General features: G+C 44.2%; 1 protein-coding gene and 3 pseudogenes across 1 annotated transcript; all 4 read right to left on the reverse strand.

Annotated features, from left to right (window-relative positions):
- LOC114222091 (butyrophilin subfamily 3 member A3-like) overlaps nt 1-5,976 on the reverse strand; it is a 10,389-nt pseudogene extending 4,413 nt beyond the window's left edge.
- Nucleotides 5,977-23,917: 17,941 nt separating this feature from the next.
- LOC114222187 (large ribosomal subunit protein eL22 pseudogene) lies at nt 23,918-25,861 on the reverse strand (annotated as a pseudogene).
- Nucleotides 25,862-34,950: 9,089 nt separating this feature from the next.
- On the reverse strand, nt 34,951-38,461 carry LOC114222092 (CREB-regulated transcription coactivator 2-like; annotated as a pseudogene).
- Nucleotides 38,462-40,465: 2,004 nt separating this feature from the next.
- LOC114222185 (butyrophilin subfamily 1 member A1-like) lies at nt 40,466-55,232 on the reverse strand. Its single transcript, XM_028120592.2, is given in 12 exon segments — nt 40,466-42,141; nt 42,143-42,336; nt 42,756-42,782; nt 46,267-46,293; nt 47,340-47,366; nt 47,458-47,478; nt 47,727-47,927; nt 48,042-48,323; nt 51,608-51,955; nt 53,711-53,805; nt 54,518-54,696; nt 54,948-55,232. Coding segments are annotated over 10 exon segments (1,683 nt in total). The 5' UTR covers nt 53,796-53,805; nt 54,518-54,696; nt 54,948-55,232; the 3' UTR covers nt 40,466-41,670.
- Between the last annotated feature and the right edge of the window lie 15,197 nt (nt 55,233-70,429).

The following is a 70,429-nucleotide window of genomic DNA, read 5'->3' on the forward strand; positions in this document are numbered from 1 at the left end:
CCCCCAAGAATCCATAACTATCCTGGCTCTCAGATTTAAAACACCTGCTCTAAAGCATTTAATTCCTCAGCAACTAAGGACGTTTAAAGGGAGAAAACCAGCTTGGACAGGGAGTCAGAGCATGAGGAAGTGAAATGAAGAACAACCTACCAGAGGACCAGCAAGAAACAGGAAAACCAAACTTGGATCCATCAAAAGTAGGAAGTTCAGGGTAAAATGGATTCATAACTAAGAATCCACTCAGGAAGATCTAAGTACTAAGCAGTCAAACATGATTTCTGAAATCTTCTAGACACAGAAATTTCTAATCTATACAATCACTACCCTTTTCCAGACTTTCCTTATAAATGACCTCCCTATTGATATTGAACAAACTAAAATAATCGGTTGAATATGTGTGTTCACAGGGTGTTGCTAACCCTAACAGCCATCTGAAGTAGAGGATGGTCAGAATGGAGGCAGATCTGTGTTCCCAAAGACAGACCCTGTAGTCTTCTGGAGGGAGAAGACAGAAGTGACAAGGAGAGCATGGACAACAACCTCATCCTGGTGTAGGGTCTGTGACAGAAGGGGGCAGTTGAGCCAGGGGAGGTAAGGTAACAGGAAACTGAGTTACTTACCTGCATACAGCTGTGCCGTCCTCCATGCTGAAAGGGAACAACACCCTGGTGAGACCTCAGTTGGAACAAGCCTGCTCAGCATTGATCTACTGACCCTTGCCTGTCCTCTGGGCTACAGGTGACACTAGCTGCAGAGTGGGGAGAGGCTGGAGAGGAGATGACCTCGAGCCACATGCTGACAGCAGGGTGTTGTGGGAAATTCCCTGGGCCACATATCAGGAAGTCTGCATTGCAGGTTGAGTTCCACCCCTGCCCACAGCTGTTTTGTGTCCTTTGTTAAGTCATTTAGCTGTCACTTGCCTCAAAACCTCAAAAATTCTTATTCTACCTGCACTGGATTAATTGAAAATTATACAATGTATGAAAATATTTTAGGGAATAAAATATACATTATTCCATAAGTGTAAAAAAAATCATTACTACATTCAGCGATTTCAATGACAGAGATATTTGAGAAATAACCCAAAATGGAGGATGATTTCAGGACAGGGATGTGAAGTGAGCTCTGGGGTAAAGGTGACCAATCCTTCTCAGATAACACATCGCTATTTGAGGGCATTGACAGTTCATCCCACCACATTCCCACACATGGTCTGTCCAGTCCTCTACCCATCACTTTGTGATCACAACTTCCAGGAACTGGAGAGAACACACTCTCCCTGAATGGTGTTATGTGATCAGGATCACTCCTTTGCTTAATGAACCCCATTTATTTCTCTAGCTTCTTAAACAAAAATCTCAGAGCAGCTGGCTTTTGGATTCCAGGCACTAACAGAACTAGTTACATTAAAAGCTAAAAAGCAAGCAATATGGTGGGTGGGTCAGCATTAGAATAAAGCCATGATGCACAACAGACTCCAGGAATCACCATCACCCCCAGGTTCCCAAGCACTGGGTGGGAACAACAGCCCAGATGAGGAAAGGCCATGGAGCAGGGTTCAGCCTCCCACCAGCTTCCACTTCTGCCCCAGGGAAGGGTCCACATGTCTCTGACTGAAACAATAAGAGGGGATACCTTCACTTATTTAGGACAGGAGCCCCCCAGGACATCTGGAAAGTCACTCACCAGCCAGGTAAGCAGATTTCCTCCAGTTTGAAAGGCAATACAGGAAACAGGTGAGCTGAGAACTGGAATATCTCTGACAAAGGGGATGCAGAAAGTTCTGGAGAAAGAACAGAACTTACCGAGATCTACTTGGAGTTCATCTGAAAGAGCGAAAAATAAGCATGAACTCCCATCACTAAGAAAGAAAGACTACACTTGGTAAATCCACAAAAGGACCTCTCTGTATCTTAGATCTAACTCCAGATCCCTCAAGCCTCTACAGCTCCAACTGTGCTCTCTGGAACTACTTGGCCACCTTCCCAGGCCAAGGGCCCTCCTGTCCACTTTTCCTCCACACCAACTTCCACACGCAAAGGCCTTGGCCCTGTCCTGCCTTACCTCTGGCCTTCAGCACCTTCTCTTTTGTGTGCTAGTCCTTTTCCTTGTCCCTCTGCAGTTTCTCCTGTTCCTGCATCTCCTGCCACTTTGCAGGATGTTCTCTCTTAGTGTAGTAGGCAGCCCCAAGGATTAAGAGCATCAGCAAGGTCAGGATCACCATGAAAGCTGGCTTCCAAGGAGAGGCCCTAGGAAAGAAGGCCTCTGTGCCCGGCCAGAGACCCTGTTAGGGGCACAGACTAGGACAGACCAGCCAAGCACACCCAGGAACACCTGCCCCTTCCTCCCAGAAAGAGCACTGACTTGAGATGAAAAAAGCCATTGCCTTCCCTTGACCCAGGATGGGGTTGAGGATGGAGCAGATCACATTCCCTGAAGAGCTATCCCTTACCACCAGAGCAGCCTCCACACTGAACAGCCCCCCACTGTCTTGGGCATTGTCCTCACAGAATGCCAGGAACTCCTCCCCTCAGAGAGCTCTCCACTATACCTGAGGCTTTGGGAAACACCCCAAGGCCATGCATACCACTCGGACCCTATCCTCCTCGGGCCTTTGGATGTACAGTTGAGGGGCAGAGCCCACACCTGGAAGAGAGAAGCTGGAGAATCCAGGGATTCCAGCAGAGTCTTCCTGTGCAAACTCCAGGAGCAGCATTGCATTCTGGGGCTCTTTGAGGAGTAGCCTCTACAGGGAGCAAAGTGGTGGCCCTGCCTCAGGGCACAGGAGGAAGGAGCATGGTGACCTGTAGCAGGCACAGAGGGTGGGGCTCTTCTCCCCAAACATGAGGGTGGAAAGTCAATCGCACAGAGTAACAGAAGGAGGAATTTGGCCTCAGGATCCATCTTCCTCTGCTCCTTTCACCTCACACACTCTCCTGGGCATCTGCTTGCACACACACTGACACTTGGTACATCACTTCCACCTTCAACAACCCTACCAACTTCCTGAGCTCCCTCCCTAATACCCACACTCCTGGGGTCAGCTCTGCCAGGATTCCTCACAGATGCTTCAAACTCAAATCCAGAACTGATTCATATTTGGCTCCATCTGTGATAGGCTGATGATGGAAATATCCTAACCCTTCAGCCTTCTTTACATACAGCTCATCCTCTGCCAGATATTTTTAAGTGCCTATACATTTCCGCTTCTGACAGTTCAGGGAATATGTCTCTAGCAGAGGTTGGAAACTGCTTGTGCCATTGCCTTGCCCTCTGCCACGGGAGGGACATGCTCAGGCTAGCACAGCCTTTCCAGCTGCAGCTGTCCTAGCCCAGCCAACAGCTCTGTGAGCAAACCCAGCCAAGGTCCACTGTCAGAACAAATAAAAGTTAAAGGTAAGAACTCATTGTCCCTATTGAACATAAGGGATGAGGGTCCCCTTCCCTCCTTTTCTTACAGCATTTACTTGAGGAAACTTGTGATGGTGGGTGCTTTCTGCCCTTTTTGAAATGTAAAAACTAGATAGGTCTTTCGCCAGCTTTGTGATCCAGGAATGTTTTTCTCAAGGACCTGGGAGCCCTCTCTTTAAACTGCTCACACCAAGGAGAACAGCACCCCTCTCTTCCCCTTCCTGTGCCAGGGTAGGAACCTAAACTCAGTGGGCACCAGGATCCATGTGTAAAATCACCCCGTTAAAAAGATGGGAGAACTTGGTTTTATTCCATATAAAGCCAATTAGCTAACATAATGGTCACCCTGATTGCCAAGTAAACATAAGGTGAACTGTTTGTGACAAATGGTGCTGTCAAGTCTGCTTACTTGAGAGCTAGTAACTCTCTATCCTGAGAACATGTATGTAATAAGTTGTGTCTGCATGGCTATGGAAAAGAGTGAGATTTATTTGTCTTTGAATCTCTTGATAGAATCTCTGGGATGCACATCCCATTGCAGTTAACATTAATAAATAATAAAAATTATTTCTTTCCCTACTGCCTTTGTGGAGAAGATTTCTGGTTTGGGAGATTTTATGTTTAATGATATTTCCCCAAAATGACCAAGGATGTATGAGTAAGCCCAGTTAAGATTAGAGAAACACAGCCCACATGAACCGAACTCCCTAAATACCCAAATTAAATAAATGGCTATATGCCACTAAGATTTCTGTGGCTGCGTGTTACACAGCAACACAACAACAATTGGCAAATAACACATAATTATCAATATTTCTACTACTATTAAACAAATGGCCAAAGAGAAACCCTGGGATTCTCTGTAGTCCCCTCTTCCGCCTCTAAACTCTGTTCCCCAAATCTACACACTCAGCTGAGTCTACTTTCCAAACCTCTCCGAAGCCAGATGCCTCTTCTTCCACCCAACTGCCCCCACATGAAGTCAGACAGCCAACCTCCCTCTGTGTAACTACGTCCATGCCTCCAGTCTCCTCTTCTTCCAACCACATGCCTCATGCTGTTAAAGCAAATCCAAAACCCCTGCACGGTTCTGTTCAAAATTTCCTTAGGTCTGCATCCAAACTCCATTACACAGCACACAAAGACTTCTCTACACTGACTTCTGCCTCCACCCCCGACAAAATCCCTGTCCACTTCCTCCCCAAATTCCATACCTGCGCCCCACAGGGCACACACATGCCAGCCTCTGGACTATTTGGTTAACTGTCATAACCACAGTAACCATGCTCTCTGTGCGCCTGATCGTCCAGTCCATCAACCAGCAGGACTATTTGGAACACTATGTGCTTGACTCAAGTACCTGTTCAATTGTTGCTCCTCGTGAGCTTTTCAAAATCAATCCCTTTTCTGTGCACCTGAACCAAGAACACCGCTTTATTCCAGGATTGTCACTTCTCACCACCCTCCCACTCACCCTTCTCACCAACCATGTGGACTCCCTGTGTGTCCAGACTCACCAGCCACACTCCTTCCTTAAGTGTTTTGTATGGGTTTTCCTCTGCTTGGAACTCTCGCCCTCAGATATCCACTGTTCTAAATGCCTACTCACCAACATCTAATATCCTCTATCCCCCATCCATCTATCTGTTTATTGCCTCTAGAATATAAATGCTGCAGTGCAGGGATCTTTCTTTAGTTCACTGATGTGTCCAAGTGTCCAAAAGAGGACCTGGTACTTAGGAGGGTTCTATATATTTGTACTGAATAACTGAATAAGTGAAAGGTCTCCTTTCCCTCATCTGAAAAATAAGGGGCTGATTCACTTGGCCCTGAGGTAGCTCCCAACTCTAATACTGCGGGATCTAATATAGGTCAACCACCCACCTCCCATCTTCACCTCCAAACAGGCAGATTCACACAAGCTTCCTTTTCTGAAGAAGCAGGTATACAGCCCGTTGTCAAAAGCCTGGACACTGAGGATGTACAGGATGGCCTCCCTTCAGGTGAGGAAGGTCTTAACCAGTGAGGCCTCGAACTCCTCTGTGGACACAGACAAAAGAGTGAAAAAGCTGGAGAAATGCAGGACAGGGCGGAGAACACACACTATCAGGTGGGAGGCCCAGGCAAGAGGAGGTAAGCGTCAGTTGGGAGACCCTGACCTGAGGGACTCAGCTGTGACCACTCTGAATCAGGGCAAGATCATCTTACCACAACTTTGAGGCCCAGAAATGGTGTCAAAGAGATGCCCTCAGCAGCCTGTGCTCCTGGCTCCAGGTCTTCCATGAAGGACTCTATAACTCAGTGGTTCTAACCTTCCACGGGCATCACAATCACCAGGAAGGCTTGTGAAACACAGACCGCTGGGCTCCACCCCCAGAGCATCTGGTTCAGTAGGTCTGGGGTGGGTCCAAGAATGTGCATTTCTAAGGAGGTAGCGTTATGCTGATACTGATGTTCCAGGGACCACACTCTGACATCCACAGCTCTAACCTGCCTCCTCTTGGGACAGGACTGAAAACTGACCAAACAGCACACCTGTGGCCTAGGTGGGACCTCTCTGTTCATTGGGCCACACCCAGGAACTTCCCTACACCCAGTCCTAAGTTTATTTTTTCTGCCCCTAAGTTTATTATATCTTAATGCTCTGCTGAATTCCATGTGCACAAAAAACTAGAGCCCACAGCTACTTCCATTAGAATCTGCCCCTATTCTATAGGTCACGGGCATCAAATCAGTACTAGGTACAAAAGAAGGTTCACCCCACCACCACCACCCTGACAGCCCTTGGCCTTCTGAGGACTGGTGGACAAGCCACGAAACAATTCTTCTGCAGGACTGGCCCTGCTGGACCTTTGAAGAGCAACTTCTCACCTCCTGTGCTACTCAAATTTAGCTGAGTCACTATCTGTCTCACCTGGGGGATGTCAGTGATTAGTCTCCCTGTGACTATTCTCTCCCAAATCCATCTGTGTGACCCTTTTAACCTGTAAGCCAAACCATGTCCTTACTCAGCTCAAAGCCCTGCAATGGCTCCCCAGTTCCCCCACGTGGCCCGCAATTCCAAGAGGAAGACCTCCCAGAGCTCTCTGACCCTCAACTCCTGCTTCTCTCCCTCTCGCTCACTCTGCTCCAGCAAATACTTGCCTCCTCTGTTCCTTGACTATCAAAGCACACTGTCAGCTTGGCTCTGGCTATTCACTGCTGTGGAGACGCTCTTTCCATGGGGATCCTCAGGCTGGTACCCCACCTCCTTCACGTCTTCATTCCCATCTCACTGCCTATTTGGCCACCTTATGGAGCACTGCTGCCTGCCCACAGCCCTCCTGCAGCCCTGACTGCCCCTCCTGCTCTACTTTCTTGTTCCATGCTCTCCGCTCCTCTAACAGACAGATTATATGGCATTGTGGTTTGCTGTCTCCTGCCAGAATGTAAGCTCTGTGAAGATAGGGATTCTGTCTGCTTTGTACATAGAGTAGCACTAACACATACTCCATACCCTGTAAATAGCTGTGAGTGCATTGAATTAATTAGAGAATAACTGCTTAGATACCAATAAAGCCAGGAAACAAGAAATGAGGGCAAATTTATTTTCACACTTTTCATGATTAAATTCACATTTTTTTTATTTTATAAGACATAAACTCCTCATTAGACAACTGTAATGGTCCCTTGTCCTTGTTTACAGTTTTGGGACTCTTCTTTTTTTTATTGTTATGTTAATCACCATATATTACATAATTTGTTTTGGTGTACTGTTCCATGATTCATTGTTTGTTCATAACACCCAGTGCTCCATGCAGAATGTGCCCTCCTCAATACCCATCACCAGGCTAACCCATCCCCCCACCCTCCTCCCCTCCAGAAACCTCAGTTTGTTTTTCAGAGTCCATCATCTCTCCTGGTTCGTCTCCCCCTCTGACTTACTCCCCTTCATTCTTCCTCTCCTGCTATCTTCTTCTTTTTCTTTTTTCTTAAAATATGTTGCGTTATTTGTTTCAGAAGTACAGATCTGTGATTCAACAGTCTTACACAATTCACAGCGCTCACCGTAGCACATATCTTCCCCAATGTCCATCACCCAGCCACCCCATCCCTCCCACCCCCGACCACTCCAGCAACCCTCAGTTTGTTCCTGAGATTAAGAATTCCTCATATCAGTGAGGTCATATGATACATGTCTTTCTCTGATTGACTTATTTCACTCAGCATAACACCCTCCAGTTCTATCCACGTCGTTGCAAATGGCAAGATCTCATTCTTTTGATGGCTGCATAATATTCCATTGTGTATATATACCACATCTTCTTTATCCAGTCATCTGTCGATGGACATCTTGGCTCTTTCCACAGTTTGGCTATGGTGGACATTGCTGCTATAAACATTGGGGTGCACGTACCCCTTCGGGTCCCTACATTTGTATCTTTGTGGTAAATACCCAGTAGTGCAATTGCTGGATCAAATGGTAGCTCTAATTTCAGCTGTTTGAGGAACCTCCATACTGTTTTCCAGAGTGGCTGCACCAGCTTGCATTTCCACCAACAGTGTAGGAGGGTTCCCCTTTCTCCACATCCCCGCCAACATCTGTCGTTCCCTGACTTATTAATTTTAGCCATTCTGACGGGTGTGAGGTGGTATCTCATTGAGGTTTTGATTTGGATTTCCCTGATGCCGAGCAATGTTGAGCACTTTTTCATGTGCCTGTTGGCCATTTGGATGTCTTCTTTGGAAAAATGTCTGTTCATGTCTTCTGCCCATTTCTTGATTGGATTATTTGTTCTTTGGGTGTTGAGTTTGATAAGTTCTTTATAGATTTTGGATACTAGCCCTTTATCTGATATGTCATTTGCAAATATTTTCTCCCATTCTGTCGGTTGTCTTTTGGTTTTGTGGACTGTTTCTTTTGCTGTGCAAAAGCTTTTTATCTTGATGAAATCCCAATAGTTCATTTTTGCCCTGGCTTCCTGTGCCTTTGGTGATGTTTCTAGGAAGAAGTTGCTGCGGCTGAGGTCGAAGAGGTTGCTACCTGTGTTCTCCTTTAGGATTTAGATGGACTCCTGTCTCACGTTTAGGTCTTTCAACGATTTGGAGTCTATTTTTGTGTGTGGTGTAAGGAAATGGTCCAGTTTCATTCTTCTGCATGTGGCTGTCCAATTTTCCCAAAACCAATTGTTGAAGAGACTGTCTTTTTTCCACTGGACATTCTTTCCTGCTTTGTCAAAGATAAGTTGACCATAGAGTTGAGGGTCCATTTCTGGGCTCTCTATTCTGTTCCACTGATCTATGTGTCTGTTTTTGTGGCAGTACCATACTGTCTTGATGATGACAGCTTTGTAATAGAGCTGGAAGTCCGGAATTGTGATGCCGCCAGCTTTGCTTTTCTTTTTCAATATTCCTCTGGCTATTCGGGGTCTCTTCTGGTTCCATACAAATTTTAGGATTATTTGTTCCATTTCTTTGAAAAAAGTGGATGGTATTTTGATGGGGATTGCATTGAATGTGTAGACTGCTCTAGGTAGCATTGACATCTTCACAATGTTGGTTCTTCCAATCCATGAGCATGGAACGTTTTTCCATTTCTTTGTGTCTTCTTCAATTTCTTTCCTGAGTATTTTATAGTTTTCTGAGTACAGATCCTTTGCCTCTTTGGTTAAATTTATTCCTAGGTATATTATGGTTTTGGGTGCAATTGTGAATGGGATCGACTCCTTGATTTGTCTCTCTTCTGTCTTGTTGTTGGTATATAGGAATGCCACTGATTTCTGTGCATTGATTTTATAGCCTGCTACTTGACTGAATTCCTGTATGAGTTCTAGCAGTTTTGGGGTGGAGTCTTTTGGGTTTTCCACATAAAGTATCATATCATCTGCAAAGAGTGAGAGTTTGACTTCCTCTTTGCCGATTTGGATGCCTTTGATTTCTTTTTGTTGTCTGATTGCTGTGGCTTGGACTTCTAATACTATGTTGAATAGCAGTGGTGAGAGTGGACATCCCTGCCGCGTTCCTGACCTTAGGGGAAAAGCTCTCAGCTTTTCCCCATTGAGAATGATATTCGCTGTAGGTTTTTCGTAGATGGCTTTTATGATATTGAGGTATGTACCCTCTATCCCTATACTCTGAAGAGTTTTGATCAAGAAAGGATGCTGTACTTTGTCAAATGCTTTTTCTGCATCTATTGAGAGGATCATATGATTCTTGCTCTTTCTTTCGTTAATGTATTGTATCACGTTGATTGATTTGCGGATGTTGAACCAGCCTTGCAGCCCAGGGATAAATCCCACTTGGTTGTGGTGAATAATCCTTTTAATGTACTGTTGGATCCTATTGGCTAGTATTTTGGTGAGAATTTTTGCATCCATGTTCATCAAGGATATTGGTCTGTAATTCTCCTTTTTGATGGGATCTTTGTCTGGTTTTGGGATCAAGGTAATGGTGGCCTCATAAAATGAATTTGGAAGTTTTCCTTCCATTTCTATTTTTTGGAATAGTTTCAGGAGAATAGGTATTAATTCTTCTTTAAATGTCTGATAGAATTCCCCTGGGAAGCCATCTGGCCCTGGGCTTTTGTGTGTTGGGAGATTTTTGATGACTGCTTCAATTTCCTTAGTGGTTATAGGTCTGTTCAGGTTTTCTATTTCTTCCTGGTTCAGTTTTGGTAGTTGATACATCTCTAGGAATGCACCCATTTCTTCCAGGTTATCTAATTTGCTGGCATAGAGTTGCTCATAATATGTTCTTATAATTGTTTATATTTCTTTGGTGTTGGTTGTGATCTCTCCTCTTTCATTCATGATTTTGTTGATTTGGGTCATTTCTCTTTTCTTTTTGATCAGTCTGGCCAGGGGTTTATCAATCTTGTTAATTCTTTCAAAGAACCACCTCCTAGTTTCATTGATCTGTTCTATTGTTCTTTTGGTTTCTATTTCATTGATTTCTGCTCTGATCTTTATTATTTCTCTTCTCCTGCTGGGTTTAGGCTTTATTTGCTGTTTTTTCTCCAGCTCCTTTAGGTGTAGGGTTAGATTGTGTATTTGAGACCTTTCTTGTTTCTTGAGAAAGGCTTGTATTGCTATATACTTTCCTCTCAGGACTGCCTTTGCTGTATCCCAAAGATTTTGGACAGTTGTGTTTTCATTTTGATTGGTTTCCATGAATTTTTTTAATTCTTCTTTAATTTCCTGGTTGACCCATTCATTCTTTAGTAGGATGCTCTTTAGCCTCCATGTATTTGAGTTCTTTCTGACTGTCCTCTTGTGATTGAGTTCTAGTTTCAAAGCATTGTGGTCTGAAAATATGCAGGGAATGATCCCAATCTTTTGGTACCGGTTGAGACCTGATTTGTGACCTAGGATGTGATCAATTCTGGAGAATGTTCCATGGGCACTAGAGAAGAATGTGTATTCCGTTGCTTTGGGATGGAATGTTCTGAATATGTCCGTGAAGTCCATTTGATCCAGTGTGTCATTTAAAGTCTTAATTTCCTTGTTGATCTTTTGCTTAGATGATCTGTCCATTTCAGTCAGGGGGGTATTAAAGCCCCCCACTATTATTGTATTGTTGTCAATGTGTTTCTTTGCTTTTGTTATTAATTGCCTTATATAATTGGCTGCTCCCATGTTCGGGGCATAGATATTTACAATTGTTAGATGTTCTTGTTGGATAGACCCTTTAAGTAGGATATAGTGTCCTTCCTCATCTCTTATTACAGTCTTTGTTTTAAAATCTAGTTTGTCTGATATAAGGATTGCCACCCCAGCTTTCTTTTGGTGTCCATTAGCATGGTAAATGGTTTTCCACCCCCTACTTTCATTCTGGGGGTGTCTTTGGGTCTAAAATGAGTCTCTTGCAGACAGCATATGGATGGGTCTTGTTTTTTAATCCAATCTGATAGCCTGTGTCTTTTGATTGGGGCATTTAGCCCATTTACATTCAGGGTAACTATTGAAAGAGATGAATTTAGTGCCATTGTATTGCCTGTAAGGTGACTGTTACTGAATGTTGTCTGTGTTCCTTTCTGATCTTTGCTGCTTTTAGGCTCTCTCTTTGCTTAGAGGACCCCTTTCAATATTTCTTGGAGGGCTGGTTTCATGTTTGCAAATTCCTTTAGTTTTTGTTTGTTCTGGAAGCTTTTTATCTCTCCTTCTATTTTCAATGACAGCCTAGCTGGATATAGTATTCTTGGCTGCATATTTTTCTCGTTTAGTGCTCTGAAGATATCTTGCCAGTCCTTTCTGGCCTGCCAGGTCTCTGTGGATAGGTCTGTTGCCAATCTAATATTTTTACCATTGTAGGTTACATATCTCTTCTCCCGAGCTGCTTTCAGGATTTTCTCTTTGTCTCTGAGACTCATAAGTTTTACTATTAGATGTCGGGGTGTTGACCTATTTTTATTGATTTTGAGAGGGGTTCTCTGTGCCTCCTGGATTTTGATGCCTGTTTCCTTCCTCACATTAGGGAAGTTCTCTGCTATTATTTGCTCCAATATACCTCTGCCCCTCTCTCTCTTTCTTCTTCTTCTGGGATCCCAATTATTCTAATGTTGTTTCATCTTATCGAATCACTTATCTCTCGAATTCTGCCCTCGTGATCCTGTAGTTGTTTCTCCCTCTTTTTCTCAGCCTCTTTACTTTCCATCATTTGGTCTTCTATATCACTGATTCTCTCTTCTGCCTCATTTATCCTAGCAGTTAGTGCCCCCATTTTTGATTGCACTTCATCAATACCCTTTTTGATTTCGACTTGGTTAGATTTTAGTTCTTTTATTTCTCCAGAAAGGGTTTCTCTAATAACTTCCTCGCTTTTTTCAAGCCCAGCTAGTATCTTTAAAGTCATGATTCTGAACTCTAGGTCCGACATCATACTAATGTCCGTATTGAGTAGGTCCCTGGCTGACGGTACTACCTCTTGTTCTTTTTGCTGAGGTGATTTTTTTCGTCTTGTCATTTTGTCCAGAGGAGAATAGATGAATGAGAGAACAAAATGCTAACAGGTTTACAACGTCCCCAGCAAATATACTGTATACAAATCAGAAAAGACCTGAAACCAGGGCAAAAGAAAGGGAAAGAAAGAAAAAAGAAAGAAAAAAAAAGAAAAAAAAGATAAAAACAAAAACAGAACAATACAAAAAAAGCAGAATGTGATCAAATATGATCAGGCTAGTGCATAGATCAGTGCCACACACTAGATTTTGGGCGTATTTTGGTCTGTTAGAAAAAAGTGCCTCCTAAAATTTTAAAGGAAGAAAGACATATATGTACAAAATAAGGGTTGATACAATGAAGGGATAGAAGATGACTGTAAAGATGAAAATTATAAAAGATTTTATAAAAGGACTTGATAAGATAAGAAGTTGTTTGAAAAAAGAAAGAAGATTTAAAAAAAAAGAAAAAAGGGAGAGAATGTGATCAGGCAGGAGACTAGAACAGAACCATACGCTAGTGATTTAGGGTATATTTTTATCTGTCAGAAGAAACTGTATCTCAAAATTTTAAAGAGAGAACAACTTATATATATATGCCAAAAATAAGGGTAACTACTATGAAGGGATAAAATATGACTCTAAAAATGAAAAATAAAAAATGTTTTTTGTTTTTTTTTTAAAAGAGATTGATAAGATGTTGGTTGAAAAGGGGAAAAAGAAAAAGAAAAAAAAACAGTTAACAAAAATTAACGTTGATGAACTAATGAATCATGGTAAAAAAAAGCCATGAATTCTATGTGCAGTATTCCCCTAGCCCTGGAGTTCTCCCGTTCTCCTTGATCAGTAAACTTGGTCTTGGCTTGCTGGCTGTTCGTGCTGATCTTCTGGGGGAGGGGCCTGTTGCTGTGGTTTCCAAATGTCTTTGCCGGAGGCTGAATTGCCCCGCCCTTGTCGGTCCGGGCTAAGCAAGCTGCTCGGGTTTGATCTCAGGAGCTTTTGTTCCCAGCAAGCTCTCCGTTCAGCTTTGGAGGACCAGGGCAAAAATGGTGGCCTCCCAATCTCCACCCGGAGGAGCTGAGAACTCGGGGCCCCTGCTCCTCAGTGCGCCCCCAGAGAAAAGCAGTCACTCCCTTGTCCCTGGTCTCCGGCCGCACTCCGTGCTCACCCAGCCTGTGACCGAGCGTTTGTATCTCTGGCACCCGACCCCGTGTGGAGTCTCCAAACCCAGCAGATCCCTGCGGTGCGTTCCCGCGCCGCTCCTCCCTGGGAAGGAAAGGGAGTCTCCCCGGATCTGCCGCCTGTTGGGTCCCTGCTGCAGGAGCAGTGGCCCAACTGGGCCGCGGATCAGTTTATGGCAACCCCAAGCTGAGAGCTCGCGCCTCAGCTCCGTCTCTGCAGCCGGCTTCCCCGCTCCGATCCCTGGGAGCTCTGCCGCACTCAGGCTCCCCCGGTCTTTCTGTGACCCCAAGGGTCCTGAGACCCCACTGTCCCGCGAGGGTTCCACCCCCGCTTAGCCACTGGAGCGACGTCCCTCAGCGGAGCCCACTTCTAAAAGGTCCGATTTTGTGCTCCGCGGCTCTAGCACTTGCCAGAAGCGGCCGGTGGAGGCCCCTCCCCCGCCGTCTATCCTCCCGAATATCGCCTCGGATTCACTTCTCCGCACGTCCTACCTTCCAGTAAGTGGTCGCTTCTCTGTTCAGAGAGTTGTTGCTACTCTCCTCTTCGATCTCCTGTTGAGTTCGTAGGTGTTCAGAATGGTTTGATCCCTATTCAGCTGAATTCCTGAGATCAGACGAAATCTAGGTCTCCTACTCCTCCGCCATCTTGCTCTTCTCAGTTTTGGGACTCTTCTTAAAAGTTTAGATACAACTAGCAGTTGGAGGACCACAAAGATCTTTCTAGAACCAGGGTCTCCAGCAATAGCCATCCGTCCTGAAGGAGACACCAGCAGAGCTCCCCGGGGGCTCTCACCCTCCCCAAGGACACACAGGAAGGGGGAGGGGACACACTCACCTGCAGACCCCCCAGTGGGCAGCTGGAAGAGGAGAAGCAGGAAAGGGAGATGGGAGAGCAAAGGGCCCCTGCAGCAATCCTCCATTTCCTCACAGCTGGGGAGACACAGGGCAGGAGGCAGGTGAACACCTCCAGAGAGGAGGCAGGGCCAGCCCACAGCTCTGGGCCTCAGAGTAGACAGCAGGGCTCAGGGCTGGCAACGGTCCCCAGCAGGAGAGCACAGCCTTTCCTACTGCTCATCATGCTGGTGGGGTGGGGGCCTCCACAACTTTAACACCAAGAAATCCCTCCCAGCCCTTTGGAAACTTTCCCAGCCTGCTCTGCCCACAGGACCAGACCTTCCTGCCTCAGCACAGGGGCCTCCTCCATGTCTGCATGAGTCACAGGCCACCACAGGGACACAGGGCCCAGACTCAGGGCCCTCCCCATGAAGGACACACCAGCTCCTGCGTGCTGTTCTTCTACTGCCTCCTAATTATGACCAGGGAATGACTGAGAAGCATGAGGGTCAGACTGTGTCCTCCTCAAGGACACTGTGGCTCCCACCACACGCACCCTGTCCTCCGGTCCTTTACTGGGTGAGTTCACCTAATTTCACCCGTGCCTCCCCGCAGCACATTTTAACAATGTTTATTCTTCCGATCCATGAGCATGGAATATTTTTCCATCTTTTTGTGTCTTCTTCAATTTCTTTCATGAGTGTTCTGTAGTTCTAGATAGTTCCTTTACCTCTTTGGTTAGGTTTATTGCGAGGTATCTTATGGTTTTGGGTGCTATTGTAAATGGAATCGTTTCTCTAATTTCTCTTTCTACAGTTGCGTTGTTAGTGTATAAGAAAGCAACTGATTTCTGTGCATTGATTTTGTATCCTGCCACATTACTGAATTGCTGTATGAGTTCTAGTAATTTGGGGGTGGAGTCTTTTGGGTTTTCCACATAAAGTATCATGTCGTCTGCGAAAAGAGAGAGTTTGACTTCTCCTTTGCCAGTTTGAATACCTTTTATTTCTTTTTGTTGTCTGATTGCTGTTGCTAGGACTTCTAGTACTATGTTGAACAATAGTGGCGAGAGTGGGCATCCTTGACGTGTTCCTGATCTTAAGGGAAAGGCTCTCAGCTTTTCCCCATTGAGGATGATATTCACTGTGGGTTTTTCATAGATGGATTTTATGAACTTGAGGAATGTTCCCTCTATCGTTATACTCTGAAGAGTTTTAATCAGGAAAGGATGTTGTATTTTGTCAAATGCTTTTTCTGCATCAATTGAGAGGACCCTATGGTTCTTCTCTCACCTCTTATTAATGTGTTCTATCACATTGATTGATTTGCAAATGTTGAACCACACTTGCATCCTGGGGATAAATCCCACTTGGTCATGGTGGATGATCCTTTTAATGTATTGTTGGATCCCATGAGCTAGGATTTTGTTGAGGATTTTGGACTCCATATTCATCAGGGATATCGGTCTGAAATTCTCCTTTTGATGGGGTCTTTGCCTGGTTTGGGGATTAAGGTAATGCTGGCCTCATAGAATGAGTTTGGAAGTTTTCCTTCTGTTTCTATTTTTTAAACAGCTTCAGGAGAATAGGTATTATTTCTTCTTTGAATGTTTGGTAGAATTCCCCATGGAATCCATCAGGCCCCGGGCTCTTGTTTTTTGGGAGGTTTTTGATCACTGCTTCAATCTCATTACTGGTTATTGGCCTATTCAGGTTGTCAATTTCTTCCTGTTTCAGTCTTGGCAGCTTATAGGTTTCCAGGAGGCATTCATTTCATCCAGATTGCCCAATTTATTGACATATACTTGTTGATAATAATTCCTACTAATTGTTTCTATTTCCTTGGTGTTAGTCGTGATCTCTCCCCTTTCATTCATAATTTTATTAACTTGGGTCCTTTCTCTTTTCTTTTGGATAAATCTGGCCAGTGGTTTATCGATCTTATTAATGCTTTCTTTTTTTTTAAAGATTTTATTTATTTATTTGACAGAGAGAGAGACAGCAAGAGCAGGAACACAAGCAGGGGGAGTGGGAGAGGGAGAAGCAGGCTTCCTGCAGAGCGGGGAGCCCAATGCGGGGCTCGATCCCATGACCCTGGGATCATGACCTGAGCCAAAGGCAGTCGCTTAACCGACAGAGCCACCCAGGTGCCCCGATCTTATTAATTCTTTAAAAGAACCAACTTCTAGTTTCATTGATCTGATCTACTGTGTTTCTGGTTTCTAATTCATTGATCTCTGCTCTAATCTTAATTATTTCTCTTCTAATGCATGGCTTAGGCATCGTTTGTTGCTTTTTCTCTAGTTCTTTAAGGTGCAGAGTTAGCTGGTGAATTTGGGATTTTCCTATTTTTTTGAGTGAGGCTTGGATGGCTATGTATTTCCCCTTTAGGACCACCTTTGCAGTATAGGTTTTGGACCGATGTGTTTTCAGTCTCATTGATGTCCATGAATTGTTTAAGTTCTTCTTTGATTTCCTGGTTGACCCAAACATTCTTGAGCAGAGTGGTCTTTAGTTTCCAAGTGTTTGACTTTCTGCCAAATTTTTTCTTGTGATTGAGTTCCAGTTTTAAAGCATTGTGGTCTGAGAATATGCAGGGAATAATCTCAATCTTTTGGTATTGGTTGAGACCTGATTTGTGACCCAGTATGTGGTCTATTCTGGAGAAAGTTCCATGTGCGCTCGAGAAGAATGAGTATTCTGTTGTTTTAGGGTGGAATGTTCTGTAAATATCTATGAGGTCCATCTGGTCCAGTGTGTCATTCAAAGATCTTGCTTCCTTGTTGATTTTCTGCTTAGATGATCTGTCCGTAGCTGAGAGTGGAGTGTTGAGGTCTCCTACAATTAACGTGTTGTTATCAATATGACTATTTATTTTGGTTAACAGTAGGCTTATGTAGATGGCTGCTCCCGTGTTGGGGGGCATAGATATTTACAATTGTTAGATCTTCTTGTTGGATAGACCCTTTGAAAATGATATAGTGTCCTTCCATGTCTCTAACTACAGACTTTAGTTTAAAATCTAATTTGTCTCATATAAGAATTGCTGCCCCAGCTTTCTTTTGAGGTCTGCTGGCATGGAAGATGGATCTCTATCCCTTCACTTTCAATCTGGATGTATCTTTAGGTTCAAAATGAGTCTCTTGTAGGCAGCATATGGATGGGTCCCGTCTTTTTATCCAATCTGCAACCCTGTGCCATTTTATGGGAGCATTTAGGCCATTCCTGTTGAGAGTGATTATTGAAAGATATGAATTAAGTGTTGTCATATTGCCTGTGAAGACGTTGTTTTTATAGATTGTCCCTGTAAATTTCTGTTGTATATCCCTCTTGGGGTCTTTCTCCTTTTATAGAACCCGCCTTAATATTTCTTGCAGGGCCGGCTTAGTGGTCACATATTCTTTCAGTTTCTGCCGGTCTTGGAAGCTCTGTATCTCTCCATCCATTCTAAATGACAGCCTTGTGAGATAAAGTATTCTTGGCTGCATGTTCTTCTTGTTTAGTACCCTGAATATGCCTTGCCAGGCCTTTCTGGCTTGCCAGGTCTCTGTGGATAGGTCTGACATTCTGTTCTTCCTCCCTCTGTACGTAAGGAATCTCTTCCCCCTAACTGCCCTTAAGATGGTTTCCTTGGTTTTAAGATTTGAGAGTTTTACTATCACATGCCGGGGTGTTGGCCTGTTTTCCTTGATCTTGGGAGAGGTCCTCTCTGCCTCTAGGACACGAGTGTTTGTTTCATTCCCCAGATTAGGGAAGTTCTCAGCTACAATTTGCTCAAATATATCTTCTAGTCCTCTCTCTCCACTCCCTCCGGGATTCCAATAATTCTGACATTGGAACGCTTCATGGTGTCACTTATTTCTCTGATTCTATTTTCATGGATTCTGAGTTGTTTTTCACTGGCCTCCTCTTTTCCCTTTTTATCTATTAAATTGTCTTCCAGGTCACTGATTCATTCTTCTGCCTCACTTACCCTAGCTGTTAGATTATCTACATTAGATTGGATCTCATTGATAGCATTTTTAAATTCTGCCAATTCAGCTTTCATTTCTGCCCTTAGAGACTCTATGTTGCCATTAACTGATTTCTCCATTCTAGCCATTGTCTTCACAATTGCTAGCCTGAATTCCATCTCCAACATCTTGGTTATATCGGCATCCATTTGTAAATCTGGGGCATAAGTCATAATCTCTGAGTCTTTCCTATTTTGGGGGTTCCTCCTCCTAGTCATTCTGTTGATGGGTGGTTGAAAGAATGTATAGAGTCCAGATTATTGACCAGAACACTAGCAAGATACACCTGTTTTCTAGGGACCTTAGGGTTGCCGGCCTCTTCTTCTCCCCGCCTGTCTTCTGGGGGAGGGGCCTGCCCCGCTGTTACTCAGGCAACCCTGTTTGGGCAGAGTTGCCCTGCCCCCCTGTGGTGGGGGATGGGCTCAGTGGGAACCAGATTTTGGGGCTTTTGTTCTCAGGCAGCTTTCACTGGCGGCTTTCCCCGTCTCTTCCGAGAATCAGAGCAGAAGAGATTTCCAACCCTCTGCCTCAGAGCAGAGAGATCGCAGTCTGTTCTTCAGTGAGCTCTCCAGGCCACACTCTCTCCATTTCTGACGGTGCTGCTATAAACTGCAGCAGCCTGGGTTGTGCGCCCCTCCGCAGCACCCCCAGTCCTGCCTCCAGGTCAGGGCCCGTCTCTGCCCTTTGTGATTCTAAACCTGCCAGCCGCCCCCAGTTCGCATGCAACCGCTGCTCCCGGTTTCTGCCCCGGGGGCTGCCCTAAAGTCCCTTCCCCACCGCTACCAGTCTGTGCCCTGTCTCCAGCGTGCGAGGCTGTCACTCACCGGCGGTGTAGGATCCCCACAGCCAGGCACTCTCCCGCTGCCATTTATCCTCCGATATCTGACCACAGAATCATGGCTCCCTGCTCCGTACCTGGAAACCAACCGCCTGCGATATTCTGTTTGTAGAGATCCAGATCTTCTTACACCTCAGGTTGGTTTCGTGGGTGCTCAGAGTGGTCTGGTAGATATCCAGGTCAATTCCGGGGAGCAGTTGGAATAGGGTCCCCTACTCCTCCGCCATCTTTTCTCCCAGGAAAATCCATCTTAATTGAAAAATAATTAATGAACAAGAACCAATATTAGCTTCCAGGTCCACCCCCCCCAACTGCCACCACCTTTCCCTGCCCGACGAGGAGACTCCTCAAGACCTGAGAGACATTAGGGTTATTTTATGCAAGGACAGAGAGAAGAAAACCAAATTTTATTGAGTACCTACTAAGTACCAGGACCTGGGCTACACAAGTTGTACTTATGACACTTCATTCTCACACATGTAACAGAGATGAAGGAAGACATGAGTTCTACCATCTAGTAATCTTTCATCCAGGAACCTCTCAGAGGAGGGACGGCTGGAGCTGCAAGGACACTGCCCCCCATACCCCTGCACACCCCAGTCCTCAAGCCCAGCCCAGCCCCCAGCTCCACAGCGCTCAAGGTGAAAGAGGAGCAGGAGGGGGACCTTGGACTCAGAAATGGCCCAGGGTGATATGGCCAGGAAGCTTATCTCGCCTGAATGCCGGCCTTTGGATCCCATGATGGGAGGGGAAGGAATGACCAAGATGGGGAAGATTTTCCTGAAGGACACTGGAAGGACACCTGGAGACATTGCAGGAAGGACACCAAACAGCAAACTTCACTGCCCCCTGCCAGCTCATCAGGCTCCTGGTCCAGCTGTTTTTCGACAAACATTGTTCACTGCCATGAATGATTTTTCTGCCTCAATATATAAATTATATAGTGGGGTGTTAAGATTGTACTTTCTAGGGGCGCCTGGGTGGCTCAGTCGTTAAGCGTCTGCCTTCGGCTCAGGTCATGATCCCAGAGTCCTGGGATCGAGCCCCGCATCAGGCTCCCTGCTCGGCGGGAAGCCTGCTTCTCCCTCTCCCACTCCCCCTGCTTGTGTTCCCTTTCTCACTGTGTCTCTCTCTGTCAAATAAATAAATAAAATCTTAAAAAAAAAAAAGATTGTACTTTTTACTTTAACAGTCATATAATACCTCTCATCTTTAGTTGCTTCAAGTGCTTCTGAAACACTTCCAGACAAACACCTAAGCTATAAAACAATGGCTAATGTAAAAAGAATTGTGAATTTGTAATGTGCCAGTTGGTGCAAAGTATTAAACCCACTTTTTAAAAACCTGTAATAAAGTTTAACTTATTTTAAAATTTTTATGAATCATTTTTATGAGTATAATTGACAATGTTACATTATTTTCCGGTGACAACATACTGATTCAACAAGTTAAACATTATTCTATGCTCCCAACAGGTGTACCTATCATCTATCTCCCACTCTCTTCACCCATTTTGGCCCACCCCCCCCCACTCCATATCCCCTCTGGCAACCATGGGCTTGTGCTCTGTGTGTACAGGTCTGATTCTGCCTTTTGTTTGTTTGCTTATTCATTTGGTTTGTTTGGATTCCACATATAAGTAAAATCATGCAGTATTTGTCTTTCCCAGTCTGACTTCTTTCACTTAGCATAATACCTTCTAGGTCCATCCATGTTGTCACAAATAGCACAATCTTATCCTTTTTTCTGCCTGCATAATATTCCATTATGTATATATACCTCATCCCCCTGTCCGTCCATCTGTCAATGGACTTTCAGGTTGTTTTCATATCTTAGCTATTATAAATAATGCTACAATAAACATGCGGGTGTTTATGCCTTATCAAATTTGTATTTTCATGATCTTTGGGTAAATACCTACCTGATGAGAGAAAACAGAACAAAGCCTGGACTTTGCTGCAACCTGTAGTCTCCAGGTTTACAGATGGTAACACTCCTACAGCTCCCTCAAGGACTTCCTTTCATGTTTGACCACTATAGCTTTGTTCTTGTTAGTGTTACTTCCCTGTGATAACCAGAAACAGCCCCACCCAAAATATATGATAGCAATTACCTTACAAACATTGGTCCACTGATATACATCTGAAGGGTCTCAGGACTAATGTTTTACTAGACAGTAGTAAATAACCTTATCTTAACAGCAGTTAGCCCTCAAGGTCCTGGAAGCCTTGCTTCCAAATTCCTTTAAGACTTACACTATCCCTTACCCCCACCAATGATTAAGTATACGATTAGTCGCAGCTCACAATCCCTGCACAGCTCCTTCTGCCCACGGGTCCTGTCCTTGTGCTATAATAAAACCACCTTTCCAATGGAAACCTCAAAAATTATATCCTGACCATTTGCTCACCAGCCCCACGTCATTTTGTTGCCCAACGTTCTTCTTATCTGAACTTCAAGCCTCATTGCAAACTTCTCTTCCTGTTCTTCCATTTCAGGGGCTATTCAAGGAGTAAGGTCTTATCGGGACACTTTCATGCCAATTGCTCAGGCTGCAATCCTCTAGCCCATGGCTGCTCTAAGGGGAGGAATAAAAGCCTGTATTTTGACTGGAAGCTAGTACCCTGGCTGAAATGGTAATAAGACCCAGAAACTTGATGCCTTCTCTTTATTCCTATCCTTATACAAAGCTGTCTCTGTTGGGCACAGGACAGCTACCTAAGTCACTAGCATGGCTGCCAACCTTAAGACACTCCTGTGATTTTTCCTCCTCATTGGTCCAATGTGATCTCTTCCACATCCCTGATCTAGCCACTTCTGGCCACAAGCCCTCCAACGAAAGCCAGCAAAACTGAATTAAAACCCAACAGAGGGCTGCTTCCTAGGGAAGTTGGCTATAAAGGCTACATGTGCTGGAATGTCACTTAGACCATGATGGATTTCTATCTTTACAATTTTTCATCTGTGTTCTCAAATCACTACTTAAATCACAACATTGGGTAATTTCCCCTTGCAAAACTTTTCTAGTGTTTTCCATGGGTTAAAAATGGCAGGTCCTTCACAGCATGTCACGGTATTTCAGTCATTCACCAGCACCAATTTGTAGTCTAGAATGCAATGGGAGGTGGGGGAATGCCAGCATCCCTCCTACATCCCTCCTACATCCCTCCTACAAGGCTGGCAGTGTTCACAGCAATTTTGTTCAAGGGACGCCTCCAGTCACTTTAACACTGGGAACCCCTGACATATCCTGTGTGGGATGTCACCTGGGAGTACGGGGGATTTTCTTGTTAATGGACCTTCTCTGTTTTTCTAGGAACATGGGATCTTTTTCTTCAGTCCCCAAGGACTCTCCCTTGGGATGCCTTTTAACACACTGGAATCAATTCAGGTCACAAGATTTAAGAAAGACAAGGCTGATCTTCTCTGTAACACTTCAGGGCCTCAGTACTCCTTAGGAGATAAGGAAAAACGGCCAATTAATGAGACACTAAGCTTCAATATGATCTACCATTTAGATCTCTTCTGTCGGCAACAGGGCAAATGGACAGGGGTACCCTATGTCCAGGCCTTCATGACCCTAAATCCAGATCCTGACCTCTGCAGAATATGTTTGGCCACCAACAAGGCTAATAACCACCACCACCCCCCACCGATGAATTGGATGACGATTATCTAAATAGGCCTCCTAATAAATGCAGCTTGCCAGAAAAATCACAGGCCATCCCTAATGAAGGGGACACTGACTCTCTTACTGTTCCTCCTCCTAATAGACCCAGGTTATTCTTGTTGTATGTGGGGCCTTTTCCCTCATTCATTTCCTGGATTAATGGTTATGATAAGTGGAGGCAATTGTCTGGTTAGTCTACCGAGGGACAGGGCCTTTAAGGAATATTCCCAAGCAGGTGCCAAAACTCCTTTTGTTTCAAGGATGTTTCCTGTCTTCTCTGGCCCGAAATAGACTCCCTAATTTCACTTCATGTTGGTGGGGGGAAAAAAATGCATCTGCTCATCTGTCTGAGCTGATGAGCTTTCGGAATGGGAGTCCTTTTTCTTTTGTCTGGGCTTTTTTTTTTTGGTAACCATGTGTTAGCCACTTTACTATAAAATGTGATCAAAACTCAATTATGAGTTCAAAAAGACATAGGAAAACCAATGAGTTTTAATTTTATTACAAGTTTTAAAAACTGGGAGTAGTTTGAAAAAAACTTAGATCCTAATTTCAGCCCAGGGTTAATATTTTACAAAGAATCACTACAGGTGAACCTCAATGCAACAAACAAATACAATTTACAAATCCAGGTCATAAACTCACTAACAAACTTACTAATCATGGTAAGGGACAGTGCCAAAGACCAGCTGTTGCCTCAGTTAAATCAGAAAGAAACCTCGCCTTCTGTGAAGGCAGAAAAACATGCAAACAATTCTGCTTCAAGAAATTTGCACAGAAATAGAAAATGCTAGATCCTTTGCCACAAATGAAATTGCAAACATTCAACACATTAAATTAAATCCAAGGAGCACCAAACAGTAAATTGAAGCAAAGGTAGGACTCAAACATTTAATTTCCAGCTATGCAACTAGCAGAGCCCAAGAATTTCAGGTGTAGAAATTAGCTGTAGGCAAACTCTATAAAAACATGAGTTTATACTCTGTCATTTTATTTTATTTATTTGTTTTTTTATTATGTTCAGTTAGCATATAGTACATAAGTTTTTGATGTAGTGTTCAACAATTCAATAGTTATATATAACACCCAGTGCTCATCACAACACGTGCGCTCCTTAATATACTCTGTAATTTTAATACAATGCAGACATTTCTGCAAAGCTGTTTAGATTTTAGAGGGGCATAATAAGGCATCAGGGTGTCTTTTCAAAGTCACTCTCAAATACTCTTGATTTTTCATTGGCAACAATGACATCTTTACAACTTAATATCTCTCACAGATCTCTAGCCTCTGCACACAAGGCAACAAAATACCACTTCCCATCTGGTCCAGCTTAATGTCAGTTTGTAGAATGACTTGACATTAAATCCATCCATGGCCTAAATGACACAGAAGCTACTATTCCCTGGGCATATCCACATTTTTTTCCCCATCTCCTCAGCATGAACAGTCTCTCAATCGATTCTCCTTCACGCCCCATCCCCACAAAAGACTCCAATCCCCAGGAGATGCACACATGTCAATTCTGGAAGCTCTACTATTGCTCATCTCCAGCTCCCCATGCTGGGGGCCAAAGCAACAGTTTGTTGTAAAAAGTTGCAGAAACAGTGATTATTTACAAATTCATTTTTGTGCACTTTTACATAATTTAAAACCTGGTGTAGAGGGTGCTTTCAGGCAGCAGGCTTGAGCCCTGAAACCCTGAGTAAGGAAGAAAGGCCCATGGTGACCACCAGACTGAGTGCAAACAGGCCCATCAGGTGACCCACCTCAAAACAGCCAGAAGCCCTAGCTGACCAATAGGCTACTACAACTGGGCACGGGTACCAAAAACAGAATATTCCATACGTTCCCACACCTCCTCACTTCCCCATTAACTGTAGCCCCCACCACCGCCTCCTGGCAGGCAGGCTCTCTCCTTTGCTGCCCTGCCTGCTACTCCCTAGCAGGGTATTCAGTAAACTTCTGTCTCCTGTATCCTGCCCTGGGCTCTCCAAACTCTTTTCTGGAAGGTAGTAGAATATGCAGCAGCACAAAAGGACATTTTATTTCTACAGGAAGAAAAAGGATTAGCATACATAATAATTATGTGCATCGAGTAAACTGTCATAAAAAATTGAAGTAAATGCCCCCAGAACCCTGAATTTTTGTCAACACTGACATTTTCCTGCAAGAAGAGAACCTCAAAGTCACTGGTTTTGCTTTCAGTGAATTAGGAGCCCCCATGTTTGTATAAATGAATCTCTAAGAAAACCACCAGATGAAACTCTCACTTTTTAAAGTAAAATAGTGACTGACTAAAGTGCACGCAGCTCCACACCCTTATCCACCTGCTCAAGGTCAAATCACCAGCAATTCTCTGAAAGGAGCTTACTTCTGTTTTGGTATTATTACCACAATAACTAAAATTTTCAAGCAGGAAAAAAAGTCTAATTACAAGTAAGAGAATGGCAGCCTGAGTGAAGTTCGTTTACTATGATCTTCAATTTTCTGGTCAACCCATACTTGCAATCCATTCCTTTCCATACAAGGAAAACCACCATTTTAGTTCCCAAGTTTTATTCAAGAATTCATACAAAATCTTCCAGATAAATGAGTTTTAATCCTCCTTCTTCCTCTCCTTCCTCGTCCTGATTAACCTGGAAGTAATGCAATTAGTAACTCTCTTTGCTCTTAACAACTACGTGCAAACAGTCACGTAGATTATTGTTCTTCAAATATTTTTTTGATGAGATATTCCAAATACCTTTACGGGAAAAGGCACCTCAGAAGTTACGGTGATCTTGCTCTTGCGCCTTTCAATGGTTACAACCCCTCCACCAAGACTCCCAGCTTTTCCATTGGCTTTGATTCTCTCTTGAAGAAACCGCTTCAAATTGGCAGCATCCAGGATTCCATCTTCTACTGGGTGGGAACAGTTAAGGGTAGACTTCGGAACTTGCTTCTCCCCGCCCACAATCACAAGCTTTTCCACGGGCACCATGGCGCAACAGAGGCAGAAAGGAAGGTCTCTTCTGTCTGAACTTTTATCCACCTCCAGCCTTGCCTGCTGCACCTCACCTCCCCTGCCTCCCCTCCCCCTCCCCCTCCCCGTTTCTGCACCACCATGGATGCAGCTTGTACGACTGGCTCCTATACCATCGTGGGTACCCCCGCCACCGTGGCCTTCGGCTCCTCCTACCCTCACTCTCAAGGAGCGTGGAGCACCCCCTTGGACTTAAAGCACCGTACAGGTGCCCCAGGTGGAAAAAATTGACAATGGGGAACAAACTGATTGACTTTTAAATGGACATAGGTGCAACATATTCGTATTAAAGCTAATTTGAGTTTGCTGGTTTAATTAAGGTAGACATGTCTATCTTAATTAGTTGTCAACATTAACTATAACACTTTTATTCTACCAAGGTTTGCTGAAGGTCAAAAAGGCTCATGTAATCTCTTGCAATTTGTCAACAAAAGATGGCTTCAAATGGTTAATTAATTTTGTCTGTCTCAAAGTTTTCATGCGTAACTGTGAAAACAGCTTTCACAATCTTTGGTAACCTGAAACTTTAAAGTTTTACTTGGATAACAAGTCAGATTGAATTCGTTGGTTATCTAAGTCTTTCCAAATAAGATAAAATAGTGAAACATTAATTACTAAACATAATGTTTATTCGCTTTGGGCTTCCTATTGCAGAGAAGCTGAGGATACTCAGTCTGTTGGTAAACATACTTGATGCCTTATCAAGATGGTACTATGGAAAAACATGTTTGTACAAAGTATAAAATGTATTCATAAATTTCAGATCTAAAGAATTCCAGTGTAACACACAGTTCACAGTCAATTACTACTTAGTTTTCCCTGGAGACTAAGGTTTGTAAGAATTAAAATTCCGCTAAATGTAATTAAGACTGTTGGAGATAAGAAAGCAACTCTGTTTGCAAGAAAAAATGTGTTTTTGATGAGAAAGATATAAGGAATGGGAATACATTTTGTTGAGGGGGGAAACGAGTAATTTTGTCCTAAAATAAGACTGGTTGTTTGGAGAGAAAAGGCTTAGGACAAAATCTGAATTAAAAAAAAAAAAAAAAACAGTTGTAGAAGGTTTGTGAAGGGAATACTTTAGGAAAAAATTTATGTATGGTCAGGACTAAGGCTGAAATAAATAGATTTTAAAGATACACTGGTACACGATTAAAATTCTGCTTTTTTCTCTGATAAAAAAAACAAAGTTTTCTTGGATTGTTGGTTTCCACTTGATAAGAAATTATAAACAAAGTTGTGGTCTTTTCCTTGCCCAGAAAAACAAAGTTTCTATGTTTTGTCTTTATCAGGTCTTTGGTTACTTAAGAAAGTTAAAACTTCTCAATATCAGAAGAGCTAAATTTTGAGAACTATATAACCCTACCTGTTTGTCTTTGTAATAGCTTATTATCACCTTGGGGAGATAAATAATCACATTTTAAGTGTTATAATGATGTGTAATCCTCTTTAGGCATGTGCTTTAAAACTTTCTGAGTGTTTTAAAAAACTTCCCCAAGATTTGAATTGTAAATGAAGTCTTTTTGACTAATTAGGTTTGTTTATTTGGTCTGTTAAATTACATGGAAAGCATTGTCAAACAACTGATGACAACTTTAGGTTATGTTGTATGGGTAAATGCTATAACTTCTAGAAATTATATGAAATCCCTAAAGTTTTCATAGATCCTGGTATAAGGTCAGCACTCGACATTCTGATTATGTGTAGCACAGAAGGAACTGGGTTTCCTTGTCAACTGCATTATAATGAACTCTCATCAGATCTTTAACCATATCCATTTTTGAGTCTCTTGTCACTTATAGATGTTCTGATGCTCTTACAAAATGTGTTTTGTCTTCAAGGAGACCCATGAAAAGAACTTTTGGCAAATACAGGTATTTGATATCTTTAAGATCATAAAACTAAGCCAAATGAAAATTTCCAGAACTAATGGGAAAAAAGCTGCATTCAAACAGAATAAGAATTAATATGGGACTAAATAAATTGAGAAAATGATATTTTTATAAGTGTTGTTGGAAACGTTCTCTAATGTTAGCTCCCCCAGATTAAGGAAACTTTCTCTTAAGATATCCATGATATACAGAAATATGATAAAATATTCCTTTGGGAACAAATTGAAGCATTTTACTTTTTTTCCCTACCTGAACCCTCTGAAATTCAGAAACTCTCATTGAGTATTCTTTCTTCCATGGCAATTATAATTATTTTCATAAGTTCAATAAGAATCTGTTCTCCTTGTAACAGGACACCATTGGAAACACTGGTTATTTTACCAAGGCTTTGACTGGAATGAATGTCAGATTTGAGAGAGACATGCACGGACTCAGATATGATCAAACAGCTTTAAGGTACTAAAGTTGACTTTATGGAGCCAATAAAGCCCCTTGGAAATGTCATTCTGGCACCTCACTCACAGAGGTCCCACAGCCTCAGCACGTGAGTAAAAAAAATGTACGTTCCTGGCAGGTGCAAGAACCTCAAGATATTTGGGGGACTTCGAGAAAAGAAATTTGCCCAAATCTACAGATATTGCAGACATATCTGACAACAAGTATTTGGCTTGGTTTCTGGCCTCGAGAGCTTAAAATTGTTCAATCTAGAGATTCCTTATAAAAAGTTCCAGCAAAGCAGATTTTAAAAGATCTATATGGTCGGTCACTATTCTTGCTAGCTTATGTAAATAAGTAGGCCAAATTCGTTAAAACTGGACATGTTTTACAAGCAAATTAATCTTGATATGGCTATCTTTGATAAAATGAGGGTGACTATTAGAGGAAAAATATGTTTCAATAACACATATTTGTAGATATTAGACTTTAATACTATTGACTATAAACTAGGCTAGATCCTGAATTCTTCTGGTTTCCTGAAATATCTGGCGATGGCTCTCCAAACTGAGGTTTCCAATCTTCTTCCGTTCTCTTAACTTAAAGTCATTAAAAACTAAAACTGCTCTTTCCCTAAAGCCCTGAAAGCTGATGCTGGACAACTTGAGGTCAGCTCAGAGAAACTGCCACAGAACTCATGTACAGACGATCTATTGCGTATGTGACTGCTTCTCTTTGGGCTGGTCAAAAGGATCAGCAGAGACAGGTGAATTACAAAGCAGAAAAGCCCATCTGATTCCCGCAGCCTGTTCGCAATCCCTCTGCGGACGCTTCAGGCCTGAGTCTGAAAATCTTCTCCCTGGCAGCACTCGGGACCCAGACACGGGGTTTGTCATTTGCTCCAGCCATTAACCTGTATTTTTCTTTGGTTTCCATAAAAGGGCCTCTTATTAATGACCTGATTGCTTGCCTAACAAAACAGAATCTATACGATGGCTACACCACCGGCTACACAATTAAGGCCTTAAGTGACTCTCAAAATAGCATTACATTATTAAACACTGCAATAACTCAAATGCTTAAAGCAGTTCTGTTTTATTTTTTAGGATTTTACTTTTAAGTAATCTCTACATCCAACGTGAGGCTGGAACTTACAACCCTGAGATCAGGAGCCGCACACTCTACCAACTGAGCCAGCCAGGCAGGCCCCAAATGCATAAAGCAGTTCTACAAAATCAAATGGCGTTAGATGTTTTAACTGCTACAGAAGGTGGAATATGCGCCATTATTAAAACAGAACGCTATGTATATACTTCAGATCATCACAAAAATGTAACAGGATTGCTAAAACATATGAATAGTCAAATTGATGCTTTAAATAATCCCTCCCTTTCCTTTAATGACTGGCGAAACTCCTGGACTGGAGGAGGATTTTGGTCAACTATCAGAGGTCTTTTCCTGGACTTCTTCTTGTTATTTTAATCATGTTTTGCTGTTTTTTGCCCAATGTCTCTCCACCTGGTGCTGAAACTCTTTCACTGCCATACCTTCAAGCCAACAGATGATCCTTTCCACTCGAGATTCCCATATGTTATCAACTCTACATAAGAGCTGCCTCAGTCTTTCCTAACTCATTAAATTATCAACTGACCAACTGAAACCCATAGGAAGGGACATCTCTACACCCCTATTCAGCAGGAAGAAGTTATAGAAGATAAGACCTTCCACCCTCAACAACCTTAAAGATTTAAGGGTCAAACTGTTCAGGGGGGAAATGACGGGAGAAAAAGGAACAAAGCCTGGACTTTCCTGTGGCTCATAGTCTCCAGGCAGGATTCCTGAGACTTTCAGATTATAACACTCCTACAGCTCCCTCAAGGACTTCCTTTCATGTTTTACCACTATAGCTTTGTTCTTGTTCGTGTTACTTTCCTGTGATAAATATAAACACCCCCCACCAAGATGTATACTAGCAATCATCCTTCAAACATATGGCCCACTATACACATCTGAAGGGTCTCAAGACTAATGTTTTACTAGACAGTAGTAAATAGCCTTATCTTTTTTTTAATTTAAATTCAATTAGCCAACATATAGTAAGTACATCATTAGTTTCAGATGTAGAGATCAGTTGCGTATAATACCCAGTGCTCATCACATCACCTGTCCTCCTTAATGTCCATCACCCAGTTACCCCATCCCCCACCCACCTCCCCTCCAGCAACCCCATTTATTTCCTATAGTGAAGAGTCCCTCATGGTTTGTCTCCCTCTCTGATTTCTTCCCATTCAGTTTTCCCTCCCTTCCCCTGTGATCGTCTGTACTCTTTCTTATATTCCACATAGAAGTGAAACCATATGATGATTGCCTTTCTCTGATTGACTTATTCCACTTAGCCTAATCCCCTCCAGTTCCATCCACATCGATGTAAATGGTAAGATTTCATCCTGATGTCTCAGTAATATTTCATTGCGTATAGATACCACATCTATCTATTCCTCTGTTGATGGACATCTCAGCTCCTTCCACAGTTTCGCTATTGTGGACATCGCGCTATAAACATTGGGGTGCACGTGCCCCTTCAGATCACTACATTTTATCTTTAGGGTAAATACCTAAGAGTGCAATTGCTGGGTCACAGAGTAGCTCTAATTTCAACTTTTTGAGGAACCTCCATACTGTTTTCCAGAGTGGTTGCACCAGCTTGCATTCCCACCAAGAGTGTAGGAGGGTTCCCCTTTCTCCACATCCCCGCCAACATCTGTCGTTTCCTGACTTGTTAATTTTAGCCATTCTGACTGGTGTGAGGTGGTATCTCGTTGAGGTTTTGATTTGTATTTCCCTGATGCCGAGTGATGCTGAGCACTTTTTCATGGGTCTGTTGGCCATTTGTATGTCTTCTTTGCAGAAATGTCTGTTCTTGTCTTCTGCCCATTTCTTGACTGGATTAGCAAATAACCTTATCTTAACAGCCGCTAGCACCTCAAGGTGCTGGAAGCCTTGTTTCCAAATTCCTTAGAGACTTACACTATCTCTAAACCCCACTAACTAAAAAGCATATAATCAGTCGCACCTCACAACACCCATGCAGCTCTTCCTGCCCATCGGGCCTGTCCCTGTGCTAAAATAAAATCACCTTTTTGCACCAAAAACATCTCAAGAATTATTTCTTGACCATTTGCTCACCAGCCGCACATCAATACCCATAGTAATATTATTGGATCACATGGTCATTCTATTGTAAATTTTTTGAGAAACTTTCATTCTGTTTTCCACACTGGCTCTATTAATTTACATTCCCACCAGCAGTGTACAAGGGTTCCTTTTGCTCCTCATCTTCACCAACACTTCTTACTTCTTTTCTTTGATTTTTGCTATTCTGACCGTTGTAAGGTGGTATCTCATTGTGGTTTTGATTTGCAATTCCCTGATAACTAGTGATCTCAAGCATCTTTTCATGTGTCTATTGGTTATCTGTATGTCTTCTTTAGAAAAATATCTATTTAGGTCCTCTGCCCATTTGTTAATTGGATTGGTTGGGTTTTTTTGGTGTTGAGTTTTATAATGGTTTTATGTATTATGGATATTAGCACTTTCTAGGATATATAATTTCCAAATATCTAAAAAATAAGAAAATAAAAAATAAAAATAAATTTTAAAAATTTCCAAATATCTTGTCCCATTCATTCAGTAGGTTACCTTTTTGTTTTGTTAATGGTTTCCTTCATTATGCAAAAGCATTTTAGTCTAGTGTATTCCCAATCGTTTAATTTTCCTTTCCTTTCCCTTGTCTGAGGAGACATACCTAGAAAAATATTTCTATGCCTGATGTCAAAAAAATTATTCCCAGGTGCCTGGGTGGCTCAGTCAGTTGGGTGTCTGCCTTCAGCTCAGGTCATGATCCTGGGGTCCTGGGATGGAGCCCCCGTGGCGTCGGGCTCCGTGCTCAGCGGGGAGCCTGCTTCTCCCTCTCCCTCTGCCCTTCCCCTCCATTCATGTTCTCACTCATTCTGCTCTCTCTCTCAAATAAATAAATAAATAATCTTTAAAAAAAAAATTATTCCCTATGTTTTCTTCTAGGAGTTTTATGGTTTCGGGTCTCATGTTTAGGTCTTTAAACCACTTTGACTTTATTCTTGTTTATGGTGCTACGAAGGGTCCAGTTTCATTCTTTTATATGTAGCTCTCCAGTTTTCCCAGCATCTTCTTTTGAATAGACTGTCTTTTCTCCATAGTGTATTCTTGCCTCCTTTGTCATAGATTCATTGACTATAGAATTGTGGAGTTATTTCTGTGCTTTCTATTCTGTTCCATTAACCTGCTTGTCCGTTTTTTCCAAGTACCACGCTGTTTTGATTACTACATCTCTATAGTGTATCTTGAGATCTGAAATTGTAATACCTCCAGCTTTGTTCTTGCTCAAGAATGCTTTAGCTATTCAGGGACTTTAGTGGTTCCATAAAAATTTTAGTATTATTCGTTCTAGTTTTGAGAAAAATGCTACTGGCATTTTTATAGGGATTGCCTTGAATCTGTAGACTGCTTTGGGCAGTAGATATGGACATTTTAACAATATTAATACTTCCAATCCATGATCATAGACTATTTTTCCATTGGTTTGTGTGATCTTTGATTTCTTTCATCAATATATTCTAGTTTTCAGGGTGCAGGTCTTTCACCTCTTTGGTTAAGTTTATTTCTAGATATTTTAGTCTTTTTGTGCAATTATAAGCAGAACTGTTTTCTTTCTCTTTCTGCTACTGCGTTATTAGTGTAGGGAAACACTACTGATTTGTGAGTATTGATTTTGTACCCTGTAACTTTACTGAATTCATTTAATTTCTAGGAGTTTTTTGGTGGAATTGTTAGGGTTTTCTATGTATACTATCATGTCATCTGCAAATAGTGACAGTTTAACTTTGTTAACAATATGGATGCCTCTAATCTCTTTTTCTTGTCTGATTGTTGTAACCAGAACCTTCAGTATTATGTTGAATAAAAGTGTAGAGAGTGGGCATCCTTGTCTTATTCTTGATCTTAGTAGAAGAGATCTCAGTTCTTCTCCATTGAGTAAGTTGTTAACTGTCGGTTTCTCATAGATGGACTTTGTTATGTTGAAGTGCATTCCCTCTAAACCCATTTTGTTGAGGGTTTTTATAATAAATAGATGTTGAATTTTATCAAACGAATTTTTTTCTGCATCTACTGAGATGATCACATGATATTTTCCTTTGTTTTTCCAATGGAATTTGTAACATTAGTTGATTTGCAAATATTGAAACATCCTTGCATCCCTGGAATAACTTCCACTTGGCAATGGTGAATGAGCCTTCTAATGCACAGTTAAATGTGGTTTGCATCTATGTTCATGTGAGATATTGGCCTGTGGTGTTCTTTTTTGTGGTGTCTTTCCCTGATTTCAGTATCAGATTAAGTCTGCCCTTATAAAATAGATTTGGAGCTTCCTTCCTCTTCTGTTTTTGAGAATAACTTGAGGAGTATAGGTGAAAACTCTAAAGGTTTGGTAGAATTTATCTGTGTAGCCATCTGGTCCTGAACTTTTGTTTTTTAGTAGTTATTTTTTTATTACTATTTCAATTTCCATTGCAATAGGTTGGCTTAGATTTTCTATTTCTTCCTGACTCCATTTTGGAGGATTGTATGTTCCACAGAACTTATCCCTCTCTTCTAGGTTTCCACTTGTTGGCATACAGCTTGCCATCATTCTCTCATAATCCTTTGCATTCCATGCTGTCAGTTGTTTCTTCTCCTCTCTCATTTCTGACTTTATTTATTTGGGTCTTTTCTCTTTTTTTCTTGAGGAGTGTGGCTAACAGATTATCAATTCTGTATCTTTTCAGAAAACCAGCTGTTGGTTTCATTGATTTTTTTCTATTGATTTTTAGTCTCTATGGATTTATTTCTGCTTTGATCTTTGATTTCCTTCCTTCTAGTCACCTTGAGCTTCATGTGTACTTCTTTTCTCGCTCCTTATGTTGGGTGATTTATTAGAGCTTTTTCTTGTTTCGTCAGGTAGGGCTGCATCCCTCAACATTTCCCCCTTAGAACTGCTTTCCCTGTGTTTCAAAGATTTTTTTATCATTGTGTTGTCATTTTCATTAGTTTCCATGTATTTTTTTATTTCTTCTTTGATTGCTTTGTTGACTCTCTAGTTGTTTAGTATCATGTTGTTTAGCCTCTACGTGTGTGTGTGTTTTCCAGTCTTTTCCTTGTGATTGATTTCTAGTTATATACCATGGGGTCAAAATATTTTCCTGGTATGCTTTCCCTCTTCCTAAATTTATTGAGGCCTGTTTTGTGCCCTAACATGTGATAAATTCCAGACAATGTTCCATATACACTTGAAAAGAATGTGTATTCTGTGGTTTGGGGATGGAATGTTCTGTATACATCAGTGTTGTCCTCATGGTCTAATTTGTCATTCAAAGACACCATTTCCTTATTGATTTTTTGCCTTGATGACCTATCCATTGATGTACATGCAGGGTTAAAGTCCCCTACTATTGTGGTGTTACATCACTTTGTCTCCTTATGTCCTTTAGTAATTGCTTTATGTATTGAAGTGGACAAACCCCTTGCTTTTTCTCATGCTTAGGATCTCTCATTCATGTTAGAAAGAGGATCTGGGGGCAGAGTGAAGTCTCTACTGGCCAGTGGGAAGGGAGGAAAGGAACAGTGATGGGGCAGAGCCAAGAAGAGGGATCCTGATGAGGCTCCTCACTGCAGATGCTCACTGTGGAATGAATCCACCACAGCAAGATTGGGCAGCAAGACACTAGGGTCACTTAGCATGTGGAGCCCATCCAGGCCCAGTGGTTCCACGTGCAGCTCCTCTCCAGTCCCAACCCCAGCCCCAGCCAGGCTGCTGACACCTCAAAGCCAGGCACACCAGCCAGGGTTGCCAAAAATCTCCTTAGAGAAACTTGGGAGGACTCTCCTGGGAGGATCATGCTGGGCCCTGAGCCATGGAACAATGGGTCAAGTTCTGGTGGTTGAGGGCATAAGGGCCCTGAAGGCCACTCACTGGCCCCTCGCCGCCTAAAAATCCAGGGCCTTCAGAAAAGCTGGGGGATCCAGCACCACGCAGGTTGATGGGCTCCCTTGCTGGACTGCTCCAGCTGCTGGGACAGAGCTTGTGCATGCCAGGAAGAGAATGAGTCAAAGCAGCAGTCATCAAAGAGCATGCTGTGAGGAGACAGTCCCCAGGCTGAAGTCACTCATTGGCCAGTGGTAAGATTGGAGCTGGGTGGGTACAGTGTTCCATAATGGGGTGTCTGCCCAGGGGCTGCCCACCTGAGAGCTGTATTGAGCAGGCTTGAGAAGACAGCCCTGGCTGATGTAGAGGCTTCAGGGTGGGTGGCTGGGTGGGCAGAACCATACTCAAGGAGCTGAATGGGTATGGAGGCCGCCATTGGTCGGTGGGCAGTTTGCAGGTATCCAGGGGGCATCCTGCATGATAGAGGACAAGGTGGGTGACATTGTTGGTGACAACTGTTTGGGCAGCTGCTGTTGGGACCTTCTGGTGTCAGCTGGGCCCATGGGCAAACTCAGGGGGCTGAGGGGCACACGGTGGTGGGAGGGGGAGATGCCAGGGGTAGAAGCTGGGTAAGGGGGGCCACCCAGCACAGGAAAGGAAGCTGAGGAGGAGGAATTGGAGAAGGAGACAGCTGAGGCACTGAGTGAGGGGTGGCCCAGGGAGAAGGCAGACACTGAGGGGTGGCTGTCGGAGCCCTGGACCTGGGGCTAGAGACTGCTCAGGGAAGCCTGGAGGTTTGGGATTGCTCAGGGAGGACTGCAGGATGGGTAGCCGAACAGGGAATAAAGTCCTGGCTCATCATATCCTGAGCCCGGGCCCGGGCCCCGCGGACACCAAGTTGAATCATGGTAGGGTCAGACTGGAGGTACTCTTGCCCCCACTCAGGCTGGGGTAGACTGTCTCCTCAGGGTCCAAGGGGTGGGTAGTGGCAGGGGAAAGTTCAGGTTGGTGAGATCAGGTAGTGAGCCTCCTGTATTCATGGCAGATGGGAGGACATGCACACTGACAGGCTGGTTAGGAGATTTAAAGAAGTTAATTCCAGGGAGGTCCCAGGACCGAAGTCGGGAGGAGGATGAGGACAGCTCCCTAGATTTCTGTGCTCCATCATATGATCTATCCTGGAGAATGTTCCATGTGCATGTGAGAAGACTATGTATTCCTCTGCTGTTGGATGGAACGTTCTGTAAATGTCTGTCATTTGTTCTAAAGTGTGGTTTCATTCCAATGTTTCCTTGCTGATTTCATGTGTGGACGATCCATCCATTGTTGACAGTGGGATACTGAGGTCCCCTAGTATCCCTGGATTGTTGTCTATTTCTCCCTTAAGATCTGTATTTGTTTAATGTATTTCAATACTCAGGTGTTGGGAGCATATGTATTTACAACTGTTACATCTTCTTAGTGAATTGATCTGGTTATTAGTATACAATGGCTTTCTTTGTATTTTGTCATTATTTTTGGCTTGACGTCTATCTCGTCTGATATAAGTATGGCTACACCTGGTCTCTTTTTGGTACCATTAGCTTGGGTTATCATCATCCATCCCTGCACTGTAAACCTACATGTCCAGTGCTCCCTCCTTAATACCCATCACTGGGCTAACCCATCCCCCCTCCCCCCTAAAACCCTCAGTTTGTTTCTCAGAGTCCATAGTCTCTCATGGTTCATCTCTCCCTCTGATTTCCCCTCCTTCATTTTTCCCTTCCTTCTTACACTATTGGTGGGAATGCAAGTTGGTACAACCACTTTGGAAAACAGTGTGGAGGTGCCTCAAAAAATTAAAACTAGAGCTACCCTATGACCCAGCAATTGCACTCCTGGGTATTTACCCCAAAGACACAGATGTAGTGAAAAGAAGGGCCATATGCACCCCAGTGTTCATAGCAGCAATATCTGCAATAGCCAAACTGTGGAAAGAGCCAAGATGCCCTTCAACAGATGAATGGATAAAGAAGATGTGGTCCATATACACAACGGAATATTACTCAGCCATCAGAAAGAATGAATACCCAACTTTTACATCAACGTGGATGGGACTGGAGGAGATTATGCTAAGTGAAATAAGTCAAGCAGAGAAAGTCAATTATCATATGGTTTCACTTATTTGTAGAACATAAGGAATAGCCTGGAGGACATTAGGAGAAGGCAGATAATATTTTTTTAATAACAAATCTGTCCCCTTCTCCTTCTCTTCTCCTTCTGGTATACCCATTATTCTTGATTGGCTTTCCTAATGGAGACTGGTAGCTTTTGCAGGATTTCTTCATTTTTTAAGCTTGTTTTTTCTTTTAAGTAATCTCTACACCCAAAGTGTGGCTTGAGGTCACAACCCAGAGATCAAGAGTCAGATGCTCCACTGATGGAAGCAGCCAGGCGCCCCAGGGTTTCTTCACTTAAAAAAAAAAAAGTCGTAGTTCTCTCCACTTCCACTTGAATCATTTCTAGATTCCATCTTTCTAATCGTGTGTTCTCCCTTCCACCTGATCTGCTCTATTTCCGATGTTTCTAATGCATTCTTCATCTCATTTAGTGAGATCTCCAGCTCCAGAATTCCTGTTTGGTTCTTTTTTAAAATTTCAGTCTCTTTGGTAAAATACTCCTTCTGTCCATTCATTTTATTTCTGAGTTCACGGAATTGCCTAACACTCCACAGGTGGGCAGTTAGAGGCCCTTCTTTAGTATTCCAGCAGGTGGCAGAATAGCACAAGTTTTTGGCTTCTCTTACCAGAGCAGCCCTGGTAGCTATTTAGACCAGGCTCAAAAACAACAAAAAAGTGGGAGGCTGGCAACCGAGTAGGGGCAGTATGTACTAAGCCCTTGGGCTTTGGGTGTGCCCCACACTCCAGGAGGAGGATCCTCAAGTTCGGGAGTCCCAGTGGTGCTGGGTGTTCTCTTGCTGAACTCTCAGGGCAGACAGTGCATAAAGGGTTTCTTCTTGTGTGCCTCTTTCCCTTGCCTTTTCCCTTCCCCCCTCCACCCCACAAAGTCACAGATGCCCTGCCTCAGAGGACCCTGCTCTGTGGCTTCAGAGCTATAGGGTCCTCCAGGTGCAGCCCACAGGGCCAGGTAGCCTTTCACTCACCCCTCTCGACCCTCACCCTCTCTTCCTGAGGAGTCACGGGCAGGTGTTGCCACCACTGTAGAAACCAGGGTAACAGGCCCCACCACTGCTGCCTGGGCTCTGGTCTCCATGAGGCCCAATCCACACACTTCCAGTTAGAAACATGGATGGATCTCTTTGGCGTCTGGCGTGCTCTGTAGCGGAAACTCTATTGGATTTTGGAATCCTAGTAGTTGTCAATGGAAGGGGAAGACAAATGGAAGGGTTCATTCTTGCCATGATGGTGACCTCACTCCTCCCATGGGCCCCTCCACACGGGCAACTGGCCCACTTGTTTCAAAAGATTCCTCTTATTTGTGTGGATAATTCATATCACATCCATACCTTCCTTTCCTGTCCATTTCAAAGGAAATATGCCCATAGCCCATCCAAAAGTAATCCAGCGTCACAAAGCCACAAGCCATATGGAGGGAGGAGATGAACATGTCAGATAATAGATTAACATACAGAGTATTTAAAATATTTACAAAGACACAAAGAGTATATTTATGGCTTTCTTGTTAGGGTGAACATTTTAATAAATTTGAAAATTCCTCCACTATCCTTCCCCACATACTGTGAGCAGTGCAGAGCCCTCCTCCAAGATACGCTTCAGTTTAGATGTTCATATCAGTCAGTGTCCAGTCAGGAGGCAGAAACCACATCAGTCATTTTAACAGGGGAAATGTGATCGGAAGAATTATTAAGCAAAAGGTGTTTAACTATGAAAGAGGTAAAAGAAAGCTCTGAGGAAACCAGAAGGAGTCACAGGAAGCAGACGCTACCCCCAGGGCTGGGGTAGAGCACCCAAAGGAAGACATCTGAGAGAATAAGACTGACATTCTGTTTGTTGGAGAAGGTGGGACCAGGGTCCCCAGGGAGGAAAGAAATTCACCCACAGGCCACAGGCCAAGCCTGCTGAGCAGGAAAACTCCCAAGATTCCCTGGGAAGCAGCCCTCTAGATCACGGCCCTATTGCAATGCCGTACTCATTCACCCAAAGGTGAGAGAAGCTAGGCCTTCTCCAGGCCACTGGCAGTCACATCATAGGATCACGGGGAAAAAACACCAAAAGTGGGGCACCTGGGTGGCTAAATCGGTTAAGCATCTGCCTTTGGCTCAGGTCATGGTCCCAGGGTCCTGGGATAGAGTCCCTCATTGGGCTCCTTGCTCAGAGGCAAGCCTGCTTTTCCCTCTGCCTGCCGCTCCCTGTGCTTGTGCACACCGACAAATAAATAAATAAAATATTGTTTTAAAAAACACCAAAAGAAGAAGAAAGCCTTTTCCCCTGCTACATCTTGCTGTGTTCCCTGTGGTGCACTATAGGAATTCACAGTGCCTGAATAGACAAAATCTGACTTGTATATGCCTCCCTGGATGAGACTAATTGAAAAACAAAAGAGGAGTGCCCCGAACGCTGGGCCTCCTTTGAAGTTCCTGGGCTGAAAGCTGCCAGATTCTTACTGTGGCTCAAGGTTCTCATCTAGGGAGTAATGTTTAAATTTTGAAGAAAGGCACCTGTGGTGGTCATGTACTTCACGAACTCCTTGCCTCCTCGCCCTTATCACACACCGCTCCATATACTATTATCCTGATCATTAAGGTTACACTTTCCTTGTTTTGCCCTTGCACGTGGTGTATTGATAAGACCCCAATAAAAATGGAGATGAAGCTTGGCTTGAGGCCTTTCACCACAAGAGCTTCCGGTCCCCGGGCATCTCCTTTTTCCTACGAAGGTGTCTGGAGTAATCTTTTCATTCACCATCTCAGGGTTTGCTGGCCAACCCCGACAGTGCACTGACTGACAAAGGCTAACAAGAGAGCCACATGGCAAAAATGAAACATTTATGACATCCAGCATCAGTATCAACAAGTAGGGCAAATGCAGGGTAGATTGAATCAAAGGGCAATGAACTGAAAATGAGCACAGTCCACATCTTTAGATCTTCAGCTTCCACATAACACCATTTACTCACATTGGAACTTCCATATAACAACACAACAACTCCACATTTTACTCATCTACAGAGCTACACTTACAAGTGAAAAAGTTCTCACTCTTTCCCCAAAATGGAAGAGACAGGCAGTCCCAGGCATTGAATCGACCAGTTATATTATTTATTCCTTAAGTCCAGCCACAATCATTGGACCACTCTCTTACTTAGAGACTATATTTTAAATATCACCACTGACAACTTGAATAAAATCACACTAGTAAGAAGAAGGGAGAAAGAAAATAGATAATTAATACAAATGACACATCTACGTGACAAGAAAGAGAAAATATGCAAAGCTACTACAGTCCTTTTCCTTTTTTTGGTCACAGGCAGGAACTGAGATTTGTGACTTCCTTCTTCCACTTCCAACTCTGTGTCTTATCTCTCCCAGAATCACAGCAGGTTGGAGTTCTCTACCTCAGGAGTGAACACACCTTCATTCCTGAAGGTCTGAGTCCTCAATAGTCTGGCTTCCTTTTGTTTCCTGTGGTTTCTATCCACCTTTACAATTGGACTTGGAAATACTGAGAAGCAATACATAGATCCTGGAACTGTACTCATGATGAAAGCTTTCTGAAATTAACCCAGGGTCTGAAAATGCTCTTTTTCATTCACATCTTTATTCTGGGAGCAGTTCTGTTCTCTCCAACTGTGTTGACACACAGGGGAACCCAAATTCTCATCCTCCAGTCACTGAATTAGTGCACCGCTAGTATTTCACAAATAACAGATATTTACTAAGGTTTGGTAAGATAAGTATGTTTTGTCCATCCCAGAATAGGAAGCATATACAAAAGAATACTACACTACACTCCTCTTAAAATCCATTAGCCATCCATGTATTCAGAAATTTTTGGATGGCCGAAGTCTCTAGTCAGAGTGCACACTTCCCAAAACTTCCCAAAATAGAGCTGGTGACCCACCCATAGCCTCTGGGTTCGTCTGCACAATTTAAAATTCTGCATAAAATAAACACCATTTCATTCTTCAGAGTAATTCAGACTTCATCTCATTTCATATCAAAACGATACAAAGACTCCATGAAATAATTTTCATGACCAAAAGAAACATAACTTCCAAAAGCAAAATTCAGCCTATCCCATATCAGCTCAGTCAACATTTATCTTCTAATACCTGATCATAAGGCATGAACTGACTATTCTCATACCACACCCCAGCAGTATGCACCCAGAAGAGAACGGGAGACACCAGGTCATCCAGGACTAACCTCAGAGGCTATTACCCCAGGGAGTCTGCAGCTCCAGGAAGAGCCACCATGAGGAGTCTGGGACAGCGTTGGGACTCTATGGGGACATAGCCTCAGGGCTGCAGGGGAGTAATGGAGATTCAGCCCCTGGGGGAGCACCATCAACACAAAAGACTGAGTTGAACCCCACCCCTGAGAGGCTCACAGGCTCCTCCAAAGAAGAAGGATTGTTAAGGGGTACAAGGGTCTCTCCAAGCCTGCCCACCACAGAGCAGACAGTCAGGGACACATTTCCTGTACTCAACCTAAAGTACGGAAACAGAGTCTCAGGAGAGGAAGCTAGAGGGAAAGAGAAAATGTGGGAGCCATCAGTCATGTTGTAGAAGGAGACATCCCCTCCCTTGAGGTCCAGGAAAACCCCTACCCTGTGAGGAATTTTTCCAAAGAATTTGTGAGGCTTAGTAGTGAAGGCCCAGAGATTATCATCATTCTTCCCCACAGTCCAGAACCCCTTCTGGGGGGACTCCTGGTACCAGCCCCTCCTCTGCACACCTCTCCTACAGACCCCCCAGAGCCCACTCACTTCTATCTCCATTCTTGATCTCCACCTCCCAGTAACAGCACCCTGATGTGATGCCGTCATGACCCAAGATGCTACAGGTATCTCCTGTGCCGTCAGATGTCTCCTTCCAGGTCACACTAGTCTTTTCCTCAGAGACAGCAAGGTCGGGATGGGCAGACTCTGGATTCAGAGTGACAGGCACTGCAGAGAGAGTTTCCAATCATGCAAGGCCTTTCCCTGCCCCATAACAAAGCACACAACCACCACCATCACCCAAGACACCTAGCTGCATGCAGGGAAGGCTAAGCCTTCGGAGAGAAGAGTCTTGTGACTCAAGCCCATAGCCCTCCAAACAAGAGAAGGAACTATAAGAATGATTCGGGAGTTAGATATGTCACAGGGCACTTGAGGATCAGACTGGACTCCAAGACTGAAGGATATCTCTTTAGCATCCAATATCAGTCACACCCATCAATCCCAGCTAGGTGACGTTCACTGCCCCATCCGAGCCCACCACCATTGACGGGGCCAGCATCTGTATCATCACAGCAAGCTGAAGGAGATGTCAGCAGCCATGGGGCAGCAGTAGAAGCACCCAGAAAGAACTCAAAGTAACTCACAGGCCTGGAACTTCTCCTTCCGCCAATCTACAAGGGAACCACATTTGACAAATGTGAACAACAAATCAGAGATTTGATGAGACTGTACAGACCAGTGTTAGTATCTATCTTCTGAAATACACTGATGCAAGAGTTATAGGGAAAAATCTTTGGGAAACATTCACCTGACAAATTTATCTTACACACACACACACACACACACACACACACACACACACACACAGCCATCCTGCTACAATCTTCCCAGGAAAGCCAAGCCATAAAGCTTAACACCACTGACAGACTGGACACTGACCCAAAAAGAAGGTTCTCTACACAGATTTCACTATCAAATTATGCTTCCTCAATCCCTAGCCACACGTCCATCCTGAAAGCTAAGTTTTCTTGAGAAAGAACTGAGGAGATCAAAATTTCTGAGGCATCCATTTACTAATAAAGGACTGACTGAGCTGAACTTATAGGTTGACTCGAAGCCATGGTAGAGACAATACAACTTGGCAGAGCTGCACTTGGAGGATGACTATCAGCCATGGGTGAGGAGAACTCAGGATATGGCTTCAGAGAAATCTTGCCCAGTCAAGAGGTAATGGAGAGCTTTCAAGGAAAGGAGAGAGAGAAGTTCAAAGCAGGAAAGACATACATCCAGTGAGAGGACAGAAAGTAATGAATTTGCTTCCCCGTTTCATGGGGCATCGGGAGGAAAAATATCCCTATATGTAAGGGGAAACCCAAAAATATTGGGTCTAGTCATCTGCTTCTCCCTATATCACCCAGAGAGATCCAAAACACCAGGAGACACCTCACGTGGTTGGCGCACAAATATGGCTGTGTCCTGTGCTCCAGAAAGTGTGAATATGTTTTGACAGAGAGAACTTTACAGATGTGATTAAGATTAAGGAACTGGAGATAGGGTTGGGGGGGGAAGAGCAATGCCTCCAAACACCTAGTTGGAACCCCAAACCCAATTATCCTAAGGACCATATCAAGCTATCCTCTACAGGGTGAGGTCCTGAAATGATCAAGAGGAGAGCACAGGGACTCCCTCCCCCAGTGACACAAGGCATAAACTCCTCTGACCTTCATACTCCCTTTTCAGAAGAAGAAAGGAAGCTAACTGATCAAAGCAAAACGTATATATGTCATAAGACCCTGAGAAGTCTGCATTGAGAAAGCTGTTACCTCCAATAGGGCAGAGACTGCAGAACAAAATTAGGGCACTTATAAAAATAAAAACAGGACATTTTCTTGAACATTTGGTGAAAACAGGTGACCATTATTCTCACTCATACAGGTTTATTCAGATAAAGTGGTATGTCCTGCTCTGTTGATTTGCTTATACAAACAGATCACATGAAGTGGGCTGACCCATGTCACCTTTTGAGAAAAGGGAACTTTACTTGTTCATCATCAGACATTAGTTGACAGCCAGCTCTACATTTCTATGACAATTGACACAGATTAGCAAAGAAGAGACATCAGGAGGAGGAGAAGAAGGAAGAGGAGAAAGGGAGTTGGCATTCTATTCTGAGACTCTATGATGCATTCAGAGCTATGCTATGCACTTCAGTGGTTCAAGTGCAGTCTTCACTTTATTTCCACAGCAAGTCTTTCATTATAAATTATTCTTCCAATTTCATGAATAAGATGAGATCAGACATTTGTTCACCTCATACTATGAGCTCATCAATGTGAAAATATGGATTCTACTACTGTAAGGGTGTCTATCCTTATAAAAAAAGAAGGTATACAAGGTATACTTTAAAACACATGCATTTCAGGACGTCTGGGCGGCTCAGTCAGTTAAGCATCCGCCTTTGGCTCAGGTCATGATCCCAGGGTCCTGGGATCTAGTCCTGCATCCGGCTCCCTGCCCAGCGGGGAGCCTGCTTCTCCCTCTCCCACTCCCCCTGCTTGTGCTCCGTCCCTCTCTCTGACAAATAATAAAATCTTACAAAATATATAAATAAGTAAAAAATAAATAAAACACATGAATTTCAATCCAGCAGAGAAGGAAGTGATGCTAGAAGAAGACTATTTAATCCTCATTTTTAACAAATAAATCCCAAGAATCAGCACGGCTCTCTAAGGAGTTTTCTTCACACATCTGGTCCCCTAGACTCTTGCACCCCTGGCTCCCCTTCTCTGCTCTCACAGTCTATATCCCTGATCATAAATAGAAACAGCCAGGACAGGAAAGCACACATTACACAGGTTCAGAGGGCCCAAATTCTTAACCAACCCCAATGCTAACAGGTGCTCTGGATAACTTATCATTGCATTAGGAACCTCTGGTTCACACTCCTGCCCCGACTACTAATGGAAGGTTGAGATAGTCTCCTTATTAGAAGCAAACCCACTTAAAAAATTACTTCAAAACAGCTTAAAATAGATGTAAGTCTTTTCAGAAATCTCTCAAAGTGTTAAGGAGTTTATTGCTTTTCATGCACCCAAATACCTTGCACATCCTCTGTGTACTTCCCACTCGAACCACCACGGCTGTGATTTGTGGTCTCTCTTCCACCACTCTGAGCCACCCAAAGTCTCTCCAAGAGAAATCACAAGCTCTCTACCCTCCTTCTCATCTCTTCCTCTCTTCCCCAACCAGCTTTTCCTTCCCTGATTTGCTCCCAACTTTTCTCTGGTAAACAATTTTCACTCCTCTGGGTTTTTCCTGTTGAAATCCTCACACATTGCCCCTAATAAACCCAACCATTATTGAGCCCATCAGGTAAATCCTGAATTCTCCTAAAAGGAGACATTATGGTTGTGAACAATTATAAGTTACTGTCCTTTAAAAAAAATTTAATTTCTTAACTCTGTAACACAAACATATACATAGGATTTTGTATATAATTGCAGGTAGCTCACAAACACACTACCAGGACTCCATAAACATCCTGGAGGCTCTGGATTTCAGATTCAGAACAGTTGACCTAAAGAAAGTACTTCACAGCAACCACAGAGGTTTAGAGGAAAAAACTCAACTTGGACAAGGAGTCAGAACATGAGGAAGCAAAATGAAGACCAACGTTCCAGAGAAACAGCAAAAAAAAACAAGAAAACCAAAATTAGATCCCAAAAAAGGTAGGAATTTCAGGGTAAAATGTATTCAGAAGCAAGGATCCCCTTAGAAAGACCTGAGTCCTAAGCAGGCGAGCATGATTTCTGAAATCTTCTAGAGACAGCAAATTCTGATCTACACAGTCAATGCCATGGTCCAACTGTCCTTACAAATGACCACTCTGTTGTCACTGCACCAACAAAACTATCAGTTGAACAAGGGGTGTTCAGAGGGTGTTGCCAACTCTAACAGCAACCTACAGTAGAGGATGGGTCAGAATAGAGGCCGATCTGTGTTCCCAAGGACAATCTCTGCAGTCTTCAGAAGGAGACAACAAACGTGACAAGGAGTACAGGGACACCAACCCCATCCTGGTGTGGGGTCCACTGACCGAGAAGGGGGCAGAGCTGAGGCTGGGGAGGTAAGACCACAGGAAACAGAGTCACCTACCTCCATACAGTTGCGCCTTCTTCAAGGCTGAAAGGGAACACACTCTGGTGAGACATGAGCCAGAACGAGTCAGCTTAGCATTGATCTACCAGCCCTTGCCTCCCCTCTGTGCTGCAGGTGACACTACCAAGAGAGTAAGGAGAGAGGCTGGAGAGGAGATCCCTCCTGCCATGTGCAGACAGCAGGGTACTGTGGGAAATTCCCTGGACCACAGGTCAGAGAGCCCGCATTGCCGCCTGAGTTCCGCCCCTGCCTGCTGATGTTGTGTGACCCTTGCCAAGTTAGTGTCCTGAGCCTTACAACCCTCAAAAAAAAAAAAAAAACCCAAAATTTTTATTCTATCTGCTCTCAATTTTGCTTTAATAAGTCAAAAATTATACAATGGATGAAAATATTTTAGGAAATTAAGTATACATTATTCCATAAATGTAGGAAATCATTATTACATCCAATGTTTTCCAGCGAAGAGATATTTGGAAAATAACACAAAAGGGGAGATGAATTTAGGATGGGATGTTAGCTGAACTCTAGGGTAAAAGTGGCCAAACTTTCTCAGAAAACACATCACTAATCTGGACCACTGACAGCTCACCCCACCACATTCCCACCCGCGGTCTGCCCAGTCCTCTACCCAACACTTTATGATCAGCACCTCCAGGAACTAGAGAGAAAAGATTCTGCCTGGTTGGTGTTATGTGGAAGGATCATGCTCCTAAACGTAATGACCCCATTTATTTATATAGCTTCTTTAACAAAATCTCAGAGCATCCAGGTTGACTGAGAACTAGTTGCATTGAAGGCTAAAAAGCTAGAAATGGGGCGGGCAGGTCAGCATTAGAATAAACCTAAGATGCATGATATACTCCAGGGACCCACATAATCCCCAGGTTCCCAAGCACTGGGTGGAAAACAACTGCCCATATGGGGAAAGTCCATGGAGCAGTGTTCAGCCTCCCACCAGCTTCCACTTCTGCCCCAGGGAAGGGTCCACATGTCTCTGCCTGAAACAAGGAGAGGGGACACCTTGGCTTAGTGGGGGCAAGAGACCCAAGGACATCTGGGCAGTCACTCACCAGCCAGGTAAACCGATTTCCTCCAGTCTGAAAGGCAACACAGGAAACAGGTGAGCTGAGAACAGAATGTCTCCTACAAAGGAGACACAGAAACTTCTGGGAAAAGGACACAACTTACCAAGATCTGCTTGGAGTTCATCTGAAAGAAAGTGAAAAATAAGCATGAATTCCCATCACTAAGAACAGCAAAGACTGCACCTGGAAAACCCACAAGAGGACCTCTCCATTTCCTAGAAGATCTACCTCCAGACCCCTGGAGCCTCCACGGCCCCCGCTGCCCTCTCTGGTCCTCCTCAGCCACCTGCTCCAGGCCAAGGGCCCTGCTGTCCGCTTCTCCTCCACACCAGCTACCACACTGGCCTACCATGGCACCTGTCCTGCATTTACCTCTGGCCTTCAGTGCCTCCTCCTTTGTCAGCCGGTCCTCCTCTTTGTCCCTCTGCAGTTTCTCCCATTCCTGTCTCTCCCGGTGCTTTGCAGTATGCTCTCTCTTGACGTAAAAGGCAGCCCCCAGGAGTAGGAGCATCAGCACAGTCAGGATCACCATGAAAGCCGGCTTCCAAGGAGAACTCCGGGGGAAGAAGGGTTCTGTGCCAGCCAGACACCCCATCAGGATCACAGCCCAGGACAGCCCAACCCAGCACACCCGGGGACCCCCAACAAGACCATCCCGCCCTTCTGGGAGTGGGAAGTAGTACTGACCTGGGATGAAAATGGCCACCCCCTTCTCCTGGCCCAGGATGGGGTTGAGGACTAAGCAGGTCACATTCCCTGAAGAGCTGTCCCTCACCACCAGAGTGGCCTCCATGGTGAACAGCCCTTCAGCATCTTGGGCTTGGGTCTCAGAAAATGTCAGGAACTTTTCTCCACTGACAGCTCTCCACTGCACCTGGGGCTTTGGGAACCACCCCGAGGCCATGCACACAACTCGGACCCCATCCTCCTCTGGTCCCATGATGCGCACTTGAGGGGCAGAGCCCACACCTGCAAAAGAGAAGCTGGAGAGCACAGGGAGGCTACCCAGACCCCAAGGTTGCCAGCAAAGTCTTCCTGTGCACAACTCCAGGGACAGCATTACATTCTGGGGGTTCCCTGGGGGAGTGGCCCCTGCAAGGATTAAAGTAAAGGGTCCTGCCAAGGAGAACAGAAGGAAAGCTCAGGGGAACCTGCAGCAGGCACAGAGGGTGGGACTCTTCTCCCCAACCATGAGGGTGGAGATCCATCACCCAGAGTGAAGGAAGGAGGAATTTGGTCCCAGGTTCCATCTCTCTCTGCTCTTCTCACCTCACACACTCTCCTGGGCATCTGCTTACACACCCACTACCACTTGGTACATGACTTGCATCCTTGATAACCCTACCAACCTCCTGAGCTCCCTCCCTAAGATCCACATCCCTGGGGTTAGCTCTGCCAGGATTGCTCATAGATGCTTCAAACTCAAATCCTAAACTGATTGATATTTGCCCCATCTGTGATAGGCTGATGATGAAATTATTCCCAGTCCTTCAGCCTTCTTTACATCCTCCTGCTCATCCTCACCACGTATTTTTACTGCCTTCACACCTTGCCTCTGGGCTCCATCGTGTGACTTGACTCAGCCACTGCAAGTTCAGGGAATGTGACTCTAGCAGAGGTTGGAAACTGCTTGTGCCATTGCTTCGCCCTCTGCCACAGGGACATGCTCAGGCTAGCACAGCCTTTCCAGCTGCGGCTGTCCTAGATCAGCCAACAGCAGGATGAAAAACAGCTCTGTGAGCAAACCCAGCCAAGGTTCACTGTCAGAGCAAAATATATTAAAAGTAAGAGGCTGGGGCGCCTGGGTGGTTCAGTCAGTTAAGCATCTGCCTTCGGGTCAGGTCATGATCCCAGGGTCCTGGGATCAGTCCCACATCAGGCTCCCTGCTGGGCCGGGAGTCTGCTTCTCCTTCTCCCTCTGCCCCTCCCCCACCCCTGCTTGTGATCTCTCTCTCTCTCTCTCTCATCAAATAAATAAATAAATAAATAAATAAATAAATATAAAAATAAAAGTAAGAGGCTTATTGTCCCTGTTGAAAATAAGAAAGCCCCTTCCCATCCTTTTCTTATAGCATTTACTTGAGGAAACTTGTGATTGTGGGTGTTTTCTCCCCTCTTTGAAATGTATATAAGCCCTTTGGCGGGGGGGGGGGGGGGGGGGGACAGATAGGCCTTTTGTCGGCTTTGAGATCCAGGAATGTCTTTCTCAAGGACCTGGGAACCCTCTCTTTGAAGTGTTAACACCAAGGAAGACAGCTCCCCTCTCTCCCCCTTCCTGTGCCAGGGTAGGAGCCTAACCTCAGTGGGCACCAGGATCCACCCATGTGTAAAACCACCTCCTGTCATAAAGACGGGAGAATTTGTAAAAAGAAACTGCTTTAACTTTGGTTTGCCTGGGAAACTCTTCATCTCTCCTTCTATTCTGAATGATCCCCTTGCTGGATAGAGTATTCTTGGCTCCAAATTTTTGTCCTTTCAGCACTTTGAATATATCACACTACTCCATTCTAGCCTGCAGAGTTTCTGTTGAAAAGTCCACTAATATGTGGAATGTTGAGTCACTATTGAAATGAACATAACTCTATATGTTAACTACCCTGGAAATATTTTTTTTTAATTTTTAAGGTAGGAAAATTTGGTTTTCCTCGGAATAAAGCCAATTAGCTAACATAGATGGTCACCCCAATTTCCAAGTAAATATAGGGTGCACCGTCTAGGACAAAAAGTGCTGGCAAGTCCATCTACTTTACGGCTCATAACTGCTGATCCTGAGAACATGTATGGAATGAGTTGTGTCTGCATGGCTATGGAAAAGATGAGAGTTCTTCTGTCTTTGCATTTCTTGATAGAATCTCTGCGATGCACATCACATTCTAGTTAATGCAAATTTAATAATAAAAAGGATTTCTCTTCCTACTATCTTTGAGAAGAGGATTTCTGGGTTGGAAGATTATGTTTTTAATTATATTTCCCCTATATGACCGAAGATGTATGAGTAAGCCCTGTTAAGATTCGCCGAATACACCCCAGATGAGCTGAACTCCCTTTAAGCCCAAATTAAATACACGCTTGTTGCTAATAGGCTACTGAGATTTCTATGTCTGTGTTACACAACATTATGACAGCAATCGGCAACTTACACATAATATCAATATTTCTACTACTAAACAACCAATTGCCAAAAAAGAAAAACTGTGAGTCTCTGCAGTCCCTTCTCTCCATTCCTCCAAACTCTCCTTGTCCCCACATCTCCTCACGCAGCTGGGTCTACTTTCCAAAACTCTCTGATGCTGGAGAGCTCCTTTCCCACCCCACTGCCACTGCACGAATTCAGGTGGCCATCCTCTCTACCCCATAACTACATCCGGGCCTCCAGTCTTGCTCACCTTCCATACACCCTCCACAAAGCTGCCAAAGGAAACCTGCCCACACATACCTCCCTCCACCGCTCTGTTTAAAATTCCCTCGGCTCTGCACCCAAACTGCACAACACAGCACATGAAGCCTTTAATGGTCTGGCATCACCACCACCCCCCAAACAAGACTCCTGTCGACTTCCTCCCCAGTCCCACCACCTGCACCCGTCAGGAAGGACATGCTCCAGCTCCAGGACCATTTGGTTAACTGCTCATACCACAATCACCATGCTATCTATGCCCCACCATAGATCCATCAACCAGAAGGCTATTTCAGAACACTGGTTCACTGAAATGCCCACTAAAGTGTGTGCTCCTCATGGACTTTTCCTGATCAATCTCTTCTCTGTGCACCTGGACCAGGAACACCTCTTCATTCCGGATAGTCACCTCTCACCACCCTCCTATTGACCTCCATCACCAACCATGTGGCCTCCCTCTCTGCCCAGACTCACCTGCCACACTCCTACCTCAGGGGTCTCACATGGGTGTTCCTCTGCTTGAAACTCTCACCGCCAAAATATTTATTTAGCTAAATCACTACTTACCACCTATATTATCGTCTATAACCTATCTATTTGTTTATTTATTGTCTCTAGAATATAAACTCTGCAGGACAGGGATTTTTATTTGTTACACTGATGTATCCAGGTGCAGAGAACAGTAGCTCGCCAGTAGCTCGCACGTACTAGGGGTTCCATATATCTGTACTGAATAAATGAATGAGTGAAAGACCCTCCTTTCCTTCATCTATAAATTGAGGGCATATTTACTTAGACCCTGAGGTTGCTCCCAATTCCAATACTGCAAGTGTCTAAATATAGATCAGCAACCCACCTGCCACCTTCAGTTCCAAACTAGCCTCTTCATAGAAGCTTCCCTTTCTGAAAAAACAGGTATACAGCCCGTTGTCGAAAGCCTGGACATTGTGGATGCGCACAGCAGCCTCCCCTTGGGTGAGGAAGTCCTTCACCAGTGAGGTCCGCCCTGTGTACTGGGCCAGCTGCTCCTCTCTCTGCTCCTGCTGGTTTTGATAGATGAACACTGCTTCTGAGAACTTGGAGCGGAACCACCGCAGCTCCATGTTCTCCACACTCATGGCTGGGAACACACGACATGGCAACATGATGTTCTCACCCAGCACTGCCACAATGGGGTCCGGGGAGCCAATCACCACGAACTCTTCTGTGGACACAGACATAGAAGTGAGAAAGCTGGAGAGGTGCAGGACAGGGGCAGGGAACACACTGTCAGGTGGGAGGCCCTGACCTGAGGGGCTCAGCTCTGACCACTCTGAATCAGAGCAAGATCCTCAACCACAACTTTGAGACCCAGAAATGATGTCAAAGAGACGCCCTCAGCAGCCTGTGCTCCTGGCTCCAGGTCTTCCATGGAGGACTCTCTAACTCAGTGGTTCTAACCTTCCACGGGCATCACAATCACCAGGAAGGCTTGAGAAACACAGACTGCTGGGCTCCACCCCCAGAGCTCCTGGTTCAGTAGGTCTGGGGTGGGTCCAAGAATGTGCATTTCTAAGGAGGTAGCAGGGATGCTGATACTGATGTTCAGGGACCACACTCTGAGATCCACAGCTCTAACCTGCCTCCTCTTAGGGCAGGACTGAAAACTGACCAAACAGCACACCTGTGGCCTAGGTGGGACCTCTCTGCTCATTGGTCCACACCCAGGAACTTCCCAACACCTGCTCCTAATTTTATTATTTCTGCCCATGTCTTTGTCCTCTGCTGAATTACGTGCACACTAAAAACTAGAGCCCACAGCTACTTCCATTAAAATCTGTCCTCGCTCCACTGCTCACAGGACCCAAATCACTACTTGTTACAATGGAAGGTTTATTCCACTGCCCCCAACCCCTCACAGACCTTGGTCTTCTGAGACCTGGTAGACATGTCACAGCAGGACACTTCTGCAGGACAAACCCCACCAGACATCCAAACACCGACTTCTCACCTCCTGTGCTACTCAACTTTGGCTAAGTCACTATCTGTCTAAACTGCGGAATGACAGTGACTAGGCTCCCTGTGACTATGCTCTCTCCAATCAATGTCTGTGACCCTTTACACCTGTAAGCAAAACCATGTCCCTCCTCTATCAAAGCCCTTCAATGCTTCTCCAGTTGCCCAAGTGACCCCAAGCCCTTTAGGGATGACCTTCCATGCTCTCTGATCCCCAACTGCAGCTTCTCTCCCTCTCGCTCACTCTGCTCCGGCAAACACTTGCGTCCTCTGCTCCTTGAACACCCAAGCACACTGCTGGCTTGGCCCTGGCTGTTCACTGCTGTAGAGACGCCCTCTCCATGGGATCCAGACAGGCTCCTTCCACATTCTCCATGTCTTCCTTCCCATCTCCCTGCCTACACTGACCACCTTATGGAGCACTGCTGCCTGCCCACAGCCCTCCTGCAGCCCTGACTGCCCCGCCTGCTCTACTTTCTTGTCCCATGCTCTCTACTCCTCTAACAGACAGAGATTATACGGGGTTGTTGAATTTAGTACTCGCTGTCCCTGCCAGAATGTAAGCTCTGTGAAGATAGAGGCTGTCGGGTTTCTACATAGAGTACCACCTAACACATACTCAATACCCTATAAACATCTGTGGAATATAAAAACCAATAAAGCCAGGAAACAAAAAATAAGGGGAAACTTATTTTTACTCTTCTCATAGTGAAATTCACATTTTTTACTTTATAAGACATAAAGTCCTCATTAGACAACTGTCATGGTCCCCTGTCCTTATTTTACAGTTCTGGGATTCTTCTTAAATGTTTAATTTCAACTAGCAGTTGGAGGACCACAAAGATCTTTCTAGAACCAGGGTCTCCAGCAATAGCCATCCGTCCTGAAGGAGACACCAGCAGAGCTCCCCGGGGGCTCTCACCCTCCCCAAGGACACACAGGAAGGGGGAGGGGACACACTCACCTGCAGACCCCCCAGTGGGCAGCTGGAAGAGGAGAAGCAGGAAAGGGAGATGGGAGAGCAAAGGGCCCCTGCAGCAATCCTCCATTTCCTCACAGCTGGGGAGACACAGGGCAGGAGGCAGGTGAACACCTCCAGAGAGGAGGCAGGGCCAGCCCACGGCTCTGGGCCTCAGAGCAGACAGCAGGGCTCAGGGCTGGCAACGGTCCCCAGCAGGAGAGCACAGCCTTTCCTACTGCTCATCATGCTGGTGGGGTGGGGGCCTCCACAACTTTAACACCAAGAAATCCCTCCCAGCCCTTTGGAAACTTTCCCAGCCTGCTCTGCCCACAGGACCAGACCTTCCTGCCTCAGCACAGGGGCCTCCTCCATGTCTGCATGAGTCACAGGCCACCACAGGGGCACAGGGCCCAGACTCAGGGCCCTCCCCATGAAGGACACACCAGCTCCTGCGTGCTGTTCTTCTACTGCCCCCTAATTATGACCAGGGAATGACTGAGAAGCATGAGGGTCAGACTGTGTCCTCCTCAAGGACACTGTGGCTCCCACCACACGCACCCTGTCCTCCGGTCCTTTACTGGGTGAGTTCACCTGAATTTCAGGTCCCTCCCTTCCCCAGCTCTTTCCTGCTCAGGACCAAGGACCTGGCCTTGCTCATAGCTGAGGCCCAGACAATTCCCCATGAAAGGTTAATCCTCATCTTCTCTCTCCTTGAGGAGTTTCTGCCTCAGGATAGAGGATCCCAGCAGAGCAGGAACAGCAGAGGTTAAAATGAGCTCTGGTGAGAAAGAAGGACTTCAAACCACTTACTGCCGAGGGAGGGGCGGGCAACCGATGGTCCTGGGAAGGACAGATTCTGGGGCTGACTGCTGACGTGTCCTCCAGATTCGGCTCCTTCCTGTGGGATCACCTGAGGCAAGTTTCTTGAGCTGCTCTGCCTCAGTTCCTCAATGCAGATGGTAACAGGCTCCCAAGGTATAAGGAGAATCCTATGAATTTATGTATGGAGAGTCAGTACACGTCACTAGAACAGTGCCTGGTCCTAGGAATGCTACAGAGCTGTCATTAAATAAGAGAATGAAGTGCAGCCCTCACTGTAGTTGTCCTGGGTCTTCTCAGAGCCTCATTATTATCCAGCACCACCACCTCCAGCCCCACCACGATCTCAGCCTCCTCCTCACAGCCAGCTGCTCCCAGCTTTCCTCCTCTTGTCCAACAAGGATCTTCAGAATCCACTCACCTGCGTGAAAACCTGGGACTTCATAAGCATCTCTACCTCAACAGTGTGAAAACATCCAGAATCTCAGCCGACCCTAAATCTGCTCTCAGAAATTGCACCTGCAGTTCGCTGCTCGAGCCCCACACCCTGCTTCCAGATCCAACCCTGGTGCTACAGGCTTCTCTTGTCTGAGAGGCAGGTGGTTCCCAGGAGAGGAGAGAAGCAGAGCCTGAGAAAGGTTGCAGGGGCCTGTCCTGAAACAGGGAGCTGGGGCACTCAGCACTCCTTGTGCTGACTCCTTCCACCATTTGAAAGTGAAAGCTTACAACAAGAAATCGCAGCAGACTCTGCCCTGCCCTCTGGATGGTGCACCCTAGTTATCAGGAAGGAAACAGCATGATCAGAGCCACTGAAACACGGCAGGGACAGGAACACTGACCCACTCTGCAGGGGGACACACAGAGATGCAGACTCAGCAGTCCTTTATTGAACAACTGCTACTCTCCAGGTTGGCTAGTTTCTAGACCAGAAGCAGGGAGTGTGTGTGGCATAGATACGACTAATACCTCGCTCTTTGCACGGGACTGTTCACTACCAAGAATAGTCTATATAGTTTGTGAATCCTAATGGCAAGAGTCTTTGAAAAGCCCTCAGTGTAGCTGCTTTGCTTTTCTTCATCAGGAGATGACCCAGGTGCTTCCCATAGCCTGGCAACAGAGGGGTTAAGACTGAGCATCAGGTTCTTCCAGGACCAGCTCCAGGACTCTGGCCCTGCCCAGCTGAATGGATGGCACCTTATGGCTTCTTGGTACTTTACTATCACACATGGCCTGGGTACACCATTCAGCCCCTCCCTGCCAGGCCGCAGTGTGCACCAGGAAAGGCAGATTCTATGGTCTCTGAAGGAAAACCATGGAGCACTGGACCTACCTCTCCAGCCCCTCCCTTCCTGCAGCTCCCCATCTCAGGGGACACCTGGGTTCACCCAGTTATGTCTGCCTGAAACTGAAGGGTCATTCCTGACACTCCACTTTCCCACCCATCTACTTCCAATGTACCAAAAAGTTCAAGACTTTCCTTGAATCCATATCCATGGCCACCTTCTAGCTCCACACCAACCTCACTTCCCCCCTCACCCAGGCTTCGCCTGTGTCCCTGCTTCCCCATGGGTGTCCCCTGCCCACCTCCAGCCTCGCCTCCTCAAGTTCATTTTCTCTCCAAAGTCATGATCCTCTCAAGTCAGCTTATGTCAGCTCTGCTTCATCTCTTCCAGGGATCCCCCTGCTATACCTCTTGTCTGTGGCTCCCAGGCCCCCGCTTCCTCTCAACCTCATTCCACTGCTCCCTCACTGGCCTGGGTGGGCTCCTCCAGTTCATGGAGCTTTCCCAGCCTCCGGCCATCTCATGAAATACTGGATGTTCCTACTCTCTCTCTCATCCCCCAAATTCCTCACTGTTCCCATCTATCCTAAAGGGACCTTCCTCCGAGGGGCCTTCACCAACCTGCTCATCCCCATATGTGCCCCATACACATGCTTACTGGGGTTTTAGTGGCACCCTGTTCTCCTCCACAGCCCTGACACGTGATCTTCTGTGGAATGTCTGTGGCATCCACAAAGGGAGGCACTGTGTGCCCTGTTCACCTGTCTGGCACACAGTAAACACTCAGGAAACTTTGCTCGAGCTCATGTGCAGAGGCCTCACTTCAGCAGCACATTGGCTACTCAGCCCTGTCCAAATTCGGGAAACACTTCAGTCCACCGAGAAACAGGAAGACCGTTAACTCTGACCTAAACAAGTCAGCCCCTGGGTGGATACAACACCTCCACCATCTTCCCCGATCTTTCTTTCTTCCTACCCAAACCCATATGCCTCTCAGAAACATCACTGGGCTAGAAACATCAGACTCAACCACCTTGTTTGCTCCCTCAAACCAGCCCAGTGCTCCGGTGTTCATTTGCTAAGTGACAGGTGTTAAGACACTAGTTTGGGCTAAAGCCTCCCTGGTGCCACTTCTGTAGAGTTGTCATTATTGTCTTCATTCTACAGGTGAGGAAACCAGTCTCTCAGAGTTCCACAACCACACACCCAGCAGAGCCTCTCCCAGCCTTTGTTCACTCTTGATTGTCCTGAATGATCCACTAAATTTTTTTCATGGAGCAAGGACTGACTGACTCATTGGTGCCTGGGAGTGACTGCTTTCAGCCCAGATGTCTAGTCTAAGATATTAAAATTCTGGGTGTAGGGGTGCCTGGGTGGTTCAGTCGGTTAAGCTTCCAACTCCACTCAGGTCAAGATCTCAGGGTCCTGGGATCAAGACCAGTGTTGGACTCCCCACTGGGCGCTGAGTCTGGTTGTCATTCTCCTTCCCTGTCTGCCCCTCCCCGACTGCCCCTCTCCCACTCCCCCACTCAAATAAATAAATAAATAAAATTTAAAAATAAAATAAAAAATAAAACTCTGGGCAAACCCAGGACATCTGGATATACCTGAACACATCCCATGCTGTCATCCACAAAGGTTTATTTCTGCTAAAATCCACTTAGACACGGGAATATTGGGAAAATCCATTTTAATTGAAAAATAATGAATGAACAAGGACCAATATTAGCCTCCAGGTCCACCCCCACTGCCACCACCTTCACCTGCCCAACGGGGAGACTCCTCAAAGCCTGAGAGACATTAGGGGAGTTTTGTGAAAAGTCAGAGGGAAGAAAACCAAATTTCAATGAGTACTTACTAAGTGCCAGGATCTGGGTTACACAACTTGTATTTATGACACTTCATTCTCACACATCCAACAGAGATGAAGGAAGACATGAGTTCTACCACCAAGTAAACTTTCATCCAGGAACCTCTCAGAGGAGGGAGGGCTGGAGCTGCAAGGACACTGCCCCCCATACCCCTGCACACCCCAGTCCTCAAGCCCAGCCCAGCCCCCAGCTCCACACTGCTCAGGGTGAAAGAGGAGCAGGAAGGACCTTGGACTCAGAAATGGCCCAGAGTGATGTGACCAGGAAGCTTATCTCCCCTGAATGCCGGCCCATGTGGGGAGGGGAGGGGAAGGAAAGACAAAGCATAAGGAAGATTTTCCTGAAGGACACTGGAAGGACACCTGGAGACATTGCAGGAAGGACACCAAACAGCAAACCTCACTGCCCTCCCCCAGCTCATCAGGCTCCCGGTCCACCTGTTTATCGACAAACACTATTCACTGGCCACAAATGATTTTTCTTGCTTAAGGTGTAAATTATCCTGATGCTAACCAGGTTAATATTATACTTTCTACTTTAACAGCCATGTATTACCTCTTATCTTGAGTTGCTTCAAGTGCTTTTGAAACAGTTTCAGATAAATACCTAAGCCATAAAATAATGGCTAATGTAAAAAGACTTATAATTTTAGGGATGCCTGGGTGGCTCAGTCAGTTAAGCATCCTACTCCTGATTTTGGCTCAGGTCGTGATCTCGGGGTCCTGGGGCGCTCCATGCTTAGTGTGGAGTCAGCTTGAGATTCTCTCTCTTCCTCTCCTTCTACCCCTCCCCCGACTCGTGCACGCGCGCGCGCACACACACACACACACACACACACACACACACTCTCTCGAATAAATAAATAAATCTTTAAAAAAAAAGAATTGTAATTTTAAAATGTGACATTTGGTGGAAAGGATTAAACCCCATTTTTAGAAAACTGCAATCTGGTGAGCTTTAATTTATTTTGACACTGTTAAGATGAAGGATCACTGGGTTATCTTCTACTGCAGGGAAGTTTTAAGAGGCATTTTCCGCTTGTTTGGTATCTGGAAAAAAGTGAAAAATAACAGGAAACACACAAACACACACATACATGCACATGACACACACACAAGGTGATAGTTTCTGTGTGGACTTTAAAATTTTTCCTTCCAAGGGCACCCTGGGTGGCTCAGTTATTAAGCATCTGCCTTCGGCTCAGGTCATGATCCCAGGGTCCTGGGGTCGAGCCCCGCATCGGGCTCCCTGCTCCCCGGGGAAGCCTGCTTCTCCCTCTCCCACTCTCCCTGCTTGTGTTCCCTCTCTCGCCATCTCTCTCTGTCAAATAAATAAATAAAATCTTTAAAAAAAATTTTTTTTCCTTCCAAGTTAAAAATAGAGCTACCCTATGACCCAGCAATTGCACTACTAAGTATTTGTCTAAAAGACACAAACATAGTGATTCAAAGGGGCACATGACCCCCGGTGTTTATAGCAGCAATGTCCACAACAACCAAAATATGGAAAGAGCCCAGATGTCCATCAATAGATGAATGGATAAAGAAGATGTGATACAATGGAATATCACTCAGCCATCAAAAAGAATGAAATCTTGCCATCTGCAATGCCGTGGATGGAACTAGAGGGTATTATGCTAAGTGAAATAAGTCGGTCAGAGAAGGACAAATGTCATATGACTTCACTCATGTGGAATTTAAGAAACAAAATAGATGAACATAGGTAGGGGAAGGGAAGGAAAAATAATATAAAAACTGAGAGGGAGACAAACCGTAAGAGACTCTTAACTCTAGGAAACAAACTGAGGGTTGCTGGAGGGGAGGTGGGTAACTGGGTGATAAGCATTAAGGAGGGCAATGTGATCTAATGAGCCCTGGGTGTTATATATGATTGATGAATCACTAAATTCTACTCCTGAGCCTGATAATACACTAATTAAATTGATTTTAAATAAAATTTTTCCTTCCTCCTCTAACCAGCATGACCCTGGTTCGTGGGCTGAGCTCTGCCCTGACAGACTGCCGAGGACAAGACCAAGGGCTCAGTGGGAATGATCACTATCCTCTGAGCCTGCACATCTGCGTCTCTGGTGAGCACAGTCCCTCCCAGGGGAGACTGTCATCCCATAACTGAAATATCCAACCAAAGGTGCCTCAAAGAGTTCCTAAGACCTTACACACTCCCAGGAATGGACCTGGCCAGGCCCACCCAGAGGTTGGCTGCAAAGCCCACCTGGCCACAGGCACCTGCCCCAGCACCCTCTGAGTGGGCAAGCCACTCTGCTTCCAAAGTCTGAGATTCCAGGGACATGAAGGGGCATCACTCCCACCCAAGCTGTCTGAGCTCTATGGAAACAAAGGAGTGAGACCAGGGAGAAAGGCATTTTATAGAAATTTTAATAAATGTTATTACACTCATCAATTAGCAAAAGATAGATAAGAAATTGTTGCACCTGGGTGGCTCAGTTGGTTAAGCGTCTGCCTTCGGCTCAGGTCATGATCCCAGGGTCTTGGGATTGAGCCCCGTGTTGGGCTCCCTGCTCAGTGGGGAGTCTGCTTCTCCCTCTCCCTCTGCTGCTCCCCCTGCTTGTGCATGCTTTCTCTGTGTGTGTGTGTCAAATAAATAAAATCTTAAAAAAAAAAGAGAGAGATAGACAAGAAATTAAAAGGAAAGGAAGCTGAGAGGAAGATGGTGTAAGAATGGAAAGAGCAGGGGAAAAAGAAAGAATGGGAAGAACAGGAAGGAAGAAGGGAGGGAGGAAGGGAGCGGGGAAAAGGGAGGGGCAAGCTCCTCCTCAAATTCGGCCCTGATATATCTGGGACAAGACACCTGAATGGACACAGGTCTGCCCAGAGTGTCTCAAGCAGGTTCCCCAGTCCCTGCGATGTCAGTGAATGATTTTCAGAGAGAGCGAGTGCATGTACTGCCCACATGGTGACTCAGTCAATGACCTGGAAAGAATGTAGTCACTCTCCCAATCTCATGTAGGTCGGGCCCATCCAAGGTCAAGGCTGAAGCAGGCAAGTCCTGGTGGGAGGGTTGTGAATGCCAGGTTATGGCATTATGCTATCTTTAAATTTGGCCTGTTTATCCAATAGTTTCTAAACTTAAAATGGAGGATTTTTGGAGTGCCTGGGTGGCTCAGGCGGTTAAGCGTCCAACTCTTGATCTCGGCTCAGGTCTTGATCTCAGCATTGTGAGTTCAAGCCCTGCATTGGGCTCCACACCAACATGGAGCCTACTTAAAAAAAAAAAAAAAAAAAGGAGGACTTTCTGAATCAGTCCTTGATCATGTGTCCAGTAAAAATTTTAGTCTATTTTCAGGGTTAAATTGTTGATCTTTCTGGGACAGGAATAATCCAAAATGCTGCACCACCCACAGCTCCAGTTTAGGGTCTTCTAGGACACTGGCCAAGTACCCACGTATCTCCCTGTCCATCTTCCATGATCCTCATCCAGCACCCACTCACTGACCCACACCAGCCCCTGACCTCCCCAGCCAAGGTCTGAGTGCCCAGGGCTAGTTGTGTGCAGGTGAATGGGGGGGAAGGGTCAGGCACAGCTCGTTGACTTAGGAAGAGCACACCCTGTGTTGTGGTAGGAGCTGCTTTCAGCCCCTTCTGGATCCCAGCTCTGAAGAGGTGGCAGTTTCCCCAGCCCACCTCCCCCTCCCAGGTCAGGCTTTCTAGAAGCAACTATTGTGGGCTCTCACACCATGAAAGGATGTCAGCACCATCAGGGTCACCTTCAGAGTCACTGTCCAAAAGTCCCAAGGGCCTTTATCTACACCTTCCATGAGCACAGAGCAATCATTTCAGCTGACGAATTCCCCAGAATATCCAAGAACCCTGTAATGGTCATCTGTGGGGAGATGGCCATGGCAGCTGGGAGATGGATGTGCAGAGAGCAGTCCCTACAAGGAAGGCAATACACCTGATTCACAAAACCCCAGGACCCAGGAAATGGAAAAGCTTCTCTGAAGCTGGAAGGAGGTCATTAGGAAATACTGAATGAATTTTAAGTATCCCACACTGTGCTCAACACCTCCTATCTTTGCAAGTCATTCTCTCTCCTGCACCCCCTCTCCCACAATTTTTCCTCTTCCCAGTCCTCCAAACCCTTTGACCCTGACAGTAAGAGATTCTGCCCCATTTCAACAATACCCCACTTAGATTTCATGACCCATTGTTATAACTACCTTGCACACTCAACTCCCATTGTCCTCACTCTCTCCGTCATACCAGCCTGGAAAAAGCCTGGCTCTGCCTAAACTTCCCACCTACTCCATGCCTGCATCCAAGCAGCCAAGTGATTGGATAGAAATACTCAAACATGCTTATAGAATATTTATAATCAGAAACTTCAAGTTGGCCAAAGAGGACACAGCATTTTCCTGGTTACTCACACAAACTTTCAAGGCAATTATTTCACATTTTCTTCTTAGTCACACACTTTCCCTCCTCTTTACTTTCAACTTATAGCCAACTCCTCCACTTGGGCACTGAACCCCAGCCCCTCCCACCTATTCAAGGACATTCCTCCAGCAACCCTCCCTCTTCAGCAATGCTGCTTTCCCTCTGCAGATCACACCCATCAGCAAGCTAACATGGTATCAGATACCCATCTTAAAAAGTAAATAAGTAATAAACTTCCCTAGCACCCAAACTGAGGTACCTCGGTACTGTTTCCACTAAAAAGAATCATATGTAAGAGATGACCCTGATGGCAAGGAGGCCATCAAAGACACTAGGATCATGTCAACTTGAGGCTCACACTAGCCACATATGGAACAAACTGAGCATCAATAAAGGGATTCACTGCAAGAGATTAAACTGTACTAAAATGTCTTTATTCATAGTTATACTAAATAAAAATTCATGGGTTAGTTTTGGAAGATGCTAGAGAATGGACTTATTCTGAAAACCAGAAAATAAACAGTAAAGAAAGGCATTAATCTCCGTTTCCTAAATAAATTATGCTGAAATCGTAAATGTTTCTTTGCATAAATGAAATAAACAAAGACAGAATAATAGAAGTAGAATATCACCACTTTACAGCCCCTAGTAAAATAATGGGTCTAGTCAATGCTCATCAATGGCTGCCAGCCAGAATTATACACCTCCTGATGGAAAAAAAAAAAGCACAACACCACCTATGACATATCCTTGCCAAAAAAATAATAAAATCCTGAATCATATCAGGTCTTTAAATGTAACTACCAGTTTACATGAAAAAAAAAGTGGAGGAGATGTACATGGTAAATAACACAGGCAGTGCAATTAGCAAAATTTAGAATATAGAAAATTCTATAGGAAACAAACCATTCGACAAATAAATGACAAGAAAAATCCTGAAAGATTAAAAGACACTTAAGCTCTCAGTCTAAGTCTAACCATGAGAAAAATACCAAATTCCGAAAGAAAGGAATCCAACAAAATACCTGATCAAGAATTGTCAAGATCATCAAAAACAAGAAAAGTTTGAAAAACCGTCACAGCCAAGAAAGGCCAAAGATACATGACAAATACATGTAGTGTGGTATCTTGGGTGGGATCCTGGTACAGGTAAAGAACATTGGGTAAAAACTGAGTAAGTCCAAAGAAATCGTGAACTTTAGGGGCGCCTGGGTGGCTCAGTCGTTAAGCATCTGCCTTCGGCTCAGGTCATGGTCCCGGGGTCCTGGGATTGAGCCCCGCATCGGGCTCCCTGCTCCGCAGGAAGCCTGCTTCTCCCTCTGCCACTCCCCCTGCCTGTGTTCCCTCTCTTGCTGTGTCTCTCTGTCGAATAAATAAATAAAACTTTGAAAGAAAAATCGTGAACTTTAATGATAATTTATCAATATTGTTTCATTTATTAGAACAAATGTACTATATTCACATAAGATGTTAGTAATAGGGAGGCACCTGGGTGGCTCAGTCCATTAAGTGTCCGACTCTTGGGGCACCTGGGTGGCTCAGTCGTTAAGCATCTGCCTTCTGCTCGGGTCATGATCCCAAGATCCTGGGATCGAGCCCCGCATTGGCCTCCCTGCTCAGCGGGAAGCCTGCTTCTCCCTCTCCCACTCCCTCTGCTTATGTTCCCTCTCTCGCTATATCTCTCTCTGTCAAATAAATATTTTTTTTAAAAAATCTTTTAAAAAAATAAAAAATAAAGTGTATTTTTATAAAGAGAGAGAGACTTAAGACATATCAAGCACATGCAATGAGTGAATCTGGATTTGATCCTGATTCAAACAAACTAATTACACATGTAGTTATTGACAATTTGGGAAATCTGAACATTGGCTGCATATTTGAGGATATTAAGCATGTTGTGAACATTTAGACAGAATAATGATACTGTGGTGATGTTTTAAAGAGTCCTTATCTTTTAGAGATAATGAAACATTTATGATAGAAATAATATGATGCCTAGGATTTGTTCTAAAATAACCTAGGGTGAGTGAAAAGAGAGTGGTCCTGAGTTAACGATTATACTATCTGGATGATGGGGATATGGGGATTTTCCACTTATGTGTGTATTTGAAATTTTCTGTAATGATAATTTAAAAATTATCTTCCCTTGACCCCTCTTGCTATCCATCCTTTCCCTGCAACTCTTAACAGCAAAATTCTTTTTTAATTTAATTTAATTTTATTTTATTTAAATTCAATTAATTAACATATAATGTAGCATTAGCTCTAGAGAGGTAGAGTTCAGTGATTCATCAGTTGCGTATAACACCCAGTGCTCATCACATCAAGTGACCCAGCTTAATGCCCATCACCCAGTTGCCCCATTCCCCCACCCCTCCTCCCCTCCAACAACCTTCAGTTTGTTTCCTAGAGTTAAGAGTTTCTTATGGTTTGTTTTCCTCTCTGATTTCATCTTATTTTATTTTTTCCTCCCTTCTCCTATGCTCCTCTGCTTTGTTTCTTAAATTCCACATATGAGTGAAATCATATGATATTTGTCTTTCTCTGATTGACTTATTTCACTCATACCCTCTAGTTCCATCCATGGTGTTGCAAATGGCAAGATTTCATTTTTTGATGGCTAAGTAATATTCCATTGCATATATATATACCACATCTTCTTTATCCATTCATCTGTTGATGGACATCTGGGCTCTTTCCATAGTTTGGCTACTGTGGACATTGCTGCTGTAAACATTGGGGTGCAGGTGCCCCTTCAGATAACTACATTTTTAACAGCAAAATTCTTTAATAAAGTTTACAATAGAAAATGTCTCCACTTCCTCTCCTCCCACTCTCTCTCTTCTGAAACAGACCTATGAATGCATAATTTACATACTATAAAATTCACCCATTTTAAGTGTACAATTCGATGAGTTTAGTATATTTATAGTTTGAATATAGCTTATATAATACATATTATATACTTAACCTAATTTTAGAACATTTCCATCGCCCCACAAAGAAACCTCATGTTCATTTGTATTTATGACCCGTGCCAACCCTCAGCCCTGGCAACAGTTTTCGGTCTCTATAGATTTGCCTTCTGAAGGTTTCATATAAATGGACTCATTCAATATATGGTCTCTTGAGTCTGGTTTCTTTTACTTAACATAATGTTTTTAATGTTCATTTATATTATAGCATGCATCAGTGTTTCATTTATTTTTATTGCTGAATAGTATTCTATTGTATGGATATAAACATGTTGTTTATCCATTCACCAGTTCATGAATATTTGAGTTGTTTCCCCTTTATGACTATTGTGTTTAATGTTTCTATGAACATTCATGTGCAAGTGTTTGTGTGGACATATGCTTTCATTTATCTTAGGTAGATACCTAAAAATGGAATCACTGGTCAATATAGAAATTCTATGTTGAGCATTTTATTGGACTTGTCAGACTGGCTTCCAGTTCTAGGACAAGATGAGTAGATGCATTTCTAGTTCCTCCCAGTGAGTACAGCTAAAACCCTGGAGATTATTTATAAAACAAGCTTAAGAAGACTCTGAAAGATGGAGAGAAGGCAGACTGGCTAGGAATCTCAAGACTGAAATAACAACATGATGAGTTCCCTAGGTTTTCTTTTTGCCTCATATACATGAGACTGGGTGCTAGAAAAGCCAGAACCAGGAAAGTCTTAACAGGCACATGCACACACACACACACACACACACACACAGGCCCAAAAGTCTCTAGCCGAAGAGCCAAGAAAGGGACAACCTAGCTAGACAGAAAACTTTTAGACAATAATGGCCACACTCCAGCCCAAATATCACAGGGGGGAAAAAAAAAAAACCTTCCAGCAAAGGCTAAGTGGGCAGTCTAGACACTCACATTTATCCACAAAGTGCTCCTCCCTACTGCTGGCATGGTGTCAGAGAAGGCCTAGTGGGAAGCTGGGACTTCCAGCCCTGCCTGGTAGTAACAAGTCCCCTTCCATCACAATGTCAGTGGGAACAGTAAAAAAGGTGCTTCACGCTCCCACTCAGAGCGTGTCAGCAGAGTTTTAGTGGGGAACCTGAACCCCACCTAGCAGTATTAACATGCCCCTCACAAGTGTCAACAGAGGCCAAATGAGGAACCTGGACTTCTACCTCCATCTGACAGCAATGAGGCGGCACTCTCTTTCCCCTACCAGCACAGTGTCAGAGGGTATCTGTTAAAATAGATTTAAATAAAATCCCGAGTCTTATAACATGATATATAAAATACCCAGGATGCAATTAAAAATCTCTTGTCATAGCAAGAACCAGGAAAATCTCAAATTGAATAAGAAAAGACAATCAACACTCAAGATGACCTGGATGTTGGAATTATCTGACACATATTTTAAAGCAGGCAAGTATTTTTTTTATTAACATAATGTATTATTTGTTTCAGGGGTACAGGCTTGTGATTCATCAGTCTTACACAATTCATAGCGCTCACCCTGGTGAATACCTTCCCTAATGTCCATCACCCAGCCACCCCATCCCTCCCAGCCCCCTCCACTTCAGCAACCATCAGTTTGTTTCCTGAGATTAAGAGTCTCTTTTGGTTTGTCTCCCCCTCTGATTTCGTCTTGTTTCATTTTTCCCTCCCTTCCCCTATGATCCTCTGTCTTGTTTTTCAAATTCCTCATATCAGAGAGATCATTTGATAATTGTCATTCTCTGATTGACTTATTCCACTTAGCATTATACCCTCTAGTTCCAACCATGTTGTTGCAAATGATAAGATTTCATTTTTTTTAATAGCTGCATAAGATTCCATTGTATATATATACCACATCTTCTTTATCCATTCATCTGTTGATGGATACCTTGGCTCTTTCCATAGTTTGGCTATTGTGGACATTGCCACTATAAACACTGGGTGCACGTACCCCTTCGGATCCCTACATTTATATCTTTGGGGTAAATACCCAGTAGTGCAATTGCTGGGGCATAGGGTAGCTCTATTTTCAACTTTTGGAGGAACCTCCATACTGTTTTCCAGAGTGGCTGCACCAGCTTGCATTCCCACCAAAAGTGTAGGAGGGTTCCCCTTTCTCCACATCCCCGCCAACATCTGTTGTTTCCTGCCTCGTTAATTTTAGCCATTCTGACTGGTGTGAGGTGGTATCTCATCGAGGTTTTGATTTGGATTTCCCTGATGCCGAGTGATGTTGAGCACTTTTTCATGTGTCTGTTGGCCATTTGGATGTCTTCTTTGGAAAAATGTCTGTTCATGTCTTCTGCCCATTTCTTGATTGGATTATTTGTTCTTTGGGTGTTGAGTTTGATAAGTTCTTTATAGATTTTGGATACTAGCCCTTTATCTGCTATGTCATTTGCAAATATTTTCTCCCACTCTGTCAGTTGTCTTTTGGTTTTGTGGACTGTTTCTTTTGCTGTGCAAAAGCTTTTTATCTTGATGAAGTCCCAATAGTTCATTTTTGCCCTTGCTTCCCTTGCCTTTGGCGATGTTTCTAGGAAGAAGTTGCTGCGGCTGAGGTCGAAGAGGTTGCTGCCTGTGTTCTCCCTTAGGATTTTGATGGACTCCTGTCTCACATTTAGGTCTTTCAACTATTTGGAGTCTATTTTTATGTGTGGTGTAAGGAAATGGTCCAGTTTCATTCTTCTGCATGTGGCTGTCCAATTTTCCCAACACCATTTGTTGAAGAGACTGTCTTTTTGCCATTGGACATTCTTTCCTCCTTTGTCAAAGATTAGTTGACCATAGAGTTGAGGGTCCATTTCTGGGCTCTCGATTCTGTTCCATTGATCTATGTGTCTGTTTTTGTGGCAGTACCATACTGTCTTGATGATGACAGCTTTGTAATAGAGCTGGAAGTCCGGAATTGTGATGCCGCCAGCTTTGCTTTTCTTTTTCAACATTCCTCTGGCTATTCGGGGACTTTTCTGGTTCCATACAAATTTTAGGATTATTTGTTCCATTTATTTGAAAAAAGTGGATGGTATTTTGATGGGGATTGCATTAAATGTGTAGATTGCTCTAAGGTAGCATTGACATCTTCACAATGTTTGTTCTTCCAATCCATGAGCGTGGAACATTTTTCCATTTCTTTGTGTCTTTCTCAACTTCTTTCATGAGTATTTTATAGTTTTCTGAGTCCAGATCCTTTGCCTTTTTGGTTAGAGTTCTTCCTAGGTATCTTATGGTTTTGGGTGCAATAGTAAATGGGATCGACTCCTTAATTTCTCTCTCTTCTGTCTTGTTGTTGGTGTATAGGAATACCACTGATTTCTGTGCATTGATTTTATATCCTGCCACTTTACTGAATGCCTGTATGAGTTCTAGCAGTTTTGGGTGGAGTCTTTTGGGTTTTCCACATAAAGTATCATATCGTCTGCAAAGAGTGAGAGTTTGACTTCTTCTTTGCCGATTTGGATGCCTTTGATTTCTTTTTGTTGTCTGATTGCTGTGGATAGGACTTCTAATACTACGTTGAATAGCAGTGGTGAGAGTGGACATCCCTGCCGAGTTCCTGACCTTAGGGGAAAAGCTCTCAGTTTTTCCCCATTGAGAATGATATTCGCTGTAGGTTTTTCATAGATGGCTTTTATGATATTGAGGTATATACCTTCTATCCCTATACTCTGAAGAGTTTTGATCAAGAAAGGATGCTGTACTTTGCCAAATGCTTTCTCTGCATCTATTGAGAGGATCATATGATTCTTGTTCTTTCTCTTGTTAATATCTTGTATCACGTTGATTGATTTGTGGATGTTGAACCAATCTTGCAGCCCAGGGATAAATCCCACTTGGTCATGGTGAGTAATCCTTTTAATGTACTGTTGGATCCTATTGGCTAGTATTTTGGTGAGAATTTCTGCATCCATGTTCTTCAAGGATATTGGTCTGTAATTCTTTTTGATGGGGTCTTTGTCTGGTTTTGGGATCAAGGTAATGGTGGCCTCATAAAATGAGTTTGGAAGTTTTCCTTCCATTTCTATTTTTTGGTACAGTTTCAGGAGAATAGGTATTAATTCTTCTTGAAATGTTTGGTAGAATTCCCCTGGGAAGCCATCTGGCCCTGGGCTTTTGTGTGTTAGGAGATTTTTGATGACTGCTTCAATTTCCTTAGTGGGTATAGGTCTGTTCAGGTTTTCTATTTCTTCCTGGTTCAATTTTGGTAGTTGATACATCTCTAGGAATGCATCCATTTCTTCCAGGTTATCTAATTTGCTGGCATAGAGTTGCTCATAATATGTTCTTAGAATTGTTTGTATTTCTTTGGTGTTGATTGTGATCTCTCCTCTTTCGTTCATGATTTTGTTGATTTGGGTCATTTCTCTTTTCTTTTTGAAAAGTCTGGCCAGGGGTTTATCAATCTTGTTAATCCTTTCAAAGAACCAACTCCTAGTTTCGTTGATCTGTGCTACTGTTCTTTTGGTGTCTATTTCATTGATTTCTGCTCTGATCTTTATGATTTCTCTTCTCCTGCTGGGTTTAGGCTTTATTTGCTGTTTTTTCTCTAGCTCCTTTAGGTGTAGGGTTAGGTTGTGTATTTGAGACCTTTCTTGTTTCTTGAGAAAGGCTTGTATTTGCTATATACTTTCCTCTCAGGACTGCCTTTGCTGCATCCCAAAGATTTTGAACAGTTGTGTTTTCATTTTCATTGGTTTCCATGAATTTTTTTAATTCTTCTTTAATATCCTGGTTGACCCATTCATTCTTTAGTAGGATGCTCTTTAGCCTCCATGTATTTGAGTTCTTTCTGACTGTCCTCTTGTGATTGAGTTCTAGTTTCAAAGCATTGTGGTCTGAAAATATGCAGGGAATGATCCCAATCTTTTGGTACCGGTTGAGACCTGATTTGTGACCTAGGATGTGATCAATTCTGGAGAATGTTCCATGGGAACTAGAGAAGAATGTGTATTCCATTGCTTTGGGATGGAATGTTCTGAATATGTCTGTGAAGTCCATTTGGTCGTGTCATTTAAAGTCTTTATTTCCTCATTGATCTTTTGCTTAGGTGATCTGTCCATTTCAGTGAGGGGGGTGTTAAGGTCCCCCACTATTATTGTATTGTTGTCAATGTGTTTCTTTGCTTTTGTTATTAATTGCCTTATATAATTGGCTGCTCCCATGTTCGGGGCATAGATATTTACAATTGTTAGATCTTCTTGTTGGATAGACCCTTTAAGTAGGATACAGTGTTCTTCCTTATCTCTTATTCCAGTCTTTGTTTTAAAATCTAATTTGTCTGATATAAGGATTGCCACCCCAGCTTTCTTTTGGTGTCCATTAGCATGGTAAATGGTTTCCCACACCCTCACTTTCAATCTGGGGGTGTCTTTGGGTCT

Source organism: Eumetopias jubatus, unplaced genomic scaffold (assembly GCF_037043125.1).
Source record: "Eumetopias jubatus isolate StellerSeaLion01/CBP00866 unplaced genomic scaffold, mEumJub1_p1.0 scaffold_6, whole genome shotgun sequence".
Classification (NCBI taxonomy): domain Eukaryota; kingdom Metazoa; phylum Chordata; class Mammalia; order Carnivora; family Otariidae; genus Eumetopias; species Eumetopias jubatus.